Here is a 51,802-nt window from a genome sequence, read left to right as displayed (position 1 = left end):
GTGTGATTCATGACGTGTGTTTAATATCTCTAACTTTATATTTTCAACCAAATATTATATCGTAACACTTGTGCGTTACACTCGTGAAGTATAATACTTATTGCATGCGTTTTTCAAAGAGTAAATTGCACTTCAACCATCAGATTATTACGAGTGTGGCTAATATTATTTTTATTTCAAATACGTATAGTCAAGTAATATATTATTCACAGTGATTATGCCTCGAAATTGTATTGAGTTATTATTATTATTATTTTCGAAAATGTGTACCGTTTACATTGTTATTATAATGAATTGTATATACCTGGCATGTTTAATTAATAATTTACGTTATTATAATATAGTGATCGACACACGTTTTCGTGACATGCGAACACTTGTCGATGTGCATGTATCATATTCGATAGTAGGTACATAATATTAAGTAGAACATTATAAAACTATGACTGCAAACCGTTAAACAATGTGAATTACTGCATTTATTATATATTATAATATAATATACATAGTATATTATACATATTATGATTGGTAGAAACGCGAATAACCTAAGTATTGCTTTCTTAACTATAGATAATATGAGAGTCAATATTATAATATTATAATAACTATAGAAATATAAATTTCCAAAACTTCCTATACTTTAAAGTTAAATCATACACTTACGTACAAACAGATCGGGGTCCGCGATCTACCACAGGTAGATTGCCTACTTGATAATGTACTGCTGCGACTCAGAATTTTTATTCAGAACGTTTGAACTTTAAATAATTATAATAATTATTATTATAAAAATAATTTATATTCATAATATGCTTAAACTGCTATCGACTATAATAACAATGTGTGAGGATCCTTGTATTAAATTGTATTATTTTTAACCCAACAAATAAAATTTTATCGACATTTATAGAAAAAAACTAACAAAAATAAATATTTAATTAATATTAACAGCTCAAAACTAGTAAAATTAATCTTTTTAAAATGTTATCAAGTATAAGAAATGCTATGATAAACACTTGGTCAAAATGTAAAGTATCTACGGTTATTCATTTTTGAATTATAACAAAATAAGAAATTATGATTACCTATAATACAACAATTATATAATTCGTCTGTAATTGTATTAAATGTATAACATTTACTATTATTGGATTTTAAAGTGCAGTAAGATAACAATTTTATTGAGATAATGTGCGCTATTTTACGGACTTTTAGTAAACACTTCATTGGACAGTAAAAAAAAAAAAACTAAAAATGAACCATATAGTAGAATAATTTTTACCTACTCAACATACATAAATTCAAAAATATTTATTAAACATTGTGTGTATATGATGAGTGTCTGATTGATGATTATTATTTATTTCTTAATTTTTAACTTTCTTAAATTTGCCAGGCATTTATATAATATAATCAGTTTTTTTTCGAATAATATTGATTCAATAATAATTATTTAAATTATTTAAATATAAATCATAATGATAATTATCCACCTTAATTATTATAAAATCGCTGACAATTTAATTATAATGTATAAACAATCCGGGTTACAACTATCGTAATATTTGTTTGAATCTATTAGTCTTGCGATCAATGAATTAAAACAAAATGTTTAGAAAGTTGACGTGTTAGCATAATATTTAATAATGTGGTAATATTATACAATCGTATGTTATTGTTTTATTTTGGGTAATTAAAATTATGAAGAGATGTAATGAATTTACAGTAAAAGTCAAATCCACGTGCGATGATTTGTACACGATGCGGCGCGACCCCATACGCAATAATTTGACATAACGTATTAAAATGTCGTGATTCTTGCAAAAAAAAACATCGTCTTTAAAAAAACATTTGTACGATAAAATAATAATATTTTGACAACGCGATTCGATACGTTTTATTGAAGGGTTCTTATTCATATGTAAACAAAACAAAAATAATAAAAAAATCACTTGGTCTCTGCAGCGCCAGCATATAATAATGTATGTACATGAGCATAGTAGAACGGACTAGCATTTCGGACGTCATAATGCAACAATCTCGGCGAATCCTTCGCTCACCTGGAGCGCTACAGACGGATGGCTGGGCGGGATAATAAAAACGACGAACACGCGTGCACGCGGTTCATAATTACTCGTACACGGACGCGCGCGCGTTCGACCGCGGTTAACGACAACGACGATCACGGACGTTATCCCAGAGAAAACATAAAAAAATCCCTAAATCGTGATAAAATAATAATAATCAATTAAAACACAGGCCTCACGTCGGGCGAATCGTAAACTGCAACGAACACGGCGCCGATAATATATTATCGTATTGCACCTCGCCGACATCGCGTCCGATCATCGTCGTCGATTTAACACCGCAAATAATATCAATTGTAAACAATATATTATTATAAATCCGTTTCGGACTTGGACCGCCGTCCATCGAGTGCCGCAAGATAATATAATACAGACATCGACCGGTCTCGCGAATCAGCCCACCGCGAAAGTCGTCTCGCCGTCGACCGAGAGACGATATCATAGTCGTTTTCAGTCCGTCATCTGATCGGTACATCCGACCGATTGTCACCCACGCGTCGGATCGACGACGACATCATGGACGGCTCTTGGTGGAACTCGGTATGTATATATTGTAACATTATATATTCATAATATCGATGTCACGACATCGGAATAATGTACAGTGACACCTTTAAATATCCGACACACTTGGTTACTGAAATTTCGTTTGCTATAGAGGGTTTGGTTTGTAAAAAGTCTGTAGTTTGTCCACCCCCGAAAAAAATTCCACTATTCGGAGTGTACGTTAGGGGAGGTTTAACTGTATACCTATTTATAATTATTGTGTTTAACGTGCTAAAAAAAAGTCACTGGAAAACTCGTGGAAATATATTTTGATTCTCATAGACATAATATTAATCGTTAATCGCTCAAGGAACTGGCGGATTAATAGACAGTCAGCCTTATTTTGACGTACTTGAGTAGGTGAATCAAAATTAGACAATATTTTAATCAATTATCACAAATCATAATTATATTACGCGTTCTATTGACTTCTAACAGCACCGAATCACGCCACTAAAACACGAAATTTAAAAATGAGCTTTATGTTTTTCGTCATCGGATGAAATGAGCCACTTAAACTTTTAAAGCTTTTCAACTCTGACATTATCGTAATCCCATTCTAAATTTTCTCGTCAAATACCGATGAATAATAAACTATTATGTCAATACTAAAAATGCAACACTCGTCCGCCTGAGTATAAGACATAAACATGTTACTTTGTCGATAGGGAAAATCCCTTGGAATATAATATAACTCCGTTGAGAGATTAAACTGGGAATTGTCGCGAGTCGCGTACGTCGAATCTTAGCTAAAAAAACTCTAATACAAAACAGATCGGTTGCTGGCTTTGATATTATATTCTAAAATAAACCACCATAGGTACATTATAAGAAGTACATTATAAGAGCGTTTAAAAAAATACATATATAATTGAAATTGAACGAATATTATTAGACTGTTGACATAATATTATTTGCGAGCGAATAGCGTGTAAATATGCCACGCGCTCTATATATATGCATTGTTATCTCAAACATCAAGTATTAACGATAAACTTTATTTATTTTGGACTATATATGCATAACGATAAAAGTCAAGTACGGATTTTCAATAAAATTACAAGTATCGGCAACGTTAATGCTAGGTAAATAAAAACATTTTTAAACACTTTAAAGCATTTCTTGCAATATTAATACATATAAATTGGAGTAAAATTCAATGAATTTGAATATTAATATAATTATTGAAATATTATATTAAATTATTTTTATTTATTTACAATATTTTTTTTTTACCTTATTCAGTCTTCAATTTTTTGTCACGTACCAACAATATTTAAAACGATTTTTTTAAAAATCATGTTTATTTTATTTTATTTTATACTTCATATTATTGTAGTCCATAAAGAAAATAACAAATAACTAATCCATTTATTTTTTCATGTATAAACTATGCCTGTTTTAGAATGCTTACGTTCGTATTCCGTTTGTATCGTAATTGACCGATCGAATTTTTTTTGGAAAATATTTTAAACATTGTTTTTATGAGCGTATTCCCGAAAAAAAATGAAAAATATTACGTTGCAGTCGTTTTGAATTAGGATTATCATGATAGCTTTCAAGTATACTATCAAATACCAATACATTTTATACAAGCAAAAATAATTTTTAAATTAAACTACTACACGTGCTATGCAGACGTGTTTCATAATAATGTAATTTAGCAAACGAAAAAAACTTTTGAGTTCTAAAGTATAGAAATCATTTTGTGCTGCTCGCAATAGGTATTAAACATTTCCGAGACTTGCGTACGACTTTATTTTGATCGAGTTGTATTTCATACGCCACATAATATTATTATTATTATTATTATTATAGTCGACTTATATAAGAAAAAAAATTGACATATTCGTATTTAACTCTTACGAGTCAAGATGTGGGATTATGAACAGATTAGATATAGATACATTATGCAAACATAAGTCGCTTATTATAGTGTATTGTAATTATTGTTGGTGGTCAGAAACGCATACAAAACAAGATAAACAATTAATTTTATACACCGTATTATTGTAGTTTAATGAACCATTGATTCTGGCAAACAGGTGTGTTCGCAGTATATTTTTATCTTCAATCGTTTAGTAAAAATGAATTACTTGGCATTAAAATCATAATAATATGCTGTAACAAAATTATTAACATTAATATGTTTTATATTGGTATTGTAAAATATTAAGATAATGGTTCGACGTGAAACACTTAATACCTATATTATTATTCGATAAGACTGTTCTATAAACCTCCCTTTTAGTTTTTTACTGTAAATTATTTGGTGGATCATTTTTTTTTTTTTGAAAATGTTGGTGAACCTCATTAAAAAATGTTAATGAGTTGTTTTTCAGTTACCTATTATTGGATAATAATGCTTACACATGGTCTTGCGAAAATGTATTTAGATTTAATTCTGTTATTGGGTCTACTATTTAGAATTTATCATCTTTAAACCATTTTTACATATTATAAATATTGATAGATTGAAATTAATAATAAGTAAAATGTTTATATAATAATATTTTTTTAAATCATGAACCTATAGTTATATTTATGGTAGGTACAAAAAGTTAAATAACTCAAAAACTACTCGTTTGAAATTTAATTCGCATATCCACTAAATAATTAAAGGTAGAAAAAATATTTATTTGAAAAATAAAAGTATGTATCTTCACAGTACTTACACTCCTAAATAGTACGAAAAATTTCAAGAATTAGAAAATAATATGGTCTTAAATGTATTATTTAAAAATTCAAAAACCAGATTTCGAGTAACTGTATTAATGAAGAAAAAGGGGGTGCATGCCTGGCTAATCACCCTGTGTACCATGTATACCGACGAATAATATAATGATTGTTTATAAATTACAATACTTCATATTATGCCTTATTTATTACTTAATGCGCAAGCGTGGTCGAGTTTCGTTCTCTTTCCGAGTTGTGAAGTTCTCTAAAAGCAATTTATTCATAAACATTACGTGCAATATTAAAAATGTTTTTTTCCCTAAGAAAATTCTCTATAATTAATTTGCGTAATAAATATTTGTAGACATAATATTTTGTTACACAATATTATGTTGTACTTATCGTATCAGATAGAAATAATGTGTTAAATTATATATAAAGTTCTACTGAAATATGTTTTAGGCGTTTTAGCGATACATTCTTGTCAGATTAACTGCTTCGAGTATGTCCAGTTTCGGCAAAAACATAGTCTTAAAGTATATATTTGTTTCAAACAAAAATGCGGCTCAAGTTTATAGAAAAAATAATATTTATATGTTCAAAGTGATCGCAAAAAAATGAATCGTGATCTCGTACTTCACACGTGTCACAAACAAACGCGCGCGCGCACACACACAAAATACATTTGGCAATTATTTAGTTGTCAAAAAACAGGTATTATTAAATCGTCATCGAATCGTTGGCGAATGTTAGATTTCGAGTTTCTATAATATATACAAAAGATCAAACCCATGTTATTTTCGCGTCAAATTTACAGTATATGAAGTGAAACTCATTCGCGATTTCTTTTTAATTTAAATTTTTCTAATTGAATGACGTCTTCAGAAGACTTGCAGACATATTATTAAACGGCTAAATTATTCCCGCAATCGTCAGTATTGGCGTTGTCATCAGCTGTGTGGGTTTTATCCAAATCTAAATTATATATTATAATAATTATTTTACGTCCGTGAATGTATATAAAATATTAACGCTGCAAAATTTTGCACAATAAATCGTGTAGGAGGTACATGACCGGTGGTTACGTCCGAGACACATTATACTCTGAGGCCATATAATAATACGATGGCGACTTGTAAACGCTTATAACCTACCCTAACCCACATCCACATGTCCACACGGTACCTACTAATTTGCGTCTGAAATTATAATCAGTATATACCTATAGCCTGCAGTAGGTGAGTTGCGCCCGAATAAAACAGATTTAGAATCGTCAAAGATAATAATTATCTATGGCCATTTACATAAAAAATAGATAAAAACGTGTCTAACAGAACAATATAATTTGTATTTCCTATTACAATATTTGAAAAAAAGCTATCCAAAATAATCAGAGTAAGTTACAGGTAATTGCTATGGTACACAATATTGTAATGAAACAATAAGAACCTTCTTATGTCTGGAAAAATGTATGGGTACTTACCATTTATGTCAAATTTTAGTAAATGCATACATAATAAATTCTAAAATATAATACTGTACATAATATAATATTTGGTGACTTATTATAACTACACAGTACACATATTAACATTTATATTGTTTTTCAATTTATTTTTATTAAGGGGTCCAGTGCCGATTTTCCTAATTTTCCGATTCTATAAAACATGAAAATTATAATATATTTATATATTTTATCTTTTTTTTTGTTTCTGTAATTATAATACTTTTTCACTTATCTACTTTCCGATACGTATTTAGGGAGAGGAGGTTGGCAATTGGCATGGTGTATTATATTAATAAAAATGATTTTACATTAGAAACTCTCAGACAGTCAGACCTCGTTGAGTGGTCGGATTTTGATAACTATTTTTATTTCTGAAAGGAAAAAAAACTTTCTACAGCCCGCATTGAACTCCGAATTTTATTTTATCAAAAATAGTTATTTTTAAAAAAAAGTCTAAAATTGTCTTTTTTAAAGACATAAAAAACATTGAGATAAAAATATTAAAAAGCTGAGTTCAATACTGGTTATAGAATAGTTCCTTCGATATAAATTTTTAAAAATATCAAACTTGGTTGATTCTATTGCACATAGTCATTATTTCTGTGTGTTTTTGAGGACAAAATTACATTAACCAAATCTTAAAAATAGTAACAATTTCAATGAATAATAATCATAATTAAACGGTCATAAAAATATGTTATACTGCAGGTTGACATTTAAAATAAATAATTATACTTACGTCCGTAATAACTACATATCACGACCGTCGACTTTTCATATGCACAAGCATGATGTCGATAATTAGTATTATAATATTATAGTTATCTGGTTGCATGTTGAGTGTAGGCTAAATAATAGAGTTATAGAATCAACTACCAGCATGAATTATGTTTTTTTTGGTACAATACTACACTGAGCAACCCAACTCAAACAAAGCTTGACCGTTGTCATCTTCTTTTGATATATAATTATAGATATCGAACATAAAACAGTAGGCTAAGTAGCCATGATAAGATATTATTATTATTACCTATACGTGTGTATACCAACAATATATCGTTTACTTTTACCTATAATATTCGCCGAGGCACAATTATTCAAAAAAATGGCCGTGAATAAAAAATGGAATTTTATTCGTTTTCTCGACGTTATACGTTACTATTTATACCACGTAAAGCCTGCAAGGACGGACCAAAATCACCTTGAACATTGCGCGAATCTGCTACTTCGAGACTAGTAATTATTTAGGTAGTTATACCTATCAGGTTAATTGATCAGTAAAGCGACGATATTCGTAAAAACGGACGGCAGGAATCCGACGACACCGCGAATTTACAAACCTATCCTGCGTTCTTCGGGATTTTGATATTTTCACAGACGATTTCTCACAATAGTTTACGAATATTGTTATATTATTCATAACGAGTAATTTTATTCCATTAATATGGGTCAAAAAATAATTCATAAATGTCACATATTATATTTTTAGCCGGTAAATATTGATAAAAATCTTTATTTTATTCATATACCTACATTTACGATGAATGTAAAAACTATACTTCGATGTAACCATCATTAGCTAATAGGCTAACATTTTTTTTCTCATATTTTAATCAAAACAGCTAATAATCAACAATTTTACTTTCAGGACATTAAAAGCTGAAATATTGTAGAATATTGTATCGCTAAAATGGCTATTTTTTTAGCATTATAATATGGTGCAGTGTGATAAATAACACACGACTATGACAAACAAATATAAAATATGAATCACAATATGCGAATACTAAGGGAAACGATTTTCTGGTGACGCGTCGGTATTCGTACAGGAAAAAAACTGAATCTCCAATAATGCGTAGTATAATATTATTATAATAAATGTGGGATTTCAGCAAAAACACTACGGTTGACTATAATATAGGTATATATATTTAGGTATATTATGTATTACTATATTATCAGACGCATCTAGTGTTTGTTTTACATTTTTTTTTTTTTTTACGTCATTATCAATGAAATTATGACCTGCGACGGCAACTATTATACTTTTAATGACTGTGTTGTATTAATAGAATATTATACTATAACACAAGCATTATTCGCATTAAAAAAAAAAAAAAAATTACTGTTTGATTTGGCGATAATGGAAAAAACCAAAGTGATTACATTCATCGTAATACAAAATCCCGATGTATACAATACGACACTGTATAATACAGTAATTCGAAAAACCTCGCCCTAGGCAAACGCGTAAACTTCTATTACAATAATATTATTAATATGTAGTTGTACCAGTAACCCAACTATGAATGTGAACGTCAAAAACCGGTATTACAACAAATGTATTTTTTAAACGTTATGATGATAGCAGTGGTAACACTGTAGCCGGCGATTGCGACTTTTTACCTTTTTTTATCCGGAAAACCCCTACACTATTGAGCTCCAAAAAATATAAGGATTGTAGTTTTTTATTTACGGCACAATATATACGAAGAGTTGGCTTAGAACACCAATAACTTATTTAAAGGAAATAATTCAAAATTAGAAATGGGTATTTGATTAAAAATATATTTTTAAACGCTATTAGTTTTTTACCCCAAAAAAATATGATCGACGATGCCTCTTCGTGTTTTATTGCAAATGCTCCAACAGATAACTTAGTTTTTTCATAATATTTTATAATATTAAACAATTATGTATAATACCCCGATGTATAATTGTATAATAATATGTACCTAATATGACTAGTAAAAATCGTATTTTAAAAAATTATGTACTTATTGGATTTGAAATTTTCAAAACGTTAAATTTGATTTTTTAAACATAATTATTATTATTATGAACCGATGAAAATCGTTAAAATAATTAAGGCATAAAAAAATTATATCGCGCATCATGTTTAGTTGGTCAAGTATTTTGTATTGAACGTATTTCTAGACCAAATATTGTATCTTTCATATACAAAACCATTGATGCGCTTTAGAGTTTGGACGATTACACACGATATAAAATTCAGAATTGACACTATAATTTCTTGTAGAACTTAGAGTATTATCTCAAAACTACATATAAGAATATTCAATTTCTGTTATTATTGTTATCTACCTATGTCGTAAAAGTTCTCATCGAAGACATAATATTTTCCAATGAATTACTTATTTTATTATACAATTTAGAGAATATACTGGTGCACTGTGGTAATAAAAACATCGTCTGATATCACCTCTTTATATAATACAATTTTTGTCGTTTATATTAATTATTAATATTATAATCATTACCTAGCATTACGGGTAATCTTGATATTGATTAAATAGTAATAATAACAGGTAAAAAAAATGGTTTTCTTGATCTTATTTCGGGTCTGTCCAGTTCATCTTCCTAGTTTTACCTAGTCATTCGAGATTTAAATATAACCACTGAAGAAGCACTTCCGCCAGCAATTTTGGATAAAACTATACTATACAATATTATTTATATTCATAATATGTATTTATATTCATGCTGAATGATCTTGAAAGTGAGTGTATATATCACCACGACACCACGGCCGTTCATGCATACCTATAATATAATATCAGCGGCGGCGCTTGTCCGATTGCCAAAAACAGTTTTTTCGCTGCCGCCATCATCGTTCGAGGGTTGTCGCGACCTGATTATTTCCTGTTCACGTACAGATACTGTTTATGTTCGTCAAAGGATGCGATAGGTACCTATACGAAAAATGTGACAAATTTCGCGTATGTATCGTGAATCTAAAAATCCGAAATGGGGAGGTGGGCTACATTTTTTCAGAAAAAAATACAACTATAATTTTAGTACATAACAGCGACTATAGATAAGATTTGATAACAATATTAACCATTTTTATTTTTATTTTAAATTTATGAGTTGTAAGACGTGCAGAGAACTATTTATTATATAAATGCATAATATAGGGTGTAACAGAAAGATATGATATGATATCTGTATCTGTCATATCTTTCTGTTACACCCTGTATAGCCTTTAACCCCTCGCTCTAGATCCACCCCTGGTGAAGGGTGGTCCACCATCCTACATAATTTATATTATTATTTCGACTGTGATAATTTGTGTATTCTCACCAAAATATTATGTAGGTCAGTCGAAAATGTAAGACGTTACTGTATGATTGATGCACTGCTGGTTTGACCATTGATATTTACTCGGTTACCGACTTGGTAGAAATAGCACCCTAGATCATTCGGTTGCATATTGATATTATTGCCACTCTGTTTATCCTGTAAAATTTACGCATGTGGTTTTAACATTTTGGTGACAATAATACTCTTGACAAAATAGATGGGAATTTCAGCAACATTTAGATACGCACCTGATTCGGCTCTGCTTATTTGTACAATATAATAATATAATCATAATAATATGTTATACATATTATTATATACAAAATAAATCGTTTTGACAGTACGTAATGGGTTAATACGTCGTATCGATTAATATGCGCAATGTCCCAATTTAATTTCTCATGTTAAGTTATTAGTCTGTACAAATTAATGTTAATTATGACATAATTGGATAAAACAACGAAATTGGTTAATATACGTCTTAATGAATAAGAGCTGTTATCTGTTAACGCGACCATAAATAAAAACATGACTGAAAATTAAAAACCAAAACTCTGCCCCCTATAAGATTTAAAATTAAATTAAAAATAATATTATGTTATATATAAAATAAATAAACCAATTTAAATTACTAACTTTTATTACAGAATGTATTGTATGCATTTATTATGATTAACTTAATTTATTTCAATTATATTAACATTTCTTATACTTTAAAAAAAAATATATAAATTAATAAAATATACTATTATTTTATTATATTATAGTTGCAATTTAATTATAATAAAATATACTTACATTATATCTCATATTCTTAAACAATTAAAATTCTTTTTTTTTTTTTAGTATCATTTCTTACAAGTGTACAACCCATCGGTTATAATACAACCAAACTATGAGGTCCCTTAAATGTCACATTAAGCAATTTTTGCTGTATATAACAATGTAATATTATATTTTGGTGGGTAATATAATTCGCGTGGCCAGTGAAATGAGACGAACAACAATAATGACTACGGAGAGTGGAATATGTCAGCAGGACCAAATAACTTGTATTGTTGCTGACATACCTTTGTATTTATCTTGTCATTATAATATTATAGTCTCAATTAACACATTTATTGGTAAACATAAAATCATTAATTATAAAATAAAGGGCGTAACACAAAATTAAGGTTTATTCAACTTTTCTAACAATTATGTAAGAGCAAAATCTCGTTTCGTAGTTTCGTTCTAGTTATTGATACCAACTACCTGCATAATTATAATAAGAATAGTAATTATTGTTTATAAATATACTAGTACCTATACAGTTTTCTTTTAGTCAGTAAAATTATAATATACTTAATAGTTAATAGTTATTATACCAATTATAATAAAAAAGCATCGAAACACGAAAGAAACAGTCAAACAGGTATTTTAAATCCAACACTAAAATATAATTAACAACAATTGCGACGTTTGTTATCATAAATATGGTATATTTAAAAGTACATACCAAATTATTAATTATAATTTATAACGAGCATAACATTTATTTTTGTTAAAATACAATTAGCTACAGCTGAGTAATTGATAAACGAATGCGATTCAACTGAACATAATACATGTTATAGCTTAATGATAATTGATGAACTTCGGTTTGGTTTTAAAATAGTGTACCTAATTTGTTATACATTTGTCTATTATGTAAATAAACTGATTAGGTTCTCAATTAATACTATGTGGAATTTAAAAAATATGTAATACAAATTGTTGTAAGGTAATTTATTCTTAATTCAGCTTCAACTTTGTTACCATTATTGACGACGGCATATTGTATTTTATTTTGAACAACCTATTTATAATTCAACGATAGGTAGAACTGTTTATGAAAATAAATGAAATGGTTCCTTTTTTATGAAAGGAAGATTCAATATTCGACTGTGGAAAAATAATGTTAGTTAATGGTTATCATAATAAAATCACATACATAAAACATAGTAGGCATATATTAGATTAAAGTCATTATTAATTTATAATATTCGTTGAAAAAATTTCGGACGAGGGTCATTCTATCCAAATTAGTAGAAATTTTAAAATTTAAAATAATTAGTCAATACTAGGTGGGTAGGTGTATTATATAATGTATTCGCGTTTTTATCTTTTCGCCTTTTATTTTTATTTCTATCAATATAAATAAATAAACACTGCTATAATACGGCAGGTCGTCGTCTGACCTTAAACAAAATGATTAAACATAAAAAAATGGAACGCACGCGATAAGCTTTACATGGGCTTATGTTTTGTATTGATACAAGAGAAAAACGGCTGCAGTGCTTAGATACGAGTGAAAATTTATAGAAAATCGTCATTTTTCGTGTAAAAAGAACAGCAGAAAAAAAATACAACCCAAACGTCAACCGGTTAAAATGTAACGGTTTAGGTAGATACATAATACGTTTTCCTTACAATTAATTTGTTCCCGATATCGATGGTGTTAACACCAATACTGCCTTCACCACTACACCTGTCCACACCCACTAACCGCTGTTTAATCTTAAATCAATGTGTTTCTCTGTACATTACACGTTTGGCTTACGAGATAACACATTCGAGTTTTATAATATTATAATAATTGTTATCACAGATAATTAAAATCACCTTTTATCGTCCGCGTTTCAATTGCGCAGGTACCTATTATTTGTTATGAATTTAATAATTGCCCCTACACCGACAATCTATATAATCATGCGCACCCACTTAATCATGAACACAATAACGTTATAAAATATTGTAGTACAAGTATATGTGATTATGTCATAACATTATTATACGACCGTTTAGGTATAACAGTTCCTTAAATTAACGACAAGTAACACGTCGTAATAATATATAATGTGTATCATAATATACGAAACCGACTTAATCTAATTTAAAGTATTTTATTATATTTTGTGAATAGTGCGTACATTTTAGTTTATGTTATTGTACAAATAATTGTATCCACAGGTAGAATATTGTAGGTATATTATATTATATTTTATACTCATAATAATAATAATATTATCCACACTATACTCGTTTTTCCAAATTATATAAGAATTGTCTGTTATGTGCTTATGTGCAGATGGCAGAGCGTGGACCGTTTCTTTCGCGGACCACTGCAGCAGGTGGTCGGACTGAATTTTTTTTCAATCGAATTTACTATTATGACGTATAGAACATGTTGTATGCACATATTTATTCATAATATATATATATATATATTATATAATATTATTTGCGTGTGTGTAAGCATGCGGTGTAAACGTGATGGTCGAATAGCGTGAGTACCTACCGATATGATATATTGAATCCCTATCGCTATACATCCGCTCAGGACCAGAAAAGTTTCGGGCCAGGGTCAATCACTCGGGCGCCAAATGATAATAATATGAACTTTTTGGAATGTGAGAGGGCATGCTTGCCAAACGTGTAACCCTATAGTCATCATGACTCAGATGAAAATAATGTTTTGAGATTCGATTTGTCGGCAACCTATATTTATTACGCGCTGTAGGTATAGTAATATTACTATTGTCTATATAGACTAACATACATAATATAGTAATAACTATTATTGGTATAACAATAATATGGCCTACGGTTATTAAGTACATGTTATAATTATAATATACATATATTTTAAAAAGTTGCGTAAATATTTAGGAAATATTTTAGTTATATTATTTGGCTAAGAAGTTCATATTTTTGAAAATGTTTTATAAAAATATTTTAATCACATATTTTCAAAAAAACATTTTTACGTAAACTTTAAACAAATATTAAGTCAACATTTTTATGCAATCATAATATAGTACAATATTTTTTTATCGTCAGAAGAAAATATTTATAAAATATTATTAGTCAAATATTCAAGCACTTTAAAATATGCACAAATTATTATCATTTCCCAAATGCTGTATGGGAAGCTAAAGAGCTCAATTTTTAAGTTGATTTTTGGAATTTGTAAGTTCGTCGGTTTGAATTAATTAACAGCATAGGGGGCTACTTCGTTGTTTTACTAAACCCCTCCCCCCACCATTCTCCAAATTACACCAGACGACCGACTTAATAAACGTACAACATATTTGTCATTTAGTAGATTCAGTTATTAAATGCATATATTTCGGATTGACCTGTTAGTGTGAAATGACATTTTCTCAAATGAAATTTATAAAAGCTGAGTAGGTTAGGTTTAGACTTAAGCACGGAGTCTTTGTTTGGCCATGATATATGCAACGAAACGCTTCTACATCAACAGTAAAATGTTAATACATTTTAAAATTATTTAGAAATTTAATGTGAAACACTCATTTTAGATAATTTAACACTTTAATTTTATTATTTATATAAGTATGTTTATTATTAATATTAAATAATTTTTTTACATTAGTCGATCCTGAAATAAAAAATATACCCTCAGTAGATCTTAATCAAATAAAAGTTTGGACACCTCTGATATAGAGTAATATTATATTATATAATATTTTATAGAACACTATAAATATAATATAAATACTTATGTTAAACTTTATGAGTGGGTGTTTGTTGGAAATACACACTAATTCGCAATTCACGGAGCCAGTTAATATTAATAATAATATAAACACAATATTATTCAAACATTATAACGGTACTGTTTACTTTACATAGCGCTGAGTATATTGTTGTATTATACCTATGTGTTATCGCTCGTCAGAAAAATATCAATAATTTCGTTAAAATTATTTAACAATATAGGAGGAAGTTACGCGTGTATTGCGCATTCAGTATAATATACACGACACCGTAATCGATAACCTGCACAGAAATATAAATAATAGTGTAATATAATATAACAGTAGATATGGGACTTCGCAATAAGAATTTTATAAAATCAGGATTTGTTATTTGACGATGGTTTTTAATTTACACAATCGATGTGTTAGTAATGTTTGTATACAGTAGTATAGATAGCGACGTTCGATTATACAATGAAGATTATAATAATATTATAATACAATTACAACTTACATAATAAACAATAATATTATATTTACGTACGATGATATTTTGTTTCGACACTCCGTTTATGTATAGGTTGCAGTTAAACCTACATCTAAAGCAAATAATGTACTGAATGTTTTTTTTTGTAGTATTACCGTCGTTGCAAAGTTATATATAATTGAAACGTATTATAAGACTATCTGTATAAGCCGACTAAGCCCGGGAAAAATTAACAAACATGAACCTATGTCGGTTTATCGCACTGTTTCAATTGAATAGGTACCTCAGTTCACGGACAAATCGGCATCGGTGTACCTCAATATGTAAACTAATTCGACCTAGATGCGCAATCGCGGAAATCATGGGATACAGCACTAATTGGTATGTTTTCGAACGTTGTTCAAACTACTCTCTAAACGTTTCCGATATGTTTTAAGACAATCTCTGAAATTTTTGTCAAAATCAGTCGAATCTGGAGTCTATATAACAAACGCGAGGACATTGGATTTTGATGTACATAATATTATTAATATTATTATAATATTATTTTAATAAAAAACAATAAATTAAATACTGTTAGGTATCTTTTATTTAAATCTAAACCCATAGCAACGCCTCCAACGCTGTATCGTATAAACAAACAGTTATTAGATTTTCGTGGGCCCAAACATAATTCGCGCGTTAGCCACCCCATGAGAACCTATAGGGGTTTGAAAAACTGAGCAACAAACACTCGCCGAGCTTCGAGGAGTACGGAGTGTACGTGGGTTCAGTTTAGTAACATTATATTGTATTGATACATTACATAAATGCTAAATTAATAATAAATAAAATAACACATATAATAATAACATATAATATGAAAAACAATGAATTTAAATAATCATATTAAGTATATTATATACAATTTACAATTTATTTAAAAAGCGAGTTTTCGATAGGAGCTGTATGAGACGTTGTTGGGTTCGGGGTTGAGAGTTTCAATTATAGGTGATCGGAAATTTGTAATTGTCTTCTCTAGTTTTCAGGGCTCATTCTAAGTCTCATTCAAACGTACATTTATAGTTTATATTACAACAATCGAATCAATGGAATCGTCTCGTATCCAGCTATATTTACATTCAGTTATTGCCGCCGCACATAAATTTCGCATGATATGGAAAACACTGAGCGTACCGGTAGGTACATTGACCTGACATTGCAGACATATTAATTGTTATTTAATCCCTTGCCCGATTGCGGCAGCGGCGAATACAGTTGTGCCAGACTGCAGGAGACAGGTATAGAGATATTTTTTTTTGAAAACCATTCATTACTGTAATCACATAATATTATTATATATACTTACAATACGTAACGCATAATTATTGTCTTCAGTAAATTCGTTTGTCTTTGTAGGTTGTGGGTATATAATTATTGTTATAGCAATTTTAATTCATTGTGTATGTAGCGCAGGCAAGCAGCGTTAAATCGCGTTTTTGCAATTTTTAACATATAGGTAGGTGTATTATAGATAATATGTTTTTGGGCTGGGTACAACATTTTTTTTCCAACCGTTTTTTGCAAGGCCGGTTTTTGTAACGCTTTGTTTATTGCCATAGAAACGCAAACCAACAATAAAAACACGCAGACATTTTTTTTTATTAAATTCCTAACAAAATGTATCATGCTACTTATATAGATATATTTTGTCCACCACGATATACCCAAAAACATATCTGTATGAATCCTCAATTTTCATTGAAAAATTATCTAATAGCATTCTATTTTGATCAAAGTCCTAATGCGTATACATTTGTATACAGTTTCGGTACTCCGTGCGTAATGCAATGGATTATTAATTGTATACCTCTGTATTTTTCGTACATTTTAGCTATTATTTTTTATCGAATTGTTTAGCGATAATAGACTTTGCCTAAGTTATTCCCGAACGACACCATAATATTATAATATTTAGTCTCATTGGTCGATAATGTTTATATTTTTGGCATATTATATATATTATATTAACGAGGTGTGATAAATTGATCGTCGCAATACCATTATACGATTTGTAATTTATAGTAGGAGCTCAAGGTCGTGAAAAATAACAATACACACATAACATTATTGTATGTCTAAACACAGCGGTCGACATAATATCAAATTCGTGCAAATTTTTTTTCTTCCTCATATTGTAAGTACAATTTTGCAGTGTATTATCATTGTTTGGTGTGCCATCATACAACGCCATGCGTGTGCCTGTGGATCATTAGACACGTCGTCTACATAGGCTTAGAATGGTGGAGGCTAAGGCGGGGGGTATAGCCACCCCAGAATTCTATTAAGCCCCCGGAAATATGTTTAGCCCCCTGTGGAAAAGTTTACTGTTTTATACATCTATATTATGTGAGAACTGAAAACATTTTCTATTTTTATAGCGAATAAAAACACACCTTAGAAATGCAATGACTAACAATAGATTTTCAAATCTATCGTTACTTCATACTGAAAGGGACTTAGCTAATATTATTAATTCTGAAGATATTCTTGATATATTTGCCTAAAAAAGTTGGCGTTTAAACCTTATACTATAATAATAATTTCCAATTTAAAATTTTTTTTTTTTTTATATTTAATTCAAATACAAAATATGTATATTATTTATTTATATTTTACTTTAAAATCTGCTTCTTTAGTCCTTTTTATATTTTTTTCCTTTACATTTTTCCATAGTTGTATTTGTAGGATATTGTGTTTTGTATTCGAATCATAAGGTATAGAACATTTGCGAAGTAAGTCGAAAGAAGTTCCGACATATACCACAAAAAAAAGAGGCTATAGCCCCCCAAAAAAATTCATCACGCTACGCCATCAATGATCGTCTATACAGCATTCTCTTATATCCTATTGTGATTTACACACAATATTATCATATTGTAAAAATCTATTTTATTGTTACGCTCATTGTAAAACTATGGCATAATATTGTCTAAAAGTAAAAGTTGATACTGTAAAACAAATAAATAGAATTTGAATTAGAAATAGGTACCTACTAAGAAAGTGGTGAAGTCGAAACGGAGAGCTCGAGACTCGATCGATTTTCACACTTAAATTTTTAATTAAATGTATATGCGTATAATAATAGATAAGCTACAGTTAAATGATTTGAATATATTCTATACATATTGTATAATTTATATGAAATCGTTTAAATAATGAGAACTGCACTCGATGAGTTTTAATTTCGTCAAATATTACACAACGATATTTTTTATAGCTGTCCAAAGTTCGATAGTATAATAACTCATACAGACAATAATAATCGTCGATCGCATCAACTTTCAACCACGTCGTTCAGTTATTTGCTCTGTTTGTTGATAAAAAATTTAATATAATGTGTTGTGCACTTATAAAATAATATTTTTACCCACACCAAACTCGTGTTAATATTTATTTAAATATGATCGTATACTTTTAATCGTTTCTAGTATGAAATAATATTATATAGGTTGAAGTCGTCAAGGCTCAAGGACATCTCTGTTCAGCACATGATAATACAATAGCCTTCAACCAGAGTCAACAAAACTTGGATATCGCGGCGGGTTAACATAATATATTATACATAGTACAACGAGTGGAATTTATCATATAAACATAGGAATTTTAAAAGGGGGCGACGGAATTTTATTTGACAATAACACGCGTAAAGACGAACAATCAGCAATTCGTTATAATCATTGTTAAGATTAATAAATACCTATTAAATATAATATAATAATATTCAAGATTATCTCAACGCAGTTTAGCGGGGGTGGATCAATGCCCGCAATCTGAGTAAAGTGAGGGGGTGGTGGTAAGCCATAAATACGCATTATCGGTCCAAATGCATAACATTATAATAAATATAGGTACCTATACACTAATTGTCCGATACAATTTTTCTGATTTGTCATTCACATGATATATATTATATAAATTCCGTTGAACACTGCATCGATATCCACGGACAAAACTCCACTATAGAGGATTAAGCATACAAATATAATATAATAATCTGATGAGAATATTAGCCTATAAAAACATTATATTTTGTGACTCCTGCTTTATATTCGCATTGATCTCGGACTAAAGTGAAACTATACTAATATATCATTAATCAACAAATGAATGACGTATTGCGCGTAATCTCGTTTTATTATTTCGCGTGTAACAATTATAATATATTTATTTTTTTGTCGGTATAGCTAGGTACCGCAGTAATAAAATTACAGAGTCAAAGTATCGTCATAATATCAGCTGCAGGTAGATATAGGTACTTATCCTGTACAAACGCAATAAACGTAATTATTATAATTATTACGCTATATACTACGTAGGTACATCGTCAGCTATACGATATAATAGTATGTTAATCCATCGTGACGCTTTGATTGATTTTAACAACATGGGTAACATTATATTATTGCGAAAATCAAACACACTTCATCACAGCCGTGTCGGTCGTCAGTTGTCTTCGTTTCGAGTGCGGAACGTCTTATAACTACCTACCTATACCTGTCTACAACAACTGCGCAGCAGAAAATGTTCCGAAAAAAAAAATAATAATAAATAAATTGGTACGTGTAAGAAAACATATAATAATTATACGTTTATGGTTAGGGAATTTTTTAGTAGGTATCAATTTCTCTGTATTCGCTAATCAGCCTGCTAAGCACCACAAACCGGTCATGCGTCGTGTACCTATATGTACGTAATTTTATTTACACATCTATATACAGCTGGTACTGTACTTACATTGTTCCAATTTACTCAGACTTTTGTAAATTTTTTACGGATCAAGGGGCACGCAATTGGTTTATATAATATAATATTAGTTAAATTATTCGCCTATAGTTTTTAGCAATCGCGTGCCAGGAAAAACTCTAGACTTAATCAAAATATAATGACTTTTACTCGTTGAGCATTACGCCGGCTTGGGATGAAAACAATTATATCTAATTTTTAATTTTTCTAAGATTCAAAAACCTACACTTTTTTTTTATCGAAAATAGATGTTAAGTTACACAACTCGTCATCCAATGCACTGATTTAGACCATAATCCAATCTAAGTAAACAATTATTTATAAAGATAACTCGAAAACAAACTTTTAACAAATATAAGTCTTTTACCTAATTTGACTTTCTTTTTTTAAAAAATATTTTCATTTTAACACTAATGACAATTATACATTTTACTGGTCTGCAGAGATTTTTCATTCCATGCATTTTGAAAATCAAAATGGCTTTTATTTTGTTTTAAGAATGAAACCATTTCGTTTTCTGGATAAAGTTAGGTTAGTATGCCGCGTCCAATCCGAGACCAACAGCTGATGCGCAGTTCAATCATTCATAGTTATATTTTATTTTACTTTTTGAAAATTTAAGAGTTGGAAATTTTTATTCCTAGTCGACGAATTTATATTGTTATTTACAATAATCGCATGAACGGGTAATGGTACGTGATTATTTCACTTGCAAGAGACTTCGACGAAAACTCGTTACGCAATAATCGAATCGTATTTTGTCGGTAAACAATATTAATATACCGTTGTCGATATTTTATCAGTTGATTTCACGTAGTGACAACGCAAACGCTATAGACAAATTTGCATTCCTTTTGTTCGCGTTGTTTTCATGTCGTTGTTTCGCGTTGTCCTAATCGTTTAATGAATTTATGATAGGTAATCAACGACAACATTATAATAATTATCCGCAGTTAGATAGCTCAACCGTGTCAATACATCAGCAGATATCGCGGTAGCGATTGTAGTTATTATTCATTAAATAACAGCGTTCTCGTGACACAGCTTACGAAAACAATACCTTTTAGTGACAATAATTAGTGCATTTTTCGTACATTCCCACGATTTTGTCCAATGATAATATTATAATAATAATACTGTTATAGTGTTAGGTATGTATGAACAATAATTCATACTGCAACTATATTTGCAACTATATTGTTCCGTAACGTGTGCGTTTCATTAGATTGACTACGGAAGAACACAAGTTTATTATTGGGCTTCAAAATAATAAAATTGCTTAACGTCGTAAATAATTAGATAAAGGTATGCGTCGTATGTGCAGTGACAAGAGAATCAGACCTATAACACTTCAAACAATAAATTGACAATACGTATATTTTCTGTAAACATTTGGAGAGATAATTTTTCATTCATTTTTGGTTAGCAGGACTATACCTATAATAGTTATTGGTAATAAAATATCGTTAAGTAGTCGTTAAAAAGTGGATGTCCTTTATACGAGTGGTACGAATATATTATATTTGACTAAGTACACTATCATAATATTACAAAGATGAAGAAAGTGAATCTATAAAATATTCCTATATTACAATATATAGGTTTATAGAATTTTATAATTTGGAACATATTGAAATAACTATACTAACAATGTTAATGGTACCTATTTATTAGTAAATACCTCCTTGATAACCTTGTACCGCGGTATACTGCAGCAATAAAATCGAATGTTGAAATGTAGGTACCGATATAATATTTTTATTGATAATGGCAATAAGTCGTAAATATTATTGGTATTTGAATGGCTATACCGCGGTATATCAGCATAATCTAAGTGTTGAGACAAAAATATATATCATGTAGGTACCTAATGTTTAGAGTAAACCGCACACTAAAAGACACTACCAAAAATACATGAGATCTTCTGTTGTACATTTTTTAAAAAAAGTTTTGACCTACTTTGTGTTGCTCGGTTTTGCATATAACATAACGATCATAATGTTTTGATGCAATGATATAATGTTTTGTCGGTGAATAGGTACTACGCATCGGCTGATCGATCGATACGTAAGGAAACCGGAACATCGCGGTCGTATTACGATAGGTATAGCCATACACAGAAAACACGTGTACGATATTAGCTGCATGTACAGTTTTAATGCTTGACAAAAAATAAATAAATAAACCGAACACCAACACACAGACTACTATACTACTTATATTAATAATAATAATAATGCGATACATTATATGTCCTGCAAGTCGATCGTATAGTATATATTATATCGGTGGACATCGATAACCGGCCGAGATCGGTCGTTCGGTGTTATTAAAGCGTCAGAAATCGTTTAGGCGCCACCACGTCGACCTATATAATTCATTTATATACTTACATATGGCACAATTTTTTTTAAACGACTTGGGTAACGCGACAATTAAAAATCAATTCGTCTGGCTCCAGTCGGCGGCGGCAGGCATATCGGTTGGATGTATCGATGATGTAAAACACCGCTGAAATAATATTATAATTTATAATACACAGTACACGTCATTATTGTGCATTTTATTTTTATTATGTAAATATCAACATGAACACATACGATCGGTAAAGACGCAAAGTTCAATGATTCATAATATTATTATTATTTTAGAGCAGCCAACGCGTTGAATCGAATGATTGCATACAATAAAATATACCAATATTATACTATATAGGTACCATGTAATATATTATTATAGAGTTCAAGGACTTATGTCTTATTCTAAAGATTATTTCCAATTGACAAATTTAGCAAAGATAGCTTCTATAAGATCAACAAGTATTTATACTAAAATCCTGAATATTCATTATTTTCGTTGTGTATAATTATTATGGTCGGTAGCAGTGCGTCGATATAAATCGGAAGAATTATTAAAATATTAAATAGTTAAGTAGGTAGGTAACATGATTATATTATTCAAACTGCATAATATAAGTATGTTATAACCTAATCATATTGTTAAGTACTCAGGTCAACTAAACTTTTTGTATTTCTAACAGCCTGGTATGGAGTTTGTCTGTCGCCCGTTAGAATAAGAAGGCTTGACGTAGATTTAATATAAAGTGATATGTTTATACTATATTAATATATTGTTATTTTATTTTGTAGTCAATCATATTATATTATAGCACCTACAATAATAATATTAATAAAATCATTATTGTGTCATTGTCAATCGGTCGACGGTCAGACGTGATTGCGGCTTCCGTTTTAATCGTTTATTTTCGTATTCTTAAACGTCACAATAATATTATAATATATTCGCCGTCGGTTAACCAAAACAGCAACGTCGTCGAGCCCGGCACAGTTTGGACGTTTTTTTGGCCGCCGTCCTCGCGTGTCAGTGTCATTGCATCAGCCGTCGCCGCTCGTCGTCTGAGTGCACTTCGTCTACGGTGGCGATAAATAAAAATAGACAGAGACCAGACGAATGTTTAACTCGATACCTACGACGATTTTCTCGGTTATAATATTGTAACGAGTCATTTTTGGAGATTCGTCAATACCACTGCTATATAATAGTATCATTTGTTATATTAATAATATATTATATATAATTATAATATTATACACCAAGTGAACATGATGGTAAATTACTATTTTGTATACGATTACAACGATTTAAGAATATTTGCCAAATACCAATAATAGTCTATAATATAATAATAATAATAATAATATTTTATTAACGGAATAAAATTCTAATTTACAATAATATCTTAATGACAGTTGTAGGTACATGCGTAAGTTATACTAAAAATTAATACAAATTATAGAGAACAATAAAATATATATAACATATACATTATACTTGTTAGAAATTAAAAACTTGACAATTTATTAAATAACAATCTTGACTTAATTAAACTTAAGGCGCCCGGTGCCAATGTAATTTTGTCCTCAAAAACACGGTTTACGGGAATAATTATCCTGCCCTGTAGAGTTAACCAAATTTAATATTTTTTTTTTTTATTAATAGAGGAGAATATTCTACAGCCTGCATCTAACTCCTTTTTTCGATATTTTCATCTCAAACTTAATTATAAGTCTTTAAAAAAAAGACAATTTTTAGCTTTTTTTATAAATTATTTTATACTATTATTTAAAATAAAATACAAAATCAGAGATCGGTGCGGGCTGTAGGAAGTCTTCTTCTTTCAGATAAAAAAATAGTCATCAAAATCCGTCAATTCTATAAAGCTTGAGAGTTATTCCCGTAAAGTAATTTTTTTCGATATAATACACCCTATCAACCACCCCTAAATAGTTATCGGATAGTAGATTATTGGAGAAGTCTTATAATTGAGGTAGCAACTAGCAACTAAAATATAAAATTGAATTTTCAAATTTTATAGAATTGTGGAAAATTTGAAAAACTGACACCGGGACCCTTAATAGTTAGGTAATAATCTAAAAATAGCAATTTAAAGAACTAATAGTCATATTGAACAATATAAAGGTGATTATTACGCTTACTGTCAATGAAAATACAATAAATTGTAATCGATCGCTGGCATTGGGTTTCGCGGTACCATACCTAATATTATATTGAAATGTAAATATATTATATTAGAATCCTCTGTAAAAAAAAAACTAAAAATATTTATCCAAAAAATTAAAAACTATCGTTCGTTCAAATTGATAGATTATAAACTACATATAATATACTCAATTACAATACACTTATTGTAAGCAGAACAAAAATTAATCAAGTTCTAGTTGTATTCTCTCACAAACTCTGAAGTTTGTGTATTAATATTTAAAAACAATTTTGTAATTCTCATTTCAGACCAAAAAATATAAAACTTTCTTAACTTGTAAAGTTTAGTGATTTTCGTGGTATTATTATAGTACTAAAATATAACAAATTTCTAAAATAAAAATACAAAAATGGTCTTGCTATAAAAAGTTATTTGTGTGCATATATTCCACTTTGAGTAGTTTGAATGTAGCGATACGTCAAGAAACTCTTACGAGGAAAATTAGTATTAGTGCTAAAAATCTAAAAAAAAATTCTTATGAGGAAATATAGTATAACGCGTTATGTCATCCATGAATATATAATTGCAATTTAAATATAACGTGTTAAAATGTTTTCCTGTAAATTTCCCGAAATTATTACGCAAATATTCTCTGATGACAAATGTTTTTTAATGTATGCTCTTCAGAATCACTCTGAAAAATGGTTATTTTATGAGAGATCTCTATTGTTTGTCCGTGTTTGTTTTGACTCATTGAACAAATAATATGACATAACACGTCTTAAATGTTTAATATGCAATAGTATACATTTTATAAGCTCAAATATATTATGTATTAATATGAAAATATGAAAATATGAAGCATTGAAGTATTAAAAACGTGTAAACATAAGTTTTTATTCAACAAAATGATTATTTAACTGGTCATAATTTTAAAATACTTTCCGCAATCTAGGTTAAACAATGTTATTTTAATATTATATTTAGATAAAGAGATTCTTATAAAGATATAAAAAAAATATTTTAATATTGTGCTCATCATGCGTTACTATTATATAGATAACAATTTCAAAATATAAATATCACATTGATACACATATATTTCATCAATGCGTAGGTATTTTAAAAATGTTTAATTCATTTATGCAACTATGCAAGACCATCTTTGTTGTAGCTAAACATAATAGTGATATTTCATACGTCTTGTATTATAGAATACGATTAGACGATAAAATAATATAGTGTATACTTATTACATTATAATATTGCAACGTTTTGGTTAGGTATAGAAAACTTTATTTATTGGTCCACGAATAAAATATGATATTATACGGTGTACTTTGTTCGGAACGTATAGGTATAAGAAAAAATTTACGTTTACAATTTATAGATTGGAGTCCATATAGTTATATCATGCGCGATGACATAGTAAGGTCAGCTCTTGCCATTTTCATCACGCGTAAAATATATAAAAATCACACTATACACGTTTTAAATGTACAAAATAAATAAAAATATTTTTTTAAACAATTTTTTATATCATTACGATTTACACTTTATACCCTAATACATATTTGTCATAACTTGTTTTGTAATCAACTCTCTATTGTTAAAGATGACCTTTTTTAAACCATTTTAACTATATTATGGTAATAATATTTATAGAAATCTATATAGTAATGTATTTTTTCTTAAACATATATTAGTAAGTACGTATCTATCAATCTATGTTACGATTATTTTCAAAAATTTTAAACAGTCGATTTTTAGGTTTTTGCGCAAAACTAGTACGATTTTATGGTAGCTAAAATAATCCCTTAAACCTGGTGCAACCAGGATCACAAATGTCAGATCATTCTAATAAACAGAGTGCATCCATAGTTCCTTCACTTAGTTTACAACTCAAGATATAACGATTTTAAACTGAAAATATAGCTGACATGACTATTTATATTCGTGGCCCGTGAGGTAAGTGGCAATATTCAAAAAACTGTTTTGAACTGTATCTAGATGTAACATGTCACCTAATAAGTTATATAATATACGATTGATGATTGAACAAATTCTTTTTAGAAAAATCCGTCCCATTAATAGGACATTTTAATTTTTAAGTGATAGTTATTTTTATTTATTGATAGTACACCCGCGAGAGCAGAGAATAAATAATATATAAAGTTTAACAATATTTCGAGCATGATAAAATAAAAATAATAACAAATAATTGTGGTCAATGGTAATCATACAATTATAACTAGATACTTGACTTGTATTATTACCTATTTAATAATAATTTGGAAAATCAATTAACTTTAAAAAAACGTCATCAGCCATTGTCGAAAACAAACAATTTTAGAACACTCTGTTTAATATAATATTTATATTGTATAATAATAATATATTAAACATTATATTATGTTACACTGACTTTTAAATTAAAATACATCTTACTGGAAAGTAAAATGTACAAGAAACCTTAGAACATATTTTCGATACACATACTTCTAGGTAGCTACAAGCTAATATAATCTTATTTTAAACTTGAAGCCACATTTTGTAGTACCCATGCGTTTTCTACACATAAATAATATATATATATACCTAGGTGTTAATGATATATGATCTGTTCAAAAGTTTTTCTTGAAGAGTCATCAATAAATAAAAAAACTTTTTAATTATAAAATGTTCAAAATTCAATTCGGTTTATTAAATTACATTATAGTGTGCTAAATACTATTATTATAATCAACGATGATATTGATCTTAAAAAAATTCGCCTTCTCTAACAAAATATATTTGAACAGTTATAAATTTAGCGATTTCTCAGGTTTAATTTGATGGATATACAATACTATCTCTTATTGAACAATTAAATAAATAAAATTTGTTATTCATAATGATTAATGCTACGGCTTGTGCTAAACACGTGAACTCTTCTCTTGCATAATCGTGCACTTGTAAATGATTAAAGCTCCGATAAAACAAACCCTTGTTAAGTCTTTATTAATTACTATACGTCTATACCTATAGTATATTAAAGTATTATACAATTATGCATTTTGCCTTATGTGTGAATGTGTACACACATTAATATAGTAGCGAATATTAGCAGCAATATTATAAACGGTATAGAAACATTAAGTCATGAAACTTGGGTGTATTTTGACCTAAATAATAAATGTCTTTTTTTTTTAAAATTAAAACCAAACACGTCATATTAATATGTAATATTGATTAGGAAAATCATTTTTATAGACTTCATAATTACTACGTAGGTCCCAATATATAATAGGTACGTTATGCGATATACCGGGACAAAATATTTGAATATTTTTTAGTAAATTTTATTTTAATTAGTACATTGTATTTATAATTATATTCTAACACATGCAATTTATTTTTAACTAATAGTAATATTTGCGTTATCAAGTATGAAAAATTTAACGATTAGTTCTTCACTAAATCGCGATTATAATTAGTACTTACACTAAATTGCGATTATAATTAACGGCTATAATAAAGCGCGTTATTATCTATAATTTTGTCTTCTTTAAATTCATTAGGTACCTATTGCAATTCATTTGAATTTAAATTTTAAACTTAATTAATCCGAATTTCAATGATTCAAAGTATTTTAATTATATTTTACAGAGCTATATTGTATTTTATATCTTTTTATAAGTTTTCATAGTAATATAATATTATATAATGCACTGTTAACGATAAAGTCATAATCATTAAACATTTTTAAATAGAATTTAAATCGTTTCATACTAATTCGGACAAACAGATCTAAAATATAATATTATCTATTCGAAATGTATAAAAGCGTTTGCGTTTGCATTTTAATATTAAATATTATAGTTAATCCGCACTGCAATGGTTTTAAGTATTTTAGTTATATTTTACAGAACTATGTGATATAAATCTATAATATTATATAAGTTTGCATAATATTTTACATGTGTAGGTACACTAAATAGTTTCAATTGACAATTATTGAATCAGATTTAAATCGTTTCAGTTAAATTTTGACAAACACATTAGGCCGTACGACCCATATTTTTATAGTATTTTATCTGAATTCACAATCAAAACTCAACGATAGTGAATTGTGCTATTATTTACTGCATTATACAAAATTATACTTATTTCTATATCAATGAATATTCCAAACCTACAAATAGTAGGTACGTTACTTTTTATGATATGTGCTAGCACGCATTTTATATTACATAGGAAGTTATTGTTTATTTATTATTTAAAAACGATTAACAATGTACGTCTGTACGCAATATAATAATAGCTTATTTTAAACTGTTATAATATATTGTATAATAATATACCTGTATAAATTGATAGAATAAAATATTATATTAATTTCATAATGATACATATCAGATTCCTTGTCTAATTATGAAACTATGAACGTAGACTCGTGAAATCATTAGGTACATCGTACATATTATAAGACTAAAATGCATAATATACCGTGAATATACTGAATGCAAATTATTGTTTGGTATGTTGACAGTTAAGATTTATAAATTATTATAATATTATGGAAAATTCCAATGAGTTTGCTGTTTTTAAAATAACTTTTTTTCTGGGAAAAAATAACTATACAATATTATACAGCAATCCAGAATTCCAAAATAATCCAAAACGAATAATAAAATGAATACTTAAAATAATCTATCGCTTTAGTTCTGTAAACACGTCGAAAAATACCCAGTAAAAAGTCTCAAGAAAATTATCATTCACTAAAATATAGTATTGCAAATTAAATTATCAACAATTTAACTACATACCTCCATGTGCTTAAATTTTAATGACTAGCTTATTATTCGGAATAATTGTAGTATTTACTATTTACTAAAAACGTCGAAAAATTGCTTATTAATTTAAAATATAGTCAGTACATTTTTCGTTATTAATTGGTTCAGAGAGTCGTGTAACATAATATATGAAATAAAAATACTGCATTAAATAATATAGTAAAACAAAAATAAAAACAGAAATTTTAATGCACGGTCTTAACAAATGTATAACAAAATATGTTGACTTAATATTTTTATAAAGTTTCCGTAAAAATATTTTTAGAAAATATATTATTAAAATGGTTTGTTAATGTTTTTTATAAAATATTTTCAAAAATATGAACTTCTTGGTCTAAATATTTTCTAATTATTTATGCAACTTTTTTAAATATTTTGACAACCATATTATTTTCCTGAAAATATTTTTACCATATAGTTGGGAAATAATTTTGTGCTGTGTGGGAAATAATTATCTCATAAAAGTCATCCCTCATTATTATACCTTATAGAAGTGATCTGTGATTTAAATAATATAACTAACAGTAACAGGCCCATCAACTCGATTCGTTCATTTCTCGCCACAAAGTTAATCGAATATGTAACAATTAACATTTGAAAACATACAAATTAAAAATTTGAAAGTTCACTGTTGCTGTATTGGACCGACTCATAAAATTATTGACTTGCCGTAATTCTTGCAGCATGTTTCAATCAACGCTCATGTTAGTAATTTTTACTCTCGATGTATTGAAATATAATAATATATTGTTAATTGTGCATTAGTTTCATTTTTCGATCTGGCACGAAATACGTCACCACATACTTCTGAATTTTAAAATTACACTTGAGAATTATAACTATTGATCGTTATGTACTCGGTACTATGTACCGACCTAGTTCGACGATAAGTCGACGAATAATATTGACTCGACGCGATTTTGCCTGTAAACAATAGATAGTGAAAACAGTATGTAATAATAATAATAACGAGACTGACGATTTATTTTTATTTTGTAGCGAGAAAAACTGATCCAGGTTATGTCTAGACGGAAAAGTGACGACGACATACTGATCGACCAACCGGAAAAGAAGAAATTGGCCAGGGTCCTCAACCTGGCGGACCTGACGGCACTCGGCGTAGGGTCCACGTTGGGGGTGGGCGTGTACGTCCTCGCCGGATCTGTTGGCAAAACGGATGCGGGGCCAGCGGTCGTGTTGTCCTTCATTTTGGCCGCCATTGCGTCGGCTTTCGCAGGTGAGACGAGGAGAAGAGAAATGTTAAAAAAAAAAACTAATGAAATTACAGACGACTTCTGTTTCCGGTGTGAGTTCAGAATAGACTGGTGTTTAAGAACGAACAATTAATACCGAACACTGAACCGCACAATGAAAACGAGTTAGGTCGTGATCACGTATCAGTCGTATCATCTACGGTAAAATATACCACCACGGTTATCTACCAGATATCCAGTATATAACTGTGGTAAATACTCAACTTCATCCACGCGTATTTTATACTTTTCTGCAGTTTGGAATAATATTATACATTTATATCTATTCGAAATAAACACATCACAACAAAACATTATTTTCAAACAAATTGGAAGAGGACACATTTTTTTCCAATTTTACGATCGCGTGTTAAACATATTTAGGTAACAATTTTCATTCCATCATATAATATAACTTTTCTATAAGAAAATTGTCAATAAAAAAAAAAAAATATACAAAATGCATACCTAACCCATAAAATATAATATATATATAAAACCATCCCCTCGGTATATATGTACATAATGTAGTATATGTGTACATATATTACGGAACGTCGGAACACCCTATTTACAGTCCGAACCGGAAATTAAATGCCAACAATATCATTATATACGATATCATTATCACTATTTACGACTCAACAGCTTAATAATATATTATTATATAATTATCTCATTATATCCGCAGGTCTGTGTTACGCTGAATTCGCAGCGCGAGTGCCAAAAGCCGGGTCGGCTTACGTTTACAGTTACGTCGGCGTGGGCGAATTCGTCGCGTTTGTGATCGGATGGAATCTGATACTCGAATACGTCATCGGTGAGTCAAGCTTAGTCCCATCGAGCTTCTACAGGGTGAATACCTAGTCAGTCGTGGGGACCAATAGCAATGTCTTTTCAATTCCTAGGCATATTTAAAAAAAATTATATTAAGGGTATTCGATGCCATCCGTGTTTTCTCCCTGAATAGACCTATATATTATGCCAACTTTACTGTGTATAGTCACCATATATTCTGTTATAATCATCGGATAATTTATTTGAACTCGTCATAGAGTTTATAATATAGTTGAAAACGACTTTTCCACTTTTTTGAAAAGTAATTTTTGAACACTTTACCCTTCAAAATTAGATATTTAAATTTTGAATATTATTAAGAATTGTAATAATTTTCTTATTTAAAAATTTAAGATTGTCGTTATCAAAGTAAATTTCACGAGGCGTTCAAACATGTTTTCTGAAATTTTATCGGATTAATAGGTTATAGTTTATATAATTGGAAAATATTGAAACATTTGACCAAAATTAAAATAAAATAATTAATATTCGTGTAGTGGGTGGTGGGCGCTATTGACACGTGGGTCACGTGCGGAACTGCTTCGCTATTTTGTATACTCATTACCTACTCGCCTAACGATCACTTACTACGCATAAATTTACACGACAACCAGACACGCACATAAATTTGCCTATATTGAACTCCTTAAAAGGTTGGTATCAAATCCTCTAAATCAATCAAATCCGCATGAGTTATCCAGTTATAAAAACGTACAACATAGCAAATTACCTAAAACTAATTTTGTTTTGATAGCTTTAATATTAGTGTAAATTCTCCTATTATAGAAGTATAACTGCACTTTAAGGGAAGAACATTATCAGTTATCTCTCATGAGTTTTTTACGAAATTTTAATTTCTACGCGGGTTACAAGCATTTTTGATTTGCTATATTTTATATTATACTCATAACTCAAATAAGAATTAAAATATCGTAAATATCATTAAGATATAATAGATATATTTCTAGTTTTATGATAGATCAATTCATTCCTATATTATTAACCACAAAATCAACAAAATTGGATCAACTGAACGCGAATTCTATATATTGAACGTTTGTAAGACTGCGACATCATATGCAGAATGCAGATGTACACCTCTTCAGTACGCTTCCAGAATTATTCAGTATTTATAATTATAGACAAATGTGTTTTTAAACTCTAAAATGACAATAATTTAAAACTTGTGTGCATTTACGTGGCCATACGCTAATACGTTTTTTACTTCGAAACATTGCTGGTTTAAAATTTGAAAAATACCATACTTAACTCTGTGATTTTAAATAATATAAGTATAGTAATTTAAATTACATAAAATAATGTAAAGTAACATACTTTGTTTACGTTATACTTGTACATATTATTGTAACTTAAAAATTTAATATATAGGTATTCATACAGTTATTTTTACTATCCACTTTCATGATTTAATTTATACAATCTTCTACCAAAAACGTTGAAAAATAAGCAAAAAAAGAAATACACCAAACACTAAAAATGTTAAGTCTAAAAATGTTCGGATAGGAATTTAAATTATCATAAGAAATGCATACAGTACCTAGATAGAATTTACGTTAATAATGTCTTTAAAAAGTATAATATACATTTATATTAAACTAGGGCGTCTTTAAACTTAGGAAAATATACAATTACACCGCAATGTACGTTATGTAAACGGTTTGTTTCGAAAATCTCAGAGTAGCCTCAGAAAAATGTGTTATAATTCAGTATACCCATTAATTTGTTTTGTTACAGGCACTGCAAGCGTCGCCAAAGGTTTCAGTAACTACATGGACGCGCTGTTGGATTACCCCATGAAAAGAACGATGACAAATCTCTTCCCTATAAATGTCAGCTTTTTGTCTGAGTACCCAGACTTTTTGTCGTTCAGCATCGTGTTACTATTATCGAGTGAGTAGAAAAATAATTATAATAATAATAATAATTGTTTATTCAGTTGAATAAAACGGACCAAAGCCCAATAGATACAGATAGTACTGATAGTAAAATAGTACAGATAGTCTAAGTACAAATACAAAAGAAATACAAAATTGCATGCAATAAAATATATATTATATATAAAGTTTACAAAAATCTAAAAAAGAAAAATAGTATTAAAATTGATAGGCAAACCCAGCATTACGTATAAACATTATTCATGTGAGAATTTAATATCTCCCTTTGCGAAGAGAAGAAAAAATCAACTCTCGTCGAAAGTTTATTGCATAGAGCCATAGCCCTAGGAATGGGTGAGTTTTTTAAATAGTTTGTATTATATACAAGAATATAAAACAATGATGTATAACGGTTATTGTAGGCTGGAATATTAAAGGGGATACAATTTAAAAGATCGGGAGCATCGGTGACACCCAAAAACGAAGCACTGAAACAACCGTTGTATTATATATTTATGAGCCTACGTTAAATCATTTCCTATATTTAACCAATATTAAACATTGCAGTTTTACTATCATGGGGAGTCCGTGAATCAACGATGATCAACAACGTGTTTACAGTCGTTAATTTACTGACCGTAGCTACCGTCGTTATAACCGGTTTATTCAAAGGTAACGTATAATTTAACGCGAATATTGCACCATAGATATTATAAGACTGGATACGATATCGGGCTTATCAACTTAGAATAAAGTGATACAATTTTTAAGGTTATAGGAGTTCTTTAATTATTCATAATATTATAATTTTGTAATATTTTTTTAATTCACTCTTATAGTCTATCTCTCTCGTAGATATTGAACTTTCTATCTTTCCCAAAAAAGACCTCATCTCTTACGAAGCCAGTATAAGCGTGTCCTATTCATTCTCATAGTACCTATGTATATTGCACGCCATCAGTATCGATAACTGCAGCACTGATGTAGTCAGCCACTCACCCGTCAATAAAATGACACTGGGTTGTTAATAATATTATCGTTTTGCTATAGTTAACTGGTACAATTGGAATATACCGAAACAAGACATCCCGAAGAACGTGAGAGGCGGCGAAGGCGGTTTCATGCCTTTCGGTTGGGCCGGGGTGACTACGGGGGCTGCCAAATGTTTCTACGGGTTCATCGGTTTCGACGTCGTAGCTACAACGGGTGAGCATCGACCAGTGTTTGTCAAGTTCCTTATAAAAAGGAATTCGTTCCGTTCTTCGTTCTTTTTTAAAAAAAGGAATTCGTTCTGTTCCTTGTTCCTTAAAAAAAAAGAATTCGTTCCTTTGTCATTCCATTGGAAAATGAACGAGTTCCTTTTATAGTTCCAAATAAAATAAAAATTCTTTAATAATCATTTATGTTTTTATTTTTTTAATTTTATGCATACTTCTTTAATTTTTATTTATAATATATAACTTCAAGTAGGTACATATTTTATATGTTTATGTAATATATTATTATATATTTTGAGATTTTCTTCAAAATTAAATTTTTGGCTAATTAGCAATATACATTATACACATTAAAAAATATATCTTAATTTAAATATTTACATACTTATCTGTGTAAATTATTGGAACTAGTAAGGAACGAACAATTTTGTTTTCCTTAAAAAAATAACTAGATCATTTTCTCGTTCTTTTTTTATAAAAAGGAATTCGTTCATCGCGCCGTTCTTTAAAAAGGAATTCGTTCCTTTTGGAACTCGTTCCTTCCAAACACTGGCATTGACGAATGGAAAAAAAATAATCAATGATCTATTTATTCCATAACCAATATTATACCAACATATAACATAAACTAAATATTTTCCGTGCACAGGAGAAGAAGCGAAAAAACCGAAACGTGACATCCCGTTGGCCATCATACTGTCGTTGTCCATCATAACGTTCGCATACTGCTGTATCAGTGCGGTATTAACTCTGATGTGGCCGTATTATAAACAGGTAAATTTACCATTTTCCAAAACAAAATTCTCCCGTCGTATTATAGTATGTGGTATAACCAAAATCAATTTTTTTTAATCTTTAAAATCAGTATTAGGACGTCATACAAATATGAGATTTCATAAGTAAAATATACATGTTCAAAAAATATTTTATCGATATTATATATTATTGTATAATAACGGCTTATTGCGACGTCGATAATATTATCTGAATTTGATATTTTTGAGTTATACGTCGTAAATTAGGTAGATAAAAGATTGGTATATATTTATAATGTACATACTAAATCATTGTTAGTTATAATTTATTGTTTCCGCCATTATATGTACTATACATATATTAAGTAGGTATATATTAGGTATAGGTAGGTACTTTTGTATTATAATACACCTATTTTCTTAATTTTTTCACGCCCTACTACATATATATTCTTTTTTTTATCTCAGAAGAATAATTCTAATTATTTATTTTTATTTTCTTTATTGAAATATAATTTTGAAAAATGTTGTCTAAAGATAACATCCAATAATTATTCTTATCGATGTTTTGATTTGTAACAAAATGACTAACAAAGTTCGCATATTTTAACTTCAAACCGTTTGTAACTTGTCATTTCGTACGTTATAGGACGCCAACGCGCCGTTTCCGTACGTCTACGATCAACTCGGCTGGACGACTATTAAATGGATTGTTTCTTCCGCTGCTATATTCGCACTGTTCACCAGGTAGGCACGCGTTTATCGAGAAACTTATTTCAATTTTATTCACGATAAACCACATAATTTACAGTCTCATCGGGAGCTTGTTCCCGTTGCCGAGAATTCTGTACGCCATGTCTTGCGATGGTCTCCTGTTCAGAATGTTCTCCGACATTCACCCAAAGTATCAGACACCTCTATTGGCCACCTTGCTGTCAGGCCTGCTAGCGGGTAAACATTATAATTACTACTGTGCAATATATTATGATAGGCAAAGGTGGGAAAGTTAATGAAAATAATTAACTGTGGCAAGTTAAGTTAATTCAATTAAATTGCCTTCAGTTAAGTTCAGTGTTAAAAAAAAATTAACTAGATAAGTTCAAAGTTGAGAAAGAAAATAAACTTAACTTAACTCAGTTAAAAAACAGTTAATTTTTTTTCAAGTTACAATATTATATAAGTCATAATCTGCCCTAGTATTTCGGTTTACAAAAACATTTATCAAGAGGTTTAACACTGTGTAAAAAATTATATTATTCAGTATTGTCTAGTTGTTTCCACATGAAACGAAAAAAAAATGTACTCAACTACATGACATTGATAATTAACTATAAAAAGTTAAGCTACAACAATAACAATTTTAATTAAATAAGTTAATAAGTTAAAAACAAAAATAATTAGTTAAATTAAAAAAAAATAACTTTTTAACAAGTTAATGCCCACCTCCGATGATAGGCGTGCGCGATATTCACCCTATACGATTGGTTTACGCCAGGTATTATGTCTGCGATTTTCAACCTGGAGCAGCTGATCGATATGATGTCGATCGGCACATTGTTGGCGTACTCGATCGTGTGCATTTGCGTGCTGGTGTTGCGGTACAGGAACGACTCGGACGTGGAGTTTGTGATCAAGGGTAACGACGAATTGGAGACCAGTGGATTCGTCGAGACGGTCATCAAGACGGTGGTAAAGTACTTTAACCTGTCCAACATCAAATATGCCAACGAAGAGACTGAGAGCGTGGCCATGATCATCACTATGTGGTTCAGTACGTATATTTAAACGAAATTTCCAGCCGACGATTATAATAATAATATCATAATATTGTTGAACGTTTCGTTTGTAATTTTTCAGTTTGCACGTCTGCGTTGTTCTGCTTCATCACCGTCAAACAAGATGGCGCCCAAAACAGCAGCGACGTCGCGACGTACTCGAGCGCTATTTTGGTCATAGGGCTGTTGCTTCTATTGCTGTTACTGGCCAGACAGCCACAATCGACCAAAGAACTTTCGTTCAAGGTATGTATCATTATTGATCTCTATACTTGTATAATAATTATAATAACATATATTTTTATCAATTTTTTCGTTCTATTACGCTTTTACAAAAATATATTTTTTTTACTCGTTTCTATCTTATACCGGTGTCCAGTAACAACCTATGGTTTTAATTTAATAACGAATACGAGGTCAGAACACTTTTCTAAGAATTTTGTTGGTAACCTATCAATTGGAAATTTGAAGTTCAGACAGCGTAATAGTGTACCACAACTTTTGAGTAGCATATACCTACGTAAACAGCCAACTATAGGCTCATATAAATGTTTGACAATGCTACGTTAGATTAAAAAACCATATTTTATACAATATTTAAAAAAATCACATAATACAGATAATATCTAGACATAAGTGTTCATAAACGCAAAATATGAATTAATATAATAATGAACATGTCCCGTCTGCACAGGTGCCGCTGGTGCCGTTCATACCGTGCATGAGCATCTTGTTGAACATTTACCTGATGATGAAACTCGACATACACACGTGGATCCGTTTCGGCATTTGGCTGCTGATCGGACTGTTCATATACGTCTTTTACGGGATGAAGCACAGTGTCGAGGGACGGAAGCAGTTGAAAGAGCCGAAAAAGAGACCGTCTAGCGCCGCGGCGGTGCACCCGATTTCCATCATCAAGTTATAGGACATGCACGTTAAGTGCATGATATAAGTATAGGGGCGAAGAGATTTCGATCAGAATATTATTAACATTCCGTTTCAAAAACGAAACCGACTGTCGCGCGAACGAAGTCACTTTTAAAAACGCATTGCAAGGGACGACTGTCGTTCGCAAAATATTTACACATACCAGTATTATGTTATTTACTTCTTACAAACGAAAAATATGTTAAGTTATATTAAAATAATTAATTGAACGAACGGCCATATAATATTATGATATTACTATACGAAACTCGGTCGTTCTACGAAACTACTATGTAATATTGTTGACAGTACTTAAAATACTTACGTATATTAAATGTCCTTATTTTTTTTTTTATATTGTGATATTTATTTATAGAAATACTATTTACGTAATTTTTTTCGTATATAATATATTTGATATTATTACAATAATTAATCTTCGTTTTTCGATGTTATATTATTATAATATTGTAAACCTAGTGCGTAAAAGTCATTAAACAAAAAAAAAAGTACCATACCAGACAATTTATTTTCTTTTACGTTTTTATCATTATTATTTTTTAATCATATTATCAGCAATGTTGTTTTATTATTGCTATTAATTAATGAATGTATTATGTTATATTATTTTAGTACCTTGTTCACGTCTTTTACGAACACAATATAATATAATTATTATAGTATTTTTATTTGTTTATGTGTATATATATATATTATTATTATATTCGTGTAAATTGTATGAACGATTTGTAAAAATTAAAATACATTGTAATGCAATTTCTAAATTAATGTACCAACGGTAACCGTGGTTTCAGTAAAAACTAGGATAGTAATGCTCACGCTGTTCCACGTTTAAACATTGTTGTGGAAATGTATTTAACGAAAGGATAAGTGTAGTAAGAGGGTAAAACGCCTTAAACTTTTTTAAGAAACAGGGCCGGACGAGACAGATCAATAGGACAAGCCCTTATGAGTGTGCATAGAGCTATTGAAGTTGACACTGCGTAGAATCAGGAAAAAAGGTGCTAAAATTGTCGATACACGTGGGTTTATCCACCCAACTAAAAGATGCTATATCGATCAAATTTGGACATTCGTTGTTTAATAACGATCTAAATAGCATATTTTGTCTTTTAGATTCTGAGCAGAGCGATGAATGTATCGATTTTACAATGGAATGTGTTTTTTTTTTAATTTTTAAATTTCTGTGTCAGTCATCACATTTTAAGGCTCTGTCAAACAGAACGCGTTATAACGCACGTTAAAGCGGTAAATGGCTCGTCGGCGTGGTGCTTTCACGCGCGTGAATAACGCCACGTTTTAACAAATTACAAAATCCCGCGACTTGAAAATAACACTTTCTGTTTGACAGATCCTTTAGGACAGTAAAAATGCTTAGATTATCTTCAACAGTATCTTTTCTGATAGAAAAGTGAATCATCTAGTTGGTACTTTGGGAAATCAAAAGTTTCCAAAAGTGACGTGAATAACAAAAGAAAAATTAAGGAAAAACGGGACTTTTTAAGCAAAATCTGTTTTCGAGAAAATCGATTTTGGTTTTTGGTGCAACTCTTAAACAAATGACCGTAGCTACATGAAGTTTTGACTGAATGTTTATATTAGCATTTTCTATACACGATAACATTTTTCAAATATTTTGACTTATTTTGTGCTCTTTACGGACATTTTCAGTTTCCATTTTTTTTAGTTTTTTTTTTTATAAATAGCAATAAAATGTTATTTATTGGTTAAAAAAGCTTGAAAATTTAAAAGAAGACTCCTAGTATATTTTATCAAAGGCAGATGAAAAAAATTAAAAATCCATAGTCACAATTTTTTTTTATAAGCATCTAAAGTTAAATATTGACAAAACACGTAAAAATGACGAAAATTTGCAAATTTATTTGAGTTAGAAACTCATAAAAATTTTTCTTTTTAAATCTAAGATTTTAAAATATAATACAAGATTCCTCATAAGTTCGTTTACCTTTATATAAAAAAAAATGTGTACAAGAAAGTCAAATTAAATTTTTATGAGCGTTTGAAATTCATATTTTTACAACATTTGATATTCACTCGATTTCTCATGTAATGATTTTCTTATTTTATTGTAATCACAAAACAAATGACTGTAGAAACTTGAAAATTTCACTGAATGTTTATATTTTTATTTTCTATATGCCATAACATTTTTAAAATATTTTGACTCTTTTTGGGCTGTTTACGGACATTGACAGTTTTCAATTTTTTTAGTTTTTTTTCTTTAAATATCAATAAAATTTTATTTGTTGGATAAAAAAACGTGAAAATTTAATGCTCCTGATATATTGTTACAATAGCAGTTGAAAAATATTAAAAATACATAGGCACAATTATTATTTATAAGCATTTGAAGTTGAAATTTTGAAAAAATTTATCACATTTTAAATTTAATAATTATTTTGTAGTTAAAAATTTATAAAATGTTCAACTTTTATAGCTAAGGATTGAAAATTTAAAACAAGGTTCCATGTAAATAGGTTATATATAAATTATTTTATTCACAATAATATCATCAAATATACTTGATTATATCATAGGCTGACTGACCGTTTTCGCTCAGAATCGTTTTTCTTATACAATGATATTATATCATTGAATTCAAATTTAACACCATCCATTACAGTGACCCACTTGTAACCTACTGTACAGCAGAGCGATATCCACTTGTCCACCTTTTTATAATTACAATGTATAGACATCAATTACACATTAATTATAATTTTTACCTTGTTATTTCAAACGTTGTTTAATAATCAAATACTACCTTGCGAATGTCCATTTGACACTTATCAAAAATTCAATTAATTTGCAGAAAAGTTATATAATAGGTGACACAAATACACTTATGTAGGTATTAAATCATTACAGTATTAATTATCAATGATTCTATGTGATATACGACGTATCGATATCGAAAAAAAATGTCAAACACGAGTACCCTATAATGTTTCAATAGTAATATGATTTAAAATATTTCAACAAATTAATATGTGTAAAAGAAGAATTTTGTGTAAGCTAAATATGCTATAGTTAAGACCTAATTTATGTTGTACTCGTATCGTAAATATGATTGGTACGCCTTGTTAAATCTGACCACGTATGGGTGTTCTTTCATTTGTACCGATGTGGCCAACGTTGTCGTGAGTAATATAAAAATCTGTGAAAACAAAATAATTATATCAATAGTCTTCTATTCTTACCCAGGATCTACTATACATCAATTTATAACTTTAATTTTCCACATTACGATTTATTTATCTATATAATATACCTAAATGTATGTATTATTTGTTCCAGAATTGATCCGTTATAAAATAATAACAAAATTGCATTTACATAATATGTGTTTTTTCGACTAAAATGTATATTGATGGATAGAAATTAAAATTATTCAACATTATATTATCGATTAGATTTTGACAAAGATTGTGTTAATACAAAGATATTACATTTGTTGCAATTTTCAAAATATAATTTCCAAGAACGTTTTAAAAATACAATAATAATATTTAGATCATCTTAAAACTAATGTGAAGACTGGTATTTATTCAAATTATTTCCCGTTATAAAACGGTTATGAACTAATAAATTAACTGAATGTACTTACTGACATTATAAGTCTCAAATTGATATGAAAAAATCCGAAAGCTGAAAATTGATCCCATTCAAAAATTGATAATTGATTCATAAACATTTTAACCTAATTCAAATTAATATAAATATAAAACAAAGAATTAATAAAGTTCTCATAATATATAAATTTAGAAAAATTGTAAGTATAATATTATTTTCATTGTTATAATCCGATAAAAAATAGCATTATTACTTGTAACTTCGTATCGATTGGTAGTTTTGAAATATGTATTAATCTTAGAAAAGAAATGATTTCAATTTTCTGAAAGCAAAACACGGTATAATATAATTTTTATTTATTCACACGTGTGTATTGATTTTATAAGGTGTGTTTTTTCAGATCTTTGAAATGTTTACAATATGTTAAAATGACCATTCTCCATACATGGTAATTTTTTCCAAAAATGTTGACTCTTGTTGAGCTATTGATAGTCATAAGACATTTTGTAAATTATTTATCAGATAGAAATGTATAAACTTTTTTCTTTTTATACCTAAGCCTAAACATTTTAATAAAAGAATTTATATAAGTTTTCTACCTATAACAAAAAAAGTTTACTTATATGGAACATAATTTTTATGATATTTGATATTTCTATTAATCGATTTTTGATATTTTGTTTTATTTCCAAAACGAATAATCATAGACTCTTGAAATCTTTATCAAATATTTATATTAGTATGTTCCATACATGGTAAAATTTTCAAATAATTTTAACTATTTATAGCTATGGTAATTTTTATAAATTTTGTAAATTATTTTTCAGTTAGAAATTCATAAAAGTTTTTCTTTTCATAGTTAACATAAGACATTTTAATAAAACGTTTACAAAAAGTTTTTCTACCTCTATCAAAAAGAAAAAGTTCACCGAAAGTCACGATATTGATAGCCATGAGATATTTTAGATTTTTATAAGCTATCAAGTATTATTACTTTGATTAACTATTCAATTTGATTATATGACACAACACAAAATTTTTTTTCGTATACAATGATTTATCATCGATTTCAAATATAACACATCCATTACAATGTCATGCTCGACAACTATTGTACATCAGAGCGGTATCCACTTGTTCACTTTTTTAAATTAAATAATAAAAAAAACAATTAATTAAAATTGTGATAAAATATATATATAATCTCAGCTAACACGCCTGGAGTATCCCTTAGTTAAATAAAATATAGTTTATTCATAAGACATTAAACATCTTAGACTTTTACATACCTACTAATATAATACAAATTTGTGCAAATATTTTCAGGTTTTTCAATTTAAAAATTAGTTTATGTATTTGAACAATGTCCGAGTATCAGGATCAACGAATAAATACATTTAAAATATTAATGAATTTGGGCTTATAATATTACCTATTATATACATACTAGTTTTTACCTAAATATTATAGATTCTGACATATCTGACAGTTAGGGTAAGTGCATTTAGGTTAAGTATTTTAAATTGTCTTTAATAGGATATTTTGTTTTGATATTCGTATGGGTATTACTTAAAAAAATGGCAATAAATAATTGTACGATTGAACCGTTCAGTCGTTATCGTATAGAAATAACATCGTTTATAATAATAAATTACAAGTCGACAATAATCAATGACGCAATAACTTGGCACGGGTATTGTGACGTTACCTTTTCGTTTATCCATGACACTCCAATTAGCAGGCACACTACAAAGACAACGCTTTGTAAACAGAACGCAACGGTCAGTATGACGTTTAGAGTGTTATAGTAAGAACTCGGATGGGACGAGAAATCGTATCTGGACACGTGTATCAAGTAGTAAAAATTCCGCAGGAGATCGAAGAAATTAAACGTAAAGTAGCACAACAGCACCCCTCCGTAGCCGGAGCTGAAGACGCGCAACATGTCGCACAGCTTGGAATGTAACAACCGTATACTCTGTCCATCGCCTCGGTGATTTCGGATTGGGTCCACGTGCTGGTGGCGGCAAAAAGTCCGGTGGGCAACCGCTCGCAGAAATGATTCAGCATGTCGAATCTCGTCCCCAAGTTGCGGAGATAGAAGTACGCCGTGGCGAAAACTACAAACTCCGTGACACAAGGGATCTCGAAAAAATATTTCACCACGACGAAAAAGTCCAGCCTCGCTGGAGGCCACAGCCACATTGAACATATTTGCAGACCTATGTACGACGCGAGCAACGCGGCCAAAAATGTATTCCAACCACATTTCGTCGTCGTCGTGGTCGAACGTGCCACGGGATTTCCAGATATCGTCAGAGCGAGTTCGTCGAGTCTTTTGTCGAATTCGATTATGCCATTGATCAACCTAAAACAGTGTATTATAATATAGTACGATATTCCATTTCAGTGAGTTACAAACAAAGTGGTTTTTTTCATTTACTATAATACGCGTTATACATATGACTTTAAAAATTAACTTTGTGCTTAAAATAAACGATTATTATACCAACGTAAGGCAAACAGAACAGATCGAATAATACCAGAATACATGTATCATAGTAGGTACATTGTAAAAATAATTATGTAAATTAAATAATACCAAATAGAATATCATTAGTATAAGTTAGTTAAAAGTATAATACACATGATAATATAGTATTATAAATTAAAATTATCACAACATATAGACCATAAAACTGTTGAATAATCGTGAAACAGATCAAAATTGTTAATTTTGTTACATAATTTCAGCATGCCATTAAACGGAGAGTTTCCACTATAGTTCTCTGAGACTGTACACAATATAGGTGAGTATTATAGATGTACAACACACAGGAGGAGAACACTTGAGGAACGTTTATACTACAGTCAGTTTTACTATTTAGTAGATTTAAGTTCATTCTATATCAATACATTTTCTTCTACATAAATTAAGGGGCATTTTTAGATAACTAAGCAAATTATCATGACTATTTTCATAATTAACTTAAATTAACTTACATAACTTAAAATAATTTAAAGTTAAAAAAAGATATTGTATGGATTTAATCTTATTTATATCACTTAATACATAATATGGAGACCATATTATAATGGAACCGTATTCCAAGATAAATCGTACAAGTGCAATATATTAAGTTTTAAAGCATGTAATATTTTGCAATTCACTAATGTATCATATCTATAGTCCATAATATTGTTACAAAAAACTAAACTGTATACTTTATCCAACGATTTAGGTGTAAGTAGCGCAGCATTAATAGCTACTAACGTCTTTAATATAATAAAATATAAACTATATAATAATAAAAATAAATAATATTGCAACGATTGTATGTTCTATCTAACCTGATGATCCAAACTTCGTAAATCCTCGCCATGAAAATGGTAAACCAAAATTTGAACAACACCAGCTCTCGGAGGTAAAACGTGTTGTTTACGTGGAAGACGTACGTAAAACCTACCAAAACGGTCGTTCGAATCAGTTCTAGGCAGACAAAATGCGTTGAATCGCTCGAGTTTTTGTACAATAACCCGGAATCGAATGTATGCGTAATGCTTATGAGTCCCAAAGTTTTCGACATCACTAAGAATGGCCTTAAGGCCACTACAAAAGATGTTGACATGTTCACAGTACGACGGCGTCTGTAGTTAAAATGTTTGTTATGCGAACTATTGTGTTGAAGCTACTGTGGTTGCTTAGGACATGAACCATATTATATATCCTCCGGGGCGGTAAAATGATTACTCGAAAGTAAAATGACTGGAAATGACAGAATAATTATCATTCGATCAAACATTATTATTTTTTACCAGATCGACACATTACACGTATTACATAGGTATATAAGAAACACTGTAAATAATTTATTACCAATTCAACTATAATATTACCTATATGCATATTTTATTTCAATGGTTCGATAAAATTCATAGAATTCATTAAATTGTTTCGGAGAAACAATTACAATCAAATAACCGTTATTATTTGTCAATTTATTAATGTCTCTATAGTTTTTGTATTAACTATAGGAAGTTTAATACAATTTTACTCTTATTTCGGCTATCTTTGATATTAGATGTTTAGATTAGCTAGTGAAATTTACAATAAATTACAACATATTTAGGTATGTTGAAAAAGTCGCAGAACACATTTATAAAACGCTAATTAATCCAGACTTGTAAAAAGTATTTAGGTAAATTTTATATTCAGAATACGTATTCAAGTAATCTTTAAAAAAAAATTAAATTAATGCTTTTATATGCCATATAACGTGCACATTACATATTATATTTTTTGGAATATTACTTTTCTCATTTCTAATAATCAATCCTGGGCAAGTGATGATTATTTTTAATTGAATTAAGTTAAGTTGATAGAAAATATTTTAAAAAGTTTATAGTTAATAGTTATATTTTTTTTTTATACTCAGTTAAGTTAAAAAGTTATATGGAAACTTACAATTAACTTATTAACTTAAGTTATTTTTATTTTTTCTATTTATAAATAGCCAGTCATATAGTTTAAAATAATAAAAAGTAAATGTTTACGCGACGGGAAACATTACTCTAACACAGAGATGTAGCAAAATAGTCTATCTATCACGCCGTGTTACCTATTTATATTATTCAAACATATTAAGACCGAATACCTAATACCCATCAAGTTATACAAATTGGAATGAATAACTGACAAAACTATTGATTATTGATAACACTGATAAGTCGTATGTGGTAAGAAATACTTGTCGTTATAGACATTATTGAAACGGGAAAATAACGAACATAATATTCGTCAATAATATTTGACACCGGCCAGGAAAAATAATTTTAAAATAGATTTCGTCAGTCAATTATTAATAAAAGACAATATTTTAACATAATAATTTTAAATTAACTAAGTTTAATTCTGATTTCTGGGTCAATTGACCGTCCGAAACACTTTATCGGGATATTACACTGTATTATTACATTATATTCAAAACCAGTATAGTTCCGGCCAAACGAATTATTCTAAGTTAGAGTTCACAACTGTGCAGTGTAAAACAAATAATAATTTATAAAACTGTAAATCCTTGTATGATCAATATACATTTCACCTAGGTATATAATAATTAGGATTCAGGACAAATATTTACATAGTTTTTTATCTTTTTTATTGTTTGGAGAAAATAATAGGTATCTACAAATTTAATACCTTGGGTATATCATATACCTACTATAGTACAATTTTGTAGGTATATAAATTTTATTTTGCAGTTTTAGAGTAATTTTAGTGTTTTTTTATAATATGTAATTAATGTAAATATTTGTACTAATGTGCTCATTTTTTATCGGGGAGTAAAGTAACTCTTTTTAGTTTACTTTTAGTCGCTGCAACTGACCTACCAGAATTCTATGTTTATTGGGCGATTTTAAGCTTTCCCGATTTTAATGACATGTAAAATCTCCCGGGTTTAGTCCAATACTACCTGACGGGAACATTTAATCTCTCCCAGGTCTTCCTCGGTACTACCTGACGGGACCATGTAAACTCTTCCGGGTCTACTTCAGTACTACTAAGCTAGAGGAGCATGGGGCATAATTCGTATAACAGAGTTGGTAACATTAAAATAATGTAAAACTGTTAATAATAAAACTCATTGTTGCTGTGAGCTATAAATTATAATATATTATAGTCAAAATACTACTTTTTATGATAATTGGAACACACTGATTTCAAAAAACTTAAGGTATAAATAATAAATATTTAAATAGAAAATACAGGTTAAAGGTAATACAATTGATGAAAAAAAATTAAAATGACATTCACAATCTCTGTAGCAAAGGAAATTTATAGAGTAGCAATAACATTTAAAACAACTCGGGAGAGCTTACAGTTTACACAATTCCTTTAGGTAAACATAATATTGAATCGGGAGAGTTTACACATTTCCTTCAGGTGAACATAGATTGACACAAGAGAGTTTACCATACAATCGGGAGAGTTTAACACCACTTATGTTTACTACCTATGTAGATAAGCTGAAATAAGAATATTATAGAGTTAAGAATATTTTGAAATACTTGATTATTATGTACTATAACGTGTTTATTTTTACTAACTTTTGGGAGGAGGGGGGCTTAGCCAAAAAATGTACAAGTAATCTTCTATTTAGTGGTTTTTTTTGTAATAATTTTGATTTTGTATATCCTTAGCTAAGGTTAGTCCACAATATTGTCTTTTAAAGATTGACACTTACTACGACATGTCTTGATGCCAGATATCTATGAATACACAAGGCACATGGAACTAATTACAACTTGATAATAGTAAGTTATCTAATAAATAGTATACAATTAATGCATAATATCATATTATATTAAATATTAATACATATCGTTCCAACTCAGTGCAACGATAAGCTAAGTATAAAAAGACATGACATTTCTTTAGTTTGTGTTAACTAATATTACTTATATAAAATTTGTCACTGAAAACCCGGGTGGCCACCCATCCAGGAGCTAGTTACCCCAGCCGATGCTTAACCTCTCAACACGTTAGTGACTGAGGCCAACCACCGTATCACACCAGGCTATAATACTACTAGATTATTATAAGTATTTAAATTTCAAAACATATTATTTTTGCCATAACTATTATTATTTTAAAATATATTCACACTCATTGGTCTCGTCCAAACCATCTGAACAATGCGTATGACCATCGCAAACCGATGACCATTCTATACGCAGTCCATTTGAACAATAAAACATATCATCAATGTCTCTACAACGTTATTCGAATGAGCAACAAATTATTGTTTAATATTAATTATACAATGATAAGCAAATACTAGAGCTATAGAAATATTAACAATTAGTATAAAATAAATGCATGATTATAATAAACAATTTGACTGAAAAGCATACGATTAAATACGACGGTCAGAATCCGATTACCTACGCGTTGTCAATATTTTAGCAATATGATAAAATGAGAGGATAGTAAATAAATATGGTTTTTGTATGCTCAAAATGTAAAAATAAGAGATTTAATATTCTTGATCACAATGCGCAGTGACTACCTAGTTAGTAGATTAAAATATAAAGATCGGATATTGTTTGATGGTCCTTATTAAGACTTTAGGTCTCTAAGCCCCCCAGGCTCCAACCACCAACCTACTAACATAAATTATGTTACATAATATTTATTAATACTAAAGTCACCAACTCTGAGGAAGATGATACAGCTTGTCATCTCCCGAGTTTTCTATCACACAAAATGCTGGATCCTGAAATTATGAATTACTATACATTAAATACGTTAAGTACGTTAACAATTTTAAGTGTATTCAGATTATTATTTATTGATTTAATCAGCATTTACAGCTTGAATTCAATGGTATCATAATTAAATTATAATTACATAAATCTTGCATTCATATTCAATATTTTTTATGCATGATGGCATCATTTAAATTAATAATAGAGCTGGAAGGGACAATGTTTCTAACCAGTCAATAAAATGTAAACAGATAATTAATCGTTTCTCTCTCAAGCTACTTCTTCCACTTAAAATGTTTGTCCCAATTCAAACACTATCTTATATTATTTTATATATAAAACCATAAGAACAAATTCCATTGTAACGTTTCTGTTTGTAGTCATCGCCGAATATTAAGGAGCGGTTATTTTATTATCAGAATTTTTATTTTGTTATTTGATATATTTTACCGTACACCGTATACATTTCAATATTTTATTTATGTACCAACACATTATGTTTGAACTGAATGACTATATTTCTATTGTAAAAATTATTCCTCAGTACCCGAGGATACAATATTTTATTATATTTATTAATAATTAAAAAATAAGGTTGATTTTAAATATATATTTAGAGGAAAATACCTTTCTTTCCAACACTCCAGAGTAAATCTCAAAATTCTTGTTTGAGAATCTCTCTGGGTTGGACCTCCTATTATTTAACTTTTTTGCGACTAAGTGTAACCTACCTTTTTCCCCAAGATTCAATCTATCTCTGTGCCAAATTTTATCGCAATCAGATAAGCTGTTAAGAAATACATAAAGGGCATTAAAACATTTTTTGTGTTTTGTATATATAGATTTTAGATAATTGGATATTTTGCAATACAAAAATTAATAATTTTTACGAGGAATCAAGCAAAATATTTACTTCATTAATATATATTATAGCATTTTGATTAAATTTGTATTAAAATAAATACAAAATAATTTAATATGAATAAGTATAACTGTTTTTGATATTGTATTTTCATTTTTGACGTGTTATAATGAATTACTTTTTTTATTCATTTATATTCTTTTTTGACTCATTATAATAAACATAAATAATATGAATATTGAATAACTATTTTTGATATTGTATTTTAATTATTAATTTCTACTACTTCGGTAATATTTTGATAGATTGATTATGTTATATTTTAATATGTATTATTTATTATTATTATTATTATTATTATATTTTTTTTACGTCCAATTGTCCCACGTTTAATTAATCTCCTCCAATTAGCTTAACTTTTTTGGTATATTTTATATTTAAATATAATGAATATTATACCAACATAATGTTTTCAAAACATAATTTATCTATTTATTACTATATTTTTTACGTGCCGAAAATTAGACATGAATATATTATACAGGAATACACCACCTTCATTGCCATTGTGAGCTGAAATTAAAGCAAATATATTTAAAAAAATAATCAATAAATGTTTGCACATAAGTTATATCAAACGAACAAATAAATATAATATGTAATAATGAATAATAACGAAATGTAGACACCTACCTATATTAAAAACTGAAACTATATGCAGAGAATTTATTAATTTTTAACTTACTCAGATAACTCTATATAAGAGACGATAATATCAATACAACTTTACAACACTAGAGTTCTAGACACATAATGTCGGGTCTTATAAAAACTTCAGATAATATCATACAATGCTTGAGTGTTATCGATTTATTATTATGCAGTATAATATGCGATCACATGATAAACCAATTGTCAAACTACATAGATATGTGACAAAGGAAAAGTTATGATTAATTATCTTTTTTTTAAATTTGATTATAATATTATATGCTGCAAATATGTTTAATGTATTATTAATAATTTATTTATTTACCATACAATATTATATCAAGATTAAATAATAATTGGGTACACACTCGTATCAAAACGCATCTTTTAGTGCTTTGCGTGAAAGTTCAATACTTTGACCTTAAAATATAATAATATTTTAATCAGCAACGACCGTTATCTTTTTTTATAACCGTTTAGAATTTAAAACGAAATATTCTGTGTTATTGATAGGGATCAAAATGCCGGAAAATTTCCGGAAAAATTCGGGAAAATTTCGGAAAAAACGGATTTTTTCCCAGAGCCTCGGAAAACGTGGAAAACGTGGA

At 29.0% G+C, this 51,802-nt stretch overlaps 2 protein-coding genes and 1 long non-coding RNA gene across 5 annotated transcripts; 2 read left to right on the top strand and 1 right to left on the bottom strand.

The window, feature by feature from the left end:
* Window positions 1-2,116: 2,116 nt before the first annotated feature.
* Window positions 2,117-39,516, top strand: LOC100161412 (cationic amino acid transporter 2). 3 transcript variants are annotated; one of them, XM_008186310.3, is made up of 12 exons: window positions 2,117-2,630; window positions 31,075-31,312; window positions 32,020-32,148; window positions 33,921-34,076; window positions 34,628-34,732; window positions 35,111-35,266; window positions 35,927-36,051; window positions 36,682-36,779; window positions 36,844-36,983; window positions 37,528-37,803; window positions 37,890-38,053; window positions 38,502-39,516. In XM_008186310.3, the coding sequence occupies exons 1-12, from the start codon at window positions 2,607-2,609 to the stop codon at window positions 38,733-38,735; spliced, it is 1,845 nt and encodes a 614-aa protein (XP_008184532.1). In that variant the 5' UTR covers window positions 2,117-2,606; the 3' UTR covers window positions 38,736-39,516. The 3 variants fall into 3 exon arrangements, with proteins under 3 accessions (XP_008184532.1, XP_029342332.1, XP_029342331.1); XM_029486472.1 differs by lacking the exon at window positions 2,117-2,630 and adding an exon at window positions 16,294-16,314; XM_029486471.1 differs by lacking the exon at window positions 2,117-2,630 and adding an exon at window positions 17,007-17,111.
* On the top strand, window positions 34,083-34,611 carry LOC115033622. The gene is made up of 2 exons (XR_003838900.1): window positions 34,083-34,414; window positions 34,483-34,611. It is a non-coding gene; the product is annotated as an uncharacterized LOC115033622 (long non-coding RNA).
* A 1,974-nt stretch (window positions 39,517-41,490) lies between the features above and the next one.
* On the bottom strand, window positions 41,491-46,200 carry LOC107884112. The gene is made up of 5 exons (XM_029486470.1): window positions 45,704-46,200; window positions 44,061-44,720; window positions 42,606-42,674; window positions 42,387-42,479; window positions 41,491-41,936 (listed from the first exon to the last, which is right to left on the bottom strand). The coding sequence occupies exons 2-5, from the start codon at window positions 44,619-44,621 to the stop codon at window positions 41,817-41,819; spliced, it is 843 nt and encodes a 280-aa protein (XP_029342330.1). The 5' UTR covers window positions 44,622-44,720; window positions 45,704-46,200; the 3' UTR covers window positions 41,491-41,816.
* Between the last annotated feature and the right edge of the window lie 5,602 nt (window positions 46,201-51,802).

The sequence above is a fragment of the Acyrthosiphon pisum genome, chromosome A1 (genome assembly GCF_005508785.2).
Source record: "Acyrthosiphon pisum isolate AL4f chromosome A1, pea_aphid_22Mar2018_4r6ur, whole genome shotgun sequence".
Classification (NCBI taxonomy): Eukaryota; Metazoa; Arthropoda; class Insecta; order Hemiptera; family Aphididae; genus Acyrthosiphon; species Acyrthosiphon pisum.
Note: the sequence above shows the minus strand (reverse complement) of the source record. Positions and strands in the feature narration are given on the sequence as shown.

Excerpts from the sequence above, each read along its gene's own strand:
- LOC100161412 (XM_029486471.1), top strand. The coding sequence starts at position 17,022 with ATGGAATCGTCTCGTATCCAGCTATATTTACATTCAGTTATTGCCGCC. Across the intron at positions 17,112-31,074 it reads GGAAAACACTGAGCGTACCG|CGAGAAAAACTGATCCAGGT; the intron begins GTAGGTACATTG and ends TTTATTTTGTAG. Across the intron at positions 34,077-34,627 it reads CATCGTGTTACTATTATCGA|TTTTACTATCATGGGGAGTC; the intron begins GTGAGTAGAAAA and ends TAAACATTGCAG.
- LOC107884112 (XM_029486470.1), bottom strand. The coding sequence starts at position 44,621 with ATGTGGTTGGAATACATTTTTGGCCGCGTTGCTCGCGTCGTACATAGG. Across the intron at positions 42,675-44,060 it reads TGTCATGGATAAACGAAAAG|AAAATTGAAATCATTTCTTT; the intron begins GTAACGTCACAA and ends TTTTGCTTTCAG. Across the intron at positions 41,937-42,386 it reads ATTTGAGACTTATAATGTCA|ATTTTTATATTACTCACGAC; the intron begins GTAAGTACATTC and ends TTGTTTTCACAG.